Here is a 72,089-nt window from a genome sequence, read left to right on the forward strand (position 1 = left end):
GATCAGATATGGGAACTGGATTGGAATTGTGTTTAATTTTATAGATTGCTTATGGTAATATTGCTAGGAGTCCTGGTGGCATAGTGAATTATCCATTTGGTTATGCATTATGCAAAGTGAGCTGTTCTAAGTCACCAGCTGATCCTCTAGAGAAAGAGGAAGCTTTCTACTCAGACTAAGAGTTATAGTCTTGGAAACTCACAGGGGCAATTCTATCCTGTCCTATATAGTCACGACAAGGTATAATTGATTTCGTGGCAGTGAGTATGAGATTTAGGATAGTACTGACATTTTCACCATATTAAGACTTCCTATCCATGAACATGGAACATTCTTCCATTTATGTAGTTCTCTTTTGATTTCTTGAAGTTCTGTGATTTTCTTGGTACAAGTCTTTTGGTTCTCTGGCTAGATTTATTCCTAAGTATTTCATTTTGGGCGGTGTGACTCTCATAAATGGTATTGTTCTTTTGATGTCTTTTTCAGAGTTATCTTCAGTAGTATTCAGGAATCTGATAGACTTTTGTGTTAATCTTGTATCCTGCCATGATGCCAAAGCTATCAATTGTTTCTAACTGTTTTTGTTGTTGAGTCTTTGGGATTTTCTATGTACAAAATCGGATTACCTGAAAATAGCAAGAGTTTCACTTCTTTGCCAAACTGTATTCATTTGCTTTCTTTTTGTTGTCTAATAGTTCTGGCTAAGATATACAGCACAATTTTCAACAAAAATGGTGATAAGAGGCATTCATTCTTCTCCGGTACTCATTCAAATGCTTTCAGTTTTTTTCTCATTAAGTGAGATATTGACTATTGGTTTTTCATATATGGCTTCATTGTGTTGAGAAATTCCTCTTTTATTCTTATTTTGCTGAGTGTATTTCTATGTAGTAGATGTTGGATATTGTCAAGTGCCTTTTCTTCATCTATTGAAATGACAATATGGTTCATTTCTTGCGTTTTGTTTATGTGGTGGATTACTTGGTTTTCTAATGTTGAACAGCCTTGTGTGTCTAGTATGAATCCCTCCTCCTACCCTCGTGACCCCTTTATAAATTATTATTCTTTTCATCTCTTACACTGAGAGCGCTTATCTGGACCAGTGAACATGCTCCGGTGTAGCTGAATTTGTAAGGTAGAACTGAGGTCATGATAGTGGGGGGAGGAAGCATTAAAGAACTAGAGGAATGTTGTGTGCTTCATTGATGCTATACTGCACCCTGGCTGACTACATTCGTGAAGGATATTAGTCTGTAGTTTTCTATCTTGGTAGTGTCCTTGCCTGGTTTTGGTGTCAAGGTTATTCTTGTCTCATAAAATGAGTTAGAGTCCTTTTCTGTAGTCTACAATAGTTTGTGTTGAATTAGTCTCTGCTCTTCTCTGAGTACTTGGTAGGACTTCCCAGTGAAGCCATCTGGTCCAGGACTTTGTTGTTATTGCTTTTGGAAGTATTTTTGTGGTACAAACTACTTTTTCTTTTGTTAAGAGTTTGTTGAAGTTTTCAACCTCAATCAGTGTTAAATTTGGGTAGGTAGTGTGTTTCTAGAAATGTGTCTATTTTAACCTAGATAAAGGTTTTCAAATTTGTTGGAGTTCAGTCTTCCACAGTAACATATTAATTTTGCAGTTTTGAAATTTTCATTAGGATCTGTTGTTGTTTCATGTACTTAGGATATGCTATTAGAAGAGACCAGTACCTCGAAAAGGACATCATGCTTAGTCAAGTAGAAGGTCAGTGAAAAATAGGAAAACTGTCAAGAAGATGGATTAATGTAGTGACTGAAACAATGGACTCAACCATAACAAGGATTGTGAGGATGGCAGGCTTTCTAAGAGTTGAAACGAATTCCACAGCGCCTCACAATAACAACAACTGCTCCCCAAAGATTTACAGTCTCAGAAATGAACCCTACTTGGGTCGCAATGAGTTGGAATTAACTTCATGGTAGTGGGTTTGTTTTTTCATTTTTCTATATTCCTTAAATCTTAATCATGGCACTCTGGTGACATAGCGGGTTACTAGTTGAGTTGCTAATGGGCAGGTCATCAATTCCAAATAACCAGTTGCTCCTTGGCTTTTTGCTCCTGTAAAGATTTATAGCCTTGGACACCCACAGGGCAGTTCTACTTTGTTCTATAGGGATACTATGAGACAGAATTGAAAGTGGCTATGAGTGGGGGTATATTTCCTACCCCTTCAAGACAGTGTATACTCAGCTTTATTCTTGAAATTTATTTAAAATGTATTGGTGCATCTAAAAGTTATTTGGGTACCTTTAAATTTGATTTCTGTACAGTGTGCCCTGTGAGGCTTGCTCAGAAACTCCTTTAGGAGTTTAGGAATTCTTTAGGAATTCTTCTTCAGGAATAAAGAGCTTATTTATTCCTCAAAGGCAGTTACTCGGGGCTTGCCTCTGCTGAAGAAGAAAAGTTCACCCAAGGTCACACCTCTTTCCTGTGGCAGTTGCACCCAATAACTCCTTACTGAACTCGGACGGGACCCTTGGGGAAATCCTGATGGTCAGCTGAACTTCTGCAACAGCCCAGTGGGCTTGGTTGAAGCCTCTATTTGATGTGGGCTTCCTTTAAAAGAGCCCTGGTGACTCAGTAAGTTACATGTTGGGTTGCTAACTACCATGTCAGTTGTTCAACTCCACCAGTTGTTCCTTAGGAGAAAGATGAGACTGTGTGTTCCCACAGAGATTTGTAGTCTCTGAAACACCAAGGGGCAGGTCCACGCTGACCTTTAGGGCCACTATAGGTTGAAACCAATGTGATGGCACTGGGTTGTTGTTTGGTGCTGCCTTCCCTTCACCAGCACAGACAGTAAGCCCACTTCAAGGCAGCGTAACTTATTAGGAAGTGACACCCAGGAGAGATCCTGCAGAGTCCGGGCCTACTAATCCTGGATTCTTGGAGAGAGCTTAGAATGCAGTTAGCTGTCCATTCTGCACATGGCATTCCCAAGGAGAGGAGTGTTCGAATATTGGAAAGGAACAAAGAAAGCTCTAAGCTTCATCTAGCAAAAGTTCTTACGGCAGCTGTACGTTTTCTCTTTAGCACAGAGGAAAAGACATCAGCTCTAGGTGAGTCCAGTTCTTCAGGGCTGGCCTCTTTGGGAATGTCACATTAAAATACAGCACCCCCAGGGCTTGGGCATGGAGATTTTATTTTAAAAAATACATTGAGCGATCCAAAGTACTTCCTAAGAAAACTCCCGTGTTAATCTCCAAGAAGCCCTGGTATCAGAGTGGGTAAGGGCTCAGCAGCTACAGAGGTCTGTGGTGGACCCCATCAGCTCTTCCGAGGAAGAAAGCTGAGGAGGTCTGCTTCTGCACAGGCTTCAACCTTGGACACGCTGTGGGGCAGCTCTACTGGTTGATCCGATAGAACCTTTTTGTCTGAGGCAAGGAACTTTTTCTACCCAAGGACCCTGTGGATATTTATTCCGGGGCCAAGTTGGTCAAACATTTAAATAACTCCCCCTGAAGGTGTTGGCCAGAACTGCTTCTCTTTGGTGAGACATATGTTAGATGGTCTTGATGATCACACGTTCCCCACCCCTGGCAATGCTTCCCAAAGTGGAAGACATCATCCCCTGTGGGGGTGCTGGAATAAGGGTGGGGTGGGAGGGCTACAAAAGCATCTACCTCCACTTTATCTTGGATCATGGGTAATAGTGCAAATGTTTTTAACTGCCAGGGGGACGCTAAGAAAATTTTCCTTTTAGAGGCTGGCAGGACAAATAAGTTGGGAACCTCTCTGGTCTATGGGATTGCTAGAAGTCAGAGACAACTCTAGAGCAATGGATTTGGGTGGGTGCTAATCTCCAACCATTTTTATATTATACATGTGCTTTCACATTTGATAATGTAGGGCAGCGGTTCTCAACCTGTGGGTTGAAACCCCTTTGGGGGTTCAATGACCCTTTCACAGGGATCACCCGATTCATAACTGTAGCAAAATTACAGTCATGAAAAAGCAAGAAAAATAATTTTATGGTTGGGGGTCATCACAACATGAGGAACTGTATGAAAGGGTCACAGCATTAGGAAGGTTGAGAACCACTGATATGGGGGGAAAGGTCATTCCATGAATTTCTGCAATTCACTGATCAACAGTTATTGATCATTTGTTACTTATTTGGCAGTGAAGACACTTCATGGAACACAAAACAAAACAAAACCCCACTGCCATTACGTTGACTTCAACTCATTCCTATGCTATCTATAAAGGATTTTTGAGACTATGAATCTTTATGGACCAGAAAGGCTAATTTTCTCCTTGTTCATGGACCTGAACTAATGGTCTTGAGGTTAGCAGCCCAACACTTAACCCAGAGTGCTACCAGGGATCCGTTGTTGGAACACAGTGATGCTCATTTACTTTGTTGTTGTTTCTTTTAGTTCTGTCCTTCATTAAAAGTGGTGCATTTAAAGTCTCCTACTATTTGTCTATTTCTCTCTTCAATTCTCTAAGAGTTTGATTAATATATTTTGATGCTTTTGTACTGAGTGCACAGATATTATGATTATTTCTTCTTGTTCAATCAAACCCTTAATCATTTACATAATGTCCTTTTTATCTCTTATATTGACTTTTGTCTTAAAAGTCTGTTCTATCAGAAATTAACATTGCCACTCTGATCATCTTTGATTCACATTAGCTTGATATATTTTTTCCATCCTGTGGTTTTTAGTCTATTTTTTATCCATGTGCCTAAGGAGTGTGTCTTGTAGACAGCTCATTAATGGATGCTGTTTACTTATCCGTTCTGCTACTCTGTCACTTGACTGGCGCATTTAATATACTTATAGTCCACATAGTTATCAATTGGTATGAATTTATTGCTGTCATTTTCCTCTGTGCTTTTTTAAAACTCTTCACATATTTGAAATGTCTTGAAGGGGCCACTTGGCAAAGTCTGTGTTGCTTTAAGTACAAGGGAGAAGGTCACTAGGACATAATATTGAATGCATGATCAAGAAGCACTTCTGAGAATTCCAACCAAACTTGCTGTCATCGAATCAATTCTGATGTATGGCGACCCTACATGGTAGAACTGCCCCTGTGGGTTTCTGGTACTGGAACTCTTTATGGGAGTAGAAGGCTTGGTCTTTCTCCCTTGGGTTTTGAACTGTTGACTTTGCAGTTAGCAAGCAGTCTAATGTGTAACCACTACACCACCAGGACTCCTGATTCTAATAATTAGAGCCATCTAACATAACTTTCATTCCTTCTCAAATATACTTTCATTCCTTTATCTATTCAACAAATATTCATTGAAGAGTAGGTATGCCAGGTATCAGGCCAACAATGGTGAACACAGCAAGACAAAAATATGATTCTCTACACGTGTGTGGGGGCTAAGGGGAGTCCGGGTTTCCTCTGGCTTCCGCTCTTCCCAGGGGCAGGGCCTCGACTCGCACAGGCTCCATCCGGGGCTTTAACTCCCGTCTCGGGAGCCGCGAGAGTTGCGTCTTCTCGCGAGATTCTCTCAGGCGCGGTGCCGGCCGTGGCAGTAACTTTACCTGTGGAGGTGCCGGGAGAGGTTAGTTCCAGTGGGGTTCCCGCGAGTCCGGGTTCGGTCGGGGGGCGTCCGGTCGTTTCCGGGCGCTGGGGCGCGGCGTGGGGTGCGCGGGGCCTGGAGGGTGCGCGGGGCGGGCTCGGCCGGCGGCGTGAGCGCCGCGCGTGCGCCTCGTCCCTGGAGCGCGCGTGGGGTCGGGCCGGTGGGTGCAGGCCCAGGGTGGCGGATCGCGGGGCGAGGGTGCTCTGGGCCCCGCGCTGCGTCCTCCCGGGTCAGTGGCCGAGTCCTAGAAATTGCTCAGTTTTGGTCTTAATAAAAGTTATTTCTTCCAAAACTACTAACGGGGCTGATCTTTCTCTTACTTTTACGAGGCCTTTCTGTCGCATCAGAGAGGCAGGGGGAAGAGTGGCGGAAGAGGTGACTGGAGAAATCATTTAATTCCCGCTGTTACTCTTGTGTGTGTGTCTTGCATCAAGGCGTACGGGAAAATGGAGTATATGGCCGAACCCGCCGACCGGAGCCCCGGGCATATGTGAGTCACCCCCTGTCTCCACCACCGTCATTTTAAAGATGTTAAAATGCAGTCTTTGAATCTATCGCCCCACTGTGGGGAGAGGTTTTTTTTTTATTTGTTTTGTCGTAACTGGGAAAGAATAAATAATAAAAAATTTACCTATTAGAAATACACGTGTCCATTTAAATGAACTAAACAGGAATAGAATTATTCGTCTATTTCCCATGAGAGAAAGACAGGGCTTTCTACTCCCAGAAAGAATTACAGTTTTGGAAACCCACAGGGCTGTTGGACCCTGTTCTATAGGGTAGCTATGAGTTGGCATTGAGTTTGTTTTTTGATTTTCTTTGCTCAGGCCATACTTCCAAGTGCTCAGTACCCACGTGTGATATTACAACCATCCTACCCTTCCACCCCGCATCTTTTTCTTTTTTGTGTTTTTGGACAACACTATTCTCCATCAGGAACTCTGGTGGCATAGACACCAACTCAAAGTCATCAGTTTGAAATCCCAGCTGCCCCGAGGGAGAAAGATGAGACTTTCTATTCCCATAAACAGTTAGTTTTGGAAACTCGAGAAGGCAGTGTTACCTCGTCCCATAGGGTCACTAGGAGTCAGAATTGATTTGATAGCAGTGAGTACTCTCCCACCAGTGGCTCTCCAACTTTTTCTGCGCCCAGTACATCTTGTGTTATGTTACTGCCATTATAGTCAGTGCTACGCGATGGTCTTCCCTTTCTGTTAAGTGTTTCTGGGTAAATGCTTACAGCTTGACAATCCTGTCAGCCATTCTGAAGGAGCATGGTGACCTGGTATGTGTGGCATTGAACTACTCTCCACGGGTCAGCTGTTCAAACCCACCACCCAGTCTGCAAGAAAACCACCAGACTGTCTGCTTCCACAGACTTGGAACCCCTTTATAGAGTTGCTTTGAGTTCCAATTGACTCCGTGGCAGTGTGTTTTTGTTTTGTTTTGTTTTTTTGCTGTTTACCTGAGACCTTTTGTAGGGAAGGAAAAATTAACTTTTGGAGTATATTGCTGTCTACATAAAATATACTGACTACAGTGAGGAAATTTCTGACCTCAATTTATCTTGCTTTAGTTACAGTGGTTTATCCTTTTTCCATATGAAGTAGTTTAATTAAAAAGAGATAAATAGACCTTGCAAGTGTTTGGCATAGAATTCTCTTTCGGTTTTTGCCATAGATGTTTTATTACTTGGTTAATCTCTTGCTTAGTTGTCCAATTTTTAAAATGGATGAATAACAGGCTTTTCAAACGTTTGCTACATTTGCTGTAATATTTTAAACTGAACTTTATTGTCTTTTTTATTGGTAAAAATAAATATGGATATTTTTGTACCTGTATAGAAAAAGTCTGGGAATGTGTGTGTGTGTGTGTGTGTGTGTGTGTAATGGCTAATAGTAGGTACCTATGTGAAGTAGATTTGAGTGACAGTGGTAGTTGGTGGAAGTTAGTTCATTTATGAAATCTCATTTTGAAATTTTATGCTTCATTTATTCAAGCTTGTGCTGTGAATGCGGTGTCCCAATTAGTCCAAATCCTGCCAATATATGTGTGGCCTGTTTGCGAAGTAAAGTGGACATCAGCCAAGGCATTCCGAAGCAGGTTTCGATTTCTTTCTGCAAACAGTGTCAAAGGTACAGTGTGAAACTATCTTACTAGCGTTGACATGAAGGAGCCCTGTGAAAGTGCTGGGCTGCTAACCCGAAGGCTGGCTTTTTTAAACCAACCCGCTGCTCTGAGGGAGAGAAAGGCAGTCTGCTTCTGTAAAGACTTGCCGCCTCAGGACACCGTGGGGGCAGTTCTAGTCTGTCTTACAGGGTCGCTGTGAGTCGGAATCTACACTGTGACAGTGAGTGTGGTTTGGGGGATAGTTGAGATTTATACATCGGAGAGCTACCCACATACATCAAGATCATACCAAGATAAGCGAATAAAGTTGATTGTCACCAGTGATTTTATGGTGTCCTTTTCTAATTTGTCCCGTGAATCTTAATTGTTAGTATAGAGAATGAGGTGGGTCAGGGACTCCTTTCAGATTGACAGTGGTTTCTCCCTAGAAAAATACTTCACACATGGATATTTTGTGTATCAGCACAAAACACTGTGTACTGTTTGAGGGAGTCTACAGTTTGGCGGTTTGGCAAGTGTGAGGCTTAAATTTCCATAACTATTTCCTATTACCATGGCAAGGTGGATAACTCTTGGCAACGCATCAGGAGACATCGTTTGTCTTTATTTTGTATATCCTAGCTTTTAAAAAACTGGGCCATTTAACCTCTCTGGGCCTTAGTTTTTTCTCACCAGGGAAGAGGTTTTAATTAGATCAGAGGTGAGGTCTCTTCTAGCTCCAAAAGTGTTCTTAGAAGCCAAGTGACTTGTGTAAGGTTTTTGATCAAGCATTTAATAGTGAAAGCCAGGACTTTGACCATGGAACAGGTGCCCCTAAAGTCACACATAGCACATTAACCGTATTATGTATTTAGCAAACATAGGGATGACACCTACCATATGCTGATTGCTGTTCTCAGCCCCTTTAAAATTTTAACTTACAGTATACTTTGATTGAAGTTAAGCTTTTAAAACTTGAATTTTGTAGTTTGAAATTTTAAGAGGAACATGCAGTTGGCCTGAACTCTTGCTGACTGTGGTGTTGAGAACTAGTGGTCCTCAAGTATTTTAAAAGTACATAATGTCTCTTTTCCATGCTATTTTAAGATGATTCTCTTGAAGAGCATAGTTTCAGTGAACTCTTGGGCATTTTATCATCTTCACTGAAATGCTTCCTGGCGCTTGCAAAATAATACCTCTTTAATAATATATTAGGTCAGACTTGCTTTCTGAGTTAGAATTATTTGAGGAATTAATTATTAAGTAATGATTATTTGAGAAAGCAAGTCCATTTTAACTAAAGCTATTGGTCTGACTGAAAGCTTTCTGGAGCTATAAAAATGGATTTGGCTTAAGTACTTCAGATTGACCTGGAGTATTCTGTTTGGGACATAATCAGTGTTCTGTGTGTGCATATGCAGATGGTTTTTGTTTTTCCTGAGTGATGCTAGATTTCTGTGCGTTGTCTTCTCTCAGGTATTTTCAGCCGCCAGCAACTTGGGTTCAGTGTGCCTTAGAATCCAGGGAACTTCTTGCTTTGTGCTTAAAAAAACTCAAAACCCCTCTGAGTAAGGTAAGTCAAATAAATAAAATCAGCTTTTTGCAGGTATGCTTCAATTAAAGTGCTTGTTTTCAGAAAATTCCAAGTTATGAGTAGGTTTTTCTAAATTAATTCTTAAATGTTTCTAGATAAGCACCCCACTACAGATGTTGTCATTTAAAAACATATATATATAATAGGAAAGGCAAATACCTTAGTTTTAAAAGATCTTAGGCTAAAATTTTTGCCTCTTAAGGAGAATTTTATGTGCAATAATTTTTTTTCCCTGAAAAACACACAAAACCATCATAGAATATAATCTAGGGCAGTGGTTCTCAACCTTCCTAATTCTGCGACACTTTACAGTTCCTCATGTTGTGGTGACCCCCCAACCATAAAATTATCTTTGTGGCTACTTCATAACTAATTTTGCTACTGTGATGAACTGGGCAACCCCTGTGAAAGGGTCGTTGCACCCCCAAAGAGATTCTGCGCGACCCACAGGTTGAGAACCACTGATCTAGGGAATTATAGCATTATGGCTTAGGCATTTGGCTTCTATTTAGCTAACTTGTAAACCTTTTCTGTTTTTCAGGTTTTTTTATTCTGGTTTGGATGAAAGTTTATAGGGCAGGTTCATTTTCCTCTCAACAGGTTTTACACATTTTGCTTCATGACATGTAGATTGCAGTTCCTTGGGTTCTCTTATGTCCAGACTGCTTTCCTGGGCCTTTCTGTTTCCTGAGCTTTGTTTTGGGTTAAATGCTGCCCCTTTGGTCTCATGGTTGGTTATTCTCAGGAGTTAGGCGCCTCATGCGTGAACAGTTACTATTCACTTTATAGGCCTATGTGGCTGCAAGGTAATCCCCAGGGGTGAGTGAGTTAGTTCAGTTCCAGGTTTGAAGGGTGTCTTAAGGGCTGCAGTCTCGGGCTCTGCTTCTGCACCAGAGATAGAGGGGAAGAGGAGACAAATCAGTATCACTTGAATTAGCTGTAGGGGGAACCCTGTCATCAGGAGATCTTGAGTTGAAAGGGCTATTGGACAAAGAGATAGAAGATTCAGGGGGTGTTGCATTCCAGTGGGCATAGTGAATGAGTTTTGGATTTAAGGACGGGTGTTAGGTGAAACACAGGAGCCCTGGTGGTGGAGTGGATATGCATTGGGCTGCTAACCATAATTGAGCCATTTGAAACCACCTGAAAGACCAGGCTTTCTATTCCCATAGAGTTCGTCTTGGAAACATGCAGGCGCAGTTCTACTCTGACCTGTAGGCTCATGGTAAGTCGGAATCAACCCTATGGTAGTGAGTTTGGTTTGTTTTTTGGTGGTGGTTAGATAAAGACCCGGGAGGGAGTGTGGGAGATGAGGGCTGACAGAGGTGGCTAGGACTTTGGTAAAGAAGGACCAAGGACCCAGTGAAGTTGATTGAGCCTCATTATCTCAGGACAAAGAGTGTGTGAAAGTTGTGTTTGCGAATGGCAAAAGTGCACATGAGGAACTCTGCTCATTCCTGCAGACAGCTTGGTTAGGCATTGTGACTCAGTGCTGTGGGGCTGCATCTTAATTTGCCCACAGGGAACAAGAAACTGATTGTGAGACTTTTGTAGTTGGCTGGACTTGGCTTTAGGGGAACCAGTTATATGCATATGGTTGTATCTAGGGTGCTGCATGTATATGAGCTATTTGATTCCTCACTAGATAAGACTTAATAATGTTGTCATCTGCTTGCTGACAGTTCCAAGTCTATTATCTGCAGCCTAAATGTATCCATAAGTTTCTAGAATAACAAATACCATGCTACTTACAGAGTGACTCCTGGGACTACACATGGCTAACCCTCTTAAAACTCAAATTCCGAAGCTAGTTGCAACCTTTTCTCCCCTCAAATCGGCTATTTATTGGCATCAACAGTAGTGTGACCTGGGTGTCCAGACTGGATACTCAGGTTATCACGCTCATGTCTGTTTTCTTCCTCTTTCCTGTATCAGTTGCAATTACATCTTACAACTTTTAATAGCTCATGGATCCTCTTGCTCCTGGTATTTCCCTTATTCCTGGTGCTGCTTTGCCTTAGTCAGCCTACCTCAATATTAGCAATGGCCTTTATTCTTATTTATCCGTCACTTCTTCCCATAGCAACCAGAGTGATCTTTCCAAATGCAAACTTCATTATATGGTGCTGCTCCTTCCCCTTTAAGAACATTTTTCATAAGACGCTATATCTGGTCTCTGTTCACATCTTTGGTCTCATCTCCCTCACTTCTCCTGCCAATCTGGATTCATTCTAGTTGTATTGAGCTGGGTACAATTTGCCACAGCAAATTTGCCACAGCCTCTGAGGAGCTGCTGACTAAAAGTGACTTCCTATTGTGGGTTTCCTATTTGGTGCACGAGACTCCTAACAAGTTCCTGGCCAGGGCGGGGGTGGGGGTGAGGGTGGGGGTGGGGCTGGGGTGAGGAATGAAACAGGGGGAAGATATATTTAATATACTTAAGAGAATGACTCAAATGAAGCTAAAAACCTGAAAAGGATTTTAGTAGAGGGTAAGGCTACCAGGTCCTTCCTTCCTTCTAAAGAATTCAATTTCCATTCAATGGGCAGTATACTTGTTAAGAGAAAAACAAAAATGCTCTTTTTCACAAACCTTTATATTTTTTTTGCACGGATTATATTATAGTCATTGGTTGTATTTTTATTTATTGTCATTGCTGATCTCTATGATGATTTTTTTTCTTTAGAGACAATAGTATATAATGATGCTAATCTCCAATTCCATAAGCTTCTTCTCAAATCTGTTTATAGATGAATTGCTCTCTTTTCTCAGGCGTGAAGTTGTTAAATATTATTTGTGTTCTATTGAAGGTACGGCTTGTAGATGCAGGTTTTGTTTGGACTGAGCCCCATTCTAAGAGACTTAAAGTTAAACTCACGATCCAGAAAGAGGTAAGCAGTATATCATTCAGTTGCAGTCAAGGTAGAAGAAAGATCTAGTAGTTATTTTATGACTAGAGCATATGAAAAGAAGAATGCATTCTTGGTCTCGCCCTTGTTTTTTATGGGTCATCACAAGTTGTGAGATCTTTAGGAAGAACAGCCTCTGGCGAGTGAGCTGTGATAGCGTTTCAGTATTATTTTTGTTTTGGACAAGACTGAACTAATTTACATTTGTTAGGCACTGATTCCCCAACTCACCATCATGGCTCATTGTAACCGAATCAAAGTTTCTAGATGTGAGACGCAGGAACCTCTACACTTAGTGTGTCCCAGGTGCTTTCTGACAGTTGGCTGCACTTGAGAAATATTAAACAGGATTTTGTTTTTTTATTTTGAGATTTATTTTCTTATTTTTTTCTCATAAGGGTGAATTTCATATATAGTGTATCATTTTTCAAAGAATATTCTTTTAACTTCAATTATTATTTAAATGTTAGTTACTAAAGGCTAGGAAGTAAACCTGTATATGAGGTGGATTGGCACAGTGGCTGTAACCATGGACTCAGACGTAACAGTTGTGAGGTTGAAGGACCAGCCATCGTTCCATTCGGTTGTACATGGGGTCACTGTGAGAACAACTCGATGGTTCCTAACCGCATGTGTCTTAAGAGTGTGACTTACCAGATGGCTTTACATTTGACTTAAGCACTATCGACGTCCTCACCGCATTCATGAGAAATGATTTTAAAATGAAGTATTGAAGCATCTGTTAAGAAAGATAATTGTTATTAAACAAAACGAAGGAGTATAATTTCTTCTCTATTAGGTGATGAATGGTGCTATTCTTCAGCAAGTATTTGTGGTGGATTACGTCGTCCAGTCCCAAATGTGTGGAGATTGCCATCGAGTAGAAGCAAAAGATTTCTGGAAGTCTATAATTCAAGTGAGGCAAAAGGTAATGAGAGGGTGGGGTGTGAGTGAATTCTCCGTCTTATATCTCAATAACACCTCTGTGTTTTTCTTTCTAAATCTTTCAGACATTAAAAGTAGTTAGTTCCCTGGAATTTTTACTTACAGAAATTGAGCATTTGGATTTTATATAATCGTTAGACGATTTTTGTTTTAAAGCATTAGTGTGCTGTGTCTGTACAAAATGTGGCTTTCGTGTGTGTGCAAATCTGATAATGCATTTATATTTAGACCTTACACAAAAAGACCTTCTACTACCTGGAACAGCTGATTTTGAAATATGCAATGCATCAGAACACACTTCGTATCAAAGAGATTCACGGTGAGTTAAAAGTTAAAGTATTATTTCAACTTACTTAAGTGCCAATTGGTTGACTTTCATTTTTTTTTTTTTTACTTTCTAAAAATTGTGAATTGGTGCCTTCCCAATTTAGTTAGAAAATTTAGTCTCCTTCCTCAATTAATTTTATCTGGTGGAGTCCTCAGATGAGTGAATCATTAATGGAGTATAAAGTGCTGTTATAGAAAATTTATCCAGGACTTGTTTTATGCAGAGAGGAAGAGAGATTTTTTACATTCATTTACGTGTCTTCTATCGTACTGAAGCTTTTCTTTCATTCGTGTGGCTTTTAACATTAATATGGGGAAATATTTCCCTATTCCAAGAAAATTGTTGATTTTGTTGTTACTTTTGGATCAATAATCTTATGTGGTAGAAATTTTTACGTAAAGGTTAATCCAGTCTTTCAGTGCCCATGAACTGAACTGTGTGTGCTTTCCCCATTAATTCAAAATCGTGGACTGTGTTTTGTTTCACTGCTTCTAACACAGTCTGTAAGTTCTTATGCTTTGTAATGTGGACGCCATCATATTTTTAGAGGGTGGGGACTAAAATTCTCTTGGTTGTTGGTCAGAGCATAGATTTCTGGAACCAGATTCTGTGGATTTCAATATCTGTTGTGACATATTTTGGACCTGACCTTGTGTGTGTTCTTTTATCTGAGTCTCAGTTTTTCTGGCAAAAAAAAAATCTTAAATCATAGTATTATTTTGAAGATTAAACGATCTAGAGTATGCAAACTTCTTAGAACAGTACATGGCACAAAGTGTTCCTTAATTTTGTTCGATTCTTCAGTGAAGTTTTTTTATGTAATGACCTTTGAAGTTTGTTGTTGGTTTATTATTGTTCAGGATTTTAGACTGTTTGTTGCTGTGGATGTAACTTTTTCCATTATGTTTTCTACTTTTTTATTAGGAAAGCTATTGATCTTTTAAAAATCTAATATCACTTATAGTTTGCAATGGTATACTCTATGTCTACAATTAATTATTGATAGACAATGGTAAATTTATTTCTTTCCAATTTTGTTCTTCACCTAGAACAGCATCATCAGACTTTTCCTATCTTAAGTTTCATGCTTACTGTGATGTTTGCTATAAGTTTCTGTTTGATATGTATCGTATATGTGAGTATAAGCTGGGTACTTGTTTTTACCACAAAAAACTGGGGGACTTTTTCACCATATAAAATGTGCTGAAAAAATTTGGCTTATACTCGAGTATGTAGTATAGTATCTGCTCATACTTTAGCAGATCTGTTATGTTAGGTTGAAAGGATTTATCCTCTTTCTACGTAGGATTTATCGTCCATTGAGCTTCCCATCATTTGTTTGGAGCCTTGTTGATAAGGGGTATAAATCTATTACAGCTTAAGATCATTAATTGCTCTCAGTTTTTTTGCTTCACCTTCAGTCAATTTTGATAGCATTTTCTAGGGAAATAAACCATTTCATATAGTTTTTCGCATTTTTATCAAATTGAACAACATAATGTATCCTTATACTCGCTGATCACTATGCTTATGTTTAAGTTTTCTTGTTCCTAATGTTTTTATTTTCTCACCACGGGCCTGTCAGCCACTGTGAAATCTTGTTTAAGGAGCCATGGGTAGTGGAGTGTGGTCAGCTCCCTTCTCTAACAGCCTGTGTAACAGCCTGCAGTCTTCCTCTGTAAACATCTGCAGCCTTGCAAATGCTATAGGAGGCCAGGTCTGTGCTCTGAAGGATCTCTGTGCTTTGGAATCAACTCGACAGCAACAAACAGCTTGGTTGAAATATGTATTAAAATATTTTGCCCATTCTTTGATAGGATTGTCTCAGTAGGCATTGTTGGCATTCTTTATATATTCCAGATACAAATCTTACCACATTTTAAATATTTTCTCTATAGCCTTTTTCTCTTTTTAATACTGTAACTTCTGCATTGCAAAAGTTTTAAATGTAGATCAAGTCCAGTACTCAGGCTTTCCAAAGCCTTACAGTTTTACCTTTAACTCTTATGTCTGATATATTGATCTTTATATTGATGTTTATCCCGGTACCACATTATCTTGACTATACATAATTTTATGTAGTGAGTTCTGAAATTGTGAAGATATGTTTCTAAAATCCTAAAAATTGTTCTGGCTATTCTGGGTAGTTTAAATACTTCGCTGCGGGTTTTTGGCGGTGACTACCTCCCCAGCGATCATGACTCGCAAAGGATCTCCTTAATCCCTCTCCTGAAGAGAAGAGAAAACACAAGAAGCACCTGGTGCAGAGCCCCACTTCCTACTTCACGGGGTCGATGCCCAGGCTGCTATAAAATCACCAGTCTTCAGCCAGGCACAGTTTTGTGTGTTGGCTGCTCTACTGTCCTCTGTCAGCCTACAGGAAGGAAAGCAAGACATACAAAAGCATGTTTCTTCAGACGGAAGCAGCACTAAAGACCCTGAGTCGAGATGAGTGGGAAGCCATTCTAATAAACCCATTTGGACACCAAAAAAAAAGAGAGAAAAACTCAGCTGTATAGTTATTTGCAGGACTGTCTTTCAACATCCCTTCCAGCTGTGTTTGCTTCTGGACATGCCTGTGTTCCTGATTCGGAGCCCTACTGCATTGTGGCTGGATAACGCTGTCTCTAGGATTGCTGCCTTTTGGAATTTATTGAGTTTTTAAATTCTTATACTTATTTTATCAATATAAGTACTTGAAATACTGTGTTGTTTTTCTTAGAGAATTGTGGTTTATACATCTTGATTAAATAAATTCTGATGGTTTAATCCAAGTTCTTTGTTCTTTTTTTTTAAAAATAATCAATGGATTATATCTGTTTTAAGAGAAACTTGGCTGCTGTTTACCATAACTAGTGGACAATTGTTAACACTTCTTGATTTTTTCTTTTCTTTTTTAATAGTCTTTGTTTTATGTGTCTCCATGCTATTGTTGACATTGTATTTTCTTGGTAGATCTGTTTACTATATAAAATATCTGTCCATCATTGTGTTTTTTGCTATTTTTCTTCCCATTTTGACCCTGAATTTGATTTTCTTTGAAATTAAATTTTTTAGTTTTTTTCCATCTCGATAACTGTCAGATTTATTTTGTCCATTGATTCACCACGAGTCTTAAATGATGTCTCTATTCTGGCTACAATATAATGTATTCATATTTTCTAATTTATGGTGGTATTTGATAGCGATTTAATTTGTGATATAGCCGTGTTGGTAAAAGAAAATCTTATTTTGCAGTTATTCTCATTTCTCATGTTTTTTTCCCCCTTTTTTTTAAAGATGGTCTGGATTTCTATTATTCCTCAAAACAACATGCTCAGAAGATGGTAGAATTTCTTCATTGTACAGTTCCCTGCAGGTGAGTTCTGAATCTGAGTAAATTCATTGAACTGGGATTAGGTGTAGGTTGCATTTAATCTTTAGGCTTAGGCAAATTATTTTATGTTTAGGAGTATTTGCATAATCATTAAGTATTTATTATTGGATTAGCCAGTTCAAGGGAAGTAGCCAAAGATGTATTTAAGAAGTTCTTTGAGAAGCTAGAATTCAGACATGTAATGATAACATCATCGATTGTAAGTACTTAACACGGTGGGAAAAGGAACGATCAGGGGAGCGTGCTGTAAGAGGCTTCATGGAGGGTCTATGACGTAGACTCCGAATGTGGAGGGTTTTCATAGTCCGAGTTTCTAGTGAAAGGTGAGATTAATGTGAACAAAGACTGGGCTTTAATGAATACTACGAAGGAGTCCCTTTGTCACTTTGTAGTATTGTGGTGGCATGTGTGTTACTGTGATGGGGAAAGCTGTGCCACGGCTATTTCCAACATCGCTGGGTCACCCATGGTGGACAAGTTGCAGAGGAGCTCCCAGATTAAGACAGACTGAACAAAAGGAAGCAGCCGCTTCTTAAAAATTAGCAACTGGAAACCTTCAGAATGGCAGTGGAACGTTTGTCAGTCACAGTGCCAGAGAGTGGAGCCCTCAGGCTGGGCAGCAGACAAAATAGGATTGGGGAAGAGCTGCTTCGAGTAGAGTCCACCGTGGTGGCGTGGGTGGATGAAAGCTTTGGGACTTTGACTTGCTGGTAGGGCATGACTCAAAATGGGAAGAAAGAGTTGCAAACATCCATTAATGATTGGAACATGGACTGTCAGAGGTACGAATGAGGCGGAATCAATGTGATTGCAGTAGTAGGTACACGTAGACTTTGTTGAGCTGAGCCGAGACTGTGTTTTGGAGGTTTTCAATAGCAAGGGTTGTGTAGTGGTTATGCATTGCCTGAGGTGTGCATGGTCAACGGTTTGAAACACGAGCGTCTTCAAGGAGGAAAGACGGGTTTCCATTCCTGTAAACAGTCGTAACCTCCGACACCCACAGGGAGGCCACTGGGAGGCAACATTGACTTGATGGGAGTGCACGAGAGCTTAGTGAAGTTCCGAAATACAAGTGGGTGTAGTTCGGTTTCACCATAGCAAGCAAGCATCAGGATGTCAGTTCAGACACTGGATAGTGATGATTTGATGAAAATCATTCAGAGTCCAGGCACTTTATGCCTGGTCTTTAACTTCCTGTTACATTTCTTGCTTACTAGGTCCAAAGCGTCCCAGAGATTGATCTCTCAGGATATCCATAGTAACACATACAATTACAAGAGTACTTTTTCTGTGGAAATTGTTCCAATATGCAAGGTATTTTTTCTCTTTTAATTCTTATCTATAAGAGTACAAGTAACTAACTGGTTTATATGTAATTATTCACTCCTGATTTCCTTTCGTGATTGGCTAAAATTTTAGAATAAAATTAAATTGCTTCTGGCACATTCAGACCATATTAAAAAGATGTAAAAAGTAATCATGCTTAACCTTATAAATTGGCATGGCTTAGAGTTTATATTTTAGAATGAAAAGGACTAGCTGCACTTTTTAGAGGTCCGTTATTTCAAAAAATGCGTGACCCTAGAGGACATACGACAGTTACAGAGAATTTTGAATCCAGAAAATGACAATAAAAAAGTATCACTGAGCCACTATGTGGGACATCAGTTTGAATTTGCTTTTGGAAAGCTTAAAGGACATAATATTACAGAAATGAAATGAAACCATTTTTAATGATTTAAGAGCATAATCTATGGTAAAGTGAAAATGTAGATTAGCAGTTCATTTAATTATTTTAAGGTAAAAACCCTTCAAAAGTTAAATTTAAAATGCAACAAATTCACAAAGCAATATGTTAAGAATTATACGTACATGGGTCCCTGCCCTGTAGGAGGTTTGATATCAGTATAAAATGAAGACAACTGCCATTCTACATAAAACCTAGTATTGAGATACTAATAAATATAAATAGGTCATAGCATTTTGTAGACTAGGAAATTGAAGCTTGAGGTTAGGTGACTTGCCCAAACATGCACCACACCACACCACAATGGTGAGGCTTAGTTTTAGGCCCGGGTCTTTGATGCTAACGCTTTAAAACTGTTGTCACTAGTTTATAGTGTAGCCCAGTCCCAGTGATAAACAGTACCAGCAAACCCTTTCCTAAAGGGTCAGATAGCAAATAAAAATCAGCTCTGCTGGCCAGCCTCTTGCAACAACTCACATGTGTTTTTGTAGTTCAAAAGTAGACAAGATGTAAATAAATGACTGGCTGTGATCCAGTAAAGCTTTATTAACAAAAACAGCTGAGAGGCTGAATTTGTCTCGAGGGTCAGATTTTGCTGAGCCCAATTTAAAATGGAATTTTTTTTTTTGGCACATAGTTGCGCAGATTAAGACCTGTGTGTTACCTGCTTTGAGTGACTCTTAAGCTGGAGGAGTGAGTACATATGAAGGGGCTTAAAAAAATTTCCGAAAATTGCCATTATCTATTCATTTTTTTCCATGAACTTTTTGAAGCCTCCTCATAATGTAATAATAGTATTATTTGTCTTCGGAAACTCTTATTAATAAAAACAAAATGCTGGCGCAGGGGTACTTAGAAATGTCTATTCCTTCAATGGAGGACCCGTTGATTGTGAAAAGATACAGGTTAAATGAAAATTTAGAGCCCTTTTACATTCTTATACAGGTAATTGCTTTTCTGATTGGTGTTTCCCAATGTATACTGACATAACTTTCTTGGGCAGTAAGTCTTGATTTTTATTGGTATATTGAAAGAATTCATCCACTAGATTAAGAAAACCATAATACTTTGCTTAGAACGTATGCAGTATATTGACAAATGTTACGGCACGCCAAGTATTCAAACTTGAATAAAACTAAATGTAAATAAAAGTGCAATGAATACTCACGGGAAGAACATTTTTAAAGCATTTTTATTAAATGTGTCTATCTTAAGTTATTGTTCCTCTTAAAATCTCATTCTCTAGGCCTGTTGTTGATAATAGAATTAAAAATAACTGATCAAATGCAGTGAGACCAAATTTACGTTGACGGGTGCTTATTAGAGATTGTTACTAGAATTTGCCTCATTTTAAATATTAGTTCTTATGCCTAGGATAATGTTGTGTGTCTGTCTCCTAAACTGGCACAAAGCCTGGGAAATATGAGCCAGATTTGTGTGTGTATTCGAGTAACCAGTGCTGTTCACCTGATAGATCCCAACACTCTACAGGGTAAGTTTGGGGAACTATTAATAATTTTGTAATGTGTAGTAATCAAACACAACATTGTCTTGAAAGGATGGTTTAAAAAATATTATTGAATACTAATAAAAATTGGAATTAAAAACTTGATTAAGTACCCTCGTATTTTTTGTATAGAGAAGCCATTAAAAAATTTTTTTCTTATCAGCAAACGGGAAGAAATTTATTGGAGTCCATATGGGAAACCCTAAAGGGGCCCAGCATACCCTACTGTGTAGGCATGCCTAGGCAAAGGGTCACACCATTCACTGTACCCCATGTCCCAGAGGGATTCCCCTTGAGCTGAGCCCCAAAGCCCCAGGACTGGCTGGGGGTGGGGGAAGTTAAGTTTTAAGAGTTACTAAAATCTATTAGTATTACTACTGAAACCAAATGGTCTATTTGCCGTATTTAATTTTTATGACTAGTATACTAAGCTTATGCCAAATTATAGTATATAGCAAATATTTTAAGTTTGGACCTTAATTGTGTGCAAGCTAGTAGGACATTTAGTTAGAGCCTGAATATTAACTGATTTCATTGCTTGATTGTTTTAACATTTCCTTTTTAGAAATTATTTTTTAAAGAAAATTTCATTTCGACAGTTTTTACTTGACTACACATTGACCTTTTTCATATATTTCAATGAACTATTTTGTTGTTGGAATTATCAAGAAAGTTATTAGTCATTCTGTTCATTATAAAGTTAGCGGTTATTCTATTAATTCTTCGTTATCCCATTGAAGTTCATTTGTCAAGGCGCGTTTATAGTATTGGGATGGGCATTCTTATCAGTTAAATAGAATGAAGGTAAGGGGAAGTTCTGAACAAGCTAGATTGACAGCTATAGCCACAATGGAAGCAGTGGAAACAGTGGGCTCAAACAAGCCAGTGATCATGAAGATCATGCTTTGTCTGTCATAAAGTCTGCCATGAGTCAGCACCACTTAAAAGCAAAAATCAGGAACAACCGCAAGCAGATAGAGGACCAATAGGCTTCTCTAGATCAGCAGTTCTCAACCTGTGGGTCGTGGCCCCCTTGGGGATAGAATGACCCTTTCACAAGGGTCACCTAAAACTATCGGAAAACACGTTTCTGATGGTCTTAGGAACAGAGACACCACTCTGTTCGTCTCCAGGCAGGTCCACCCACATGCAGATAAACTTACATATAAGTACCCAGTGTGAAGACGGTTACCCATGCTACAAGACAAAGTTTCATTTATATGTAATTAGAAGCAAATATTTTACAATATATAATGCACATTGTTTTTGTGGTTCATCACTATGCTTTAATTATGTTCAATTTGTAACAGTGAAAATACATCCTGCACATCATATTTACATGATGATTCATAACAGTAGCAAAATGACAGTGATGAAGTAGCAGCGAAAGCAGTTTTATGGTTGGGTCCCCACCACAGGAGGCGCTGTGTACGAAAGGGTTGCAGCTTTAGGAAGGTCGAGAGCCACGGCTCTAGATAGTAAAAGGCCAGCTCATGAAGCAGCTGGACACCTGAGGGACCTAATCTTGGCTGAAGAGCACTTAGCTTAGTGCTCTTCTGATTGTGGTAACCATGTATGATGTTTGAAGCCTGGTAGTTCTCTTGCTCTGAGAAATTTACAAACCATAGGAATTTTAAGGTGATACGCTATTTCATTTCAGCTCTTTGAAATCTGATTCTCCCTTTCTTTAATGTTTTACGTTTCTTTTTAGTTGCCGATGTTGATGGGAACACTTTTTGGAGTCATCCTTTCAATAGCTTGTGCCATCCCAAACAGCTGGAGGAATTTATTGTGATGGAGTGCAATGTCGTTCGAAACCTGAAACGCAATGCAGGTGCTGGAACGGTATCCAAAAAAGTAGGTTCCATCCTGCCTACCTTTAATTGGCTAGTTTATATATTTGGGCGGCCATGTCTGACCTCTCCAGCTATACCTGGTACAGGAGAATACACGTTCATGTTTGTCCAAGCATGACTCCTTTGGAGCAGAGGTGTCTGTCCTCCATCTTCCTTGATCCCCCTCCACTCTTCTGGCTTAGGTCATCCTGTAGAATGGCCACACTGAATTTAGAGACAATACTCCAATGATGGGGTTTTATTCAGGAAGTTAGCAGATTACCACAGGTCCAGATGAGAAAACGTGCTTTTGTGCACAGAGCGCCTCTCCTCAACCATGTTTGTAGGCATGTCCTAATCTGGTTGGGCCTTGGTCTCTCACCTTCGCCTCTGCCCTGCCTGGGCAAGTGTTGAAGATATTTAGTACTGACAAGTACCCATAGGACATCCAGCTCTGCAGGCCTGCCTCTCTGACTCGTGCTCTTGATGTTGGGACCTCAGCCTCTTGTCTCTCTGCAGCTGTTGCTGCCACTTCAAGCAGAGATTTCCCATGTGGTCCCCAGTGGCTTGTTTTTCTGGATGGGCATAGGATTCTCTTCCTGCTTCTGAGTTGGCTCACTCTTTACTCAGTAAAATAGCCAAACTGACCAATTGAGAGTAAGAAGCTTCGATGCCTCATTTGTACACCTGAATAGAAGAGCCATACCAGATGATTTTGCTTTACTACACGTGGCCCGTGCCGAGGGCATCTATCCAACCCAGCGGGTGTTTTTGCCACCGTTGCCTATCCTGCTTAGCAACCAACTCTTCCAGTGTGCATAGGAATTTGTTCATAGTTTTTTTTTTTTAAACTAGTCTGGCCCTCCAACCGTCTGAGGGACAGTGAACTGTCACCCTGTTTAAAAAGTTTGAGGACCCCTGTGCTCTTTTTCCCACTTATTTGGTGATAATGTCAAGGCATAGAGTGAATAACATGACCACTTAATTGGGTTAAAAGTAAATTTCTTTTTAAAAATTCATTATTGTGATTATTGTGGTGAAAATGATCAGATTTATCTTTTATTTAATTTTGTCTTTAATGTTGAAAGACTAATTTTAAAAATGTGTATGCCATTATAAAGGAAAGCACTGCCTTGAGTTACTCTCGTAGAAGAGGCCTGAATGACCAAGTAACCTTTGTTGATTTACAAATACTTTTTAAAAGTAGCAAATATAATAATATCCTTAATACTGCATACTCTCCAAAATATCAAAAATCTAGTCTGTACACAGATTTTTTCATTTGTGCCAAACATGTCTTTAATAATTTGTTAAAATGAATATCCAGTTGTGGATACACAATTTGAATATTACTTCTCTAATTTTTAATCTATTAATAGTACCCACCAACCATTTTTTTAATGCTTCCATTTAGTTTATTTATTTTAAAGAATGCTCTGCACCCTTGATTTTTCTTTGTATTTTCTCAACATTTAACTTGATTTTATGTATTCTTTGGAAATATTTGAGTATTTCTCAAGGCTTTATTAAATATAATATAAACTTTTTTGCTCAGAATATTTGAGGGGTGATGATGCTGTGTATACCTTTTGGTAATCATGTTTATAGACAAGTAATGGCTGCTGGTTTCACTTGTTAAGATGATGATAGGCAGGGGTCCCTCCAGGGTAAAGGTAGGGTGTTTGCCTAGCCCTCCTGGTACCTGGTAGTGTAGTGGTTACAGTTGGAGCTGTGAGCCACAAGGATGTTTTGAAGCCACAAGCAGTTTGAAACCACAAGCTGCTCCCTTGGAGAAAAGACAGGGCTTTCTACTATAAACAGTTAGTCTTGGAAACATACAAGGACAGTTCTACCCTGTCTTATGTATAGGCTCCCTATGAGTTGACGTTAAATTGATGTTAGTGAGGTTTTCTTTGTAGACACAAGTAATTTGTGGGGTGATAACATGTAATATCAAGTTCTTAGTACCTTTTCCCCCATGGCGTTAGCATTTGTTGATAGTTTTTGAAACAGTTATTTGATGTAGGTTTGCTTTATGGTGAGTTTTCTAACTTACCCTCCCACCCCCACCCCACACACAGACACATGCATGCTTGTTAGTTGGAATTCTTAAGTAAGAAGAATGGAACCCTGGTGGGGTATTGAATCAGGATTTGGGCCACTTAATTGCAAAGTCAGCTCTTTGAAACCACCAGGTGCTTGATGGGAGAAGGGTGAGGCTTTCTACTTCTTGCAGATTTACAGCCTCAGAAACACAGTTCTACTCTGTCTGGAGGGTTGCTGTCATTGAGAATTGACACAACAGTAGTGAATTTGAAGGAGGACTTTTTTATAAATGAGTAAAGAAGAGTGCTGGACAAATTCTGTATTCCTTTTCGAGTAGCACCCATTTTCAGTGCCAGTGGGAAGTTTATCTGAAAGTAATTTCTCTCCAGTAATGGAAATTAGTTTTGACTTGCTCTTGTGGTTTGGCATTCTTTTCTTCTCTTTAATTATCATTGTGGTCTCATGAAAGGTTAGGTATTTACTATCCTTTCTTCCTCCCTTCATTTCTTCCATCTTTAAAAGAAATGTTCCTTTTACATGAATTTAGCCAGTGGGATGCCGCCATGTACCTGTGTCCTTTTGACGTGAGTTTCCTAGTCTTTGAAAGCAGGCTTACTTCCTGACACGGGAAGAGTTTACAGAATTACCCTTTCTTAGTCGTGCCCCATAACTGCTATCAGGTATTTACAATCCTGTTTCTTAAAACTTGTTTAAAATAATATTTATAGAGCCCAACCTGAGTAATAGAAGTATGCTTTGCTATTGAAGTAATACTGCCTCTTGAGACAAAAATAGCTTCTGATAATTTGGAAAACTAGTAGACCCGGAAGAGAGATTATTGTCTGTATTAAAAGCAGTCCTCACTGCTATCAAGTTGAGCCGACGCAGAGTGGAAGCGCCCCTGTGGGCCCAAGGGTGGACGTCATGGTAGGAGCAGGAGGCCTCATCCTGCAGCTGATGAATCTAAACGCCTGACGTTTTGGTTTGCAGTGAGACGCCTAACCTAATATGCCACCAGGGCTTCGCCTTGCTTTCTGTATATGTATTTAAAACACACACACACACACGTATGTATTTTTAAGGAACATTTTTATCACATAGTAAATAAAGAATTATTGAATAGCTCCATGCCCCTCAGATATGAAACTAAGTTCTTATTTTTCTTAATACAGTTAGGCTAGAACAGAGCAGTTTTAAAGAGCATTTAGTTAGAAGCAATCTAGTAACTAGAATATGAATCCTGTTATATAGAATCATCTCTGCTTGGTAACTCACTTTTCCTTTTTGGTTCTTTTTTTAATAAAGAATCTATCTTTAATTTCAGTTCTCTGTCCTACCTGTACTTTTTCATTTCTTTTTTGAGATTCATAATTCTGCCTGTATCTTAGTATTTTGTTCTTAGTCCCATTTTACTTGTGTCTGCCTTTTGGAAAGGTATTGACTTCTTCCGTAGTGAATCAAACCTGGACGTTTGAGATGTCAGATTATGTAGAATGTAGTTTTTACAAAAAAGAGTTAAATTTTTTTAATTAAACTAGTAGTGCTCAAAAACTAACTTGGTAAATATTTGAGATCTTTAAAGATAGGAGTGTGTGGCACTAGTGTTGCCATAAAGCTTTGTCTGAACCCTGGCCTTTCTTCCCTGTCCGTAACAAGGGGCTACTTTGAATACTTCCGGGCTTGATATCCCCCTTTCCTATGGGTTACTCTATTTTTGGCCCATTTCCCAATGGGAGCATTACTTTTTAAAACGATCCTGTTTCTATTTTTAGGTAACATTATATCAGTAATTTTATGTTTTATAAAAGTCTTAAAAATCCTATGGTTTATTTATGAATTTGTTGTTTGTTCAGTATTCATAGGTCAGTAAATGGTTAATTTTGAAGATATTTCAGAGGTCTGGAAAGCAAAAAATTGATGACATTTATGAGACTCTAGAATCAATACTGTATATTTCTGTGCCATGCTTTTTGTTAACATTCGTTTATTTTCTTTCTTAATAAGCATACCCTTGGGGAAGTCTGGGTACAGAAAACCTCTGAAATGGATACAGATAAACAGTACTTTTGTCGTACACATTTGGGACATCTTCTAAATCCTGGAGACCTTGTGCTGGGGTTTGTATTACTTTATATTGTTTTAAATTGCCGATTAGCATTGGAGATTTGCTATGGGAGCCAGCAAAGCTGCCTAAAATAGTTATAGAGTTATTTCAAAAAGAATTCAAAAAAAGCCCTTAGAAGCTTTTTTTAACTCATTTTATTACTGATTACTGCATTAAACCATGGATTGGGCAAAAGTCTTTAGTTTTCCTAAAGGATTCTTAAAGGAGTCATTTATTTCAAGTTTTTGTATAATCGGTTTTTAGATTGATGAACATTTACAGGTGTCTTCCCCTGTCCCCCACCTCCCTCACACACACACACACACACACACGGGGCTGTGGGGGAGGGTGGAGATGAGGGTGTTGGTGCACAGGGCACGGCTCCAGTGCGCTATTGGTTTGAATTGCAGCTTATATGCAGAGGGTCTTTAGAGGTGTAACACAGTCTTTGCTGCTTCCGAGCTTGTCAGCATCCTCTAAACATGAGTTTTGTGTTCGTAATTTTTATTCCTTCTACTAGAGAGTGGAAGTTTTTGGTATACAATTTGAAGCCAGTCATCTGAGTTCGAATATATGCTAAGGGGATAATGGAGCATCAGCATTTTCACTATGAACTACACAAGGGTATTCTCTGGGTAGTGAATAGCATGTGTGTTTTTCAGATTTGATTTAGCCAACTGTAACTTGAATGATGAGCATGTCAACAAAATGAACCCCGATCGAATCCCAGATGTGGTAAGGCTGTAGATTTTCCCTTTTCAAGTATCTATAGATGACTGATAGAACTCTTATGGATAATTGCATGCATTCATACTTTTGAAATTGCCGTTGCAGTGTAGTAGCAAATGTGTTTAAGTTTGTTTGGTTCTTGGGGTGAATAAAAAAGTTATAGAGCTTTTTTGTTGCTCATATACTCACATTTTTACTCTGTTAAAAGGCCGGATGCTACCTGTAGAGCAAAAATTATTCTGCAGCGAGCACTCTTGCTCTTTAGGATTTCTTCAGATCAGTTCTTATTAACCTCCGTTTGTTTCACGTAGTGTTCAGTGAAGAACACATATGGAGTTACAGCCATGATTCTACGTTGAACATAACTGCATTGAAAATAATCGTCACAGCATCAAGTCTTGGAGAAAACTACTTCCGAGAAACTGTTAAATTCTAACATGAGCTTATAAGATTCATGACCAACTGTAGATATGAAATCAGTGTGAAAGACTTCCCTCTCCTACTTGTTTGTTTAATATTTTTTAAGAAGGATTGATTTCCTTAGCTGTGCGTGGGAATGAAGTTACAGTAAGAAAAGAGCCCTCTCCCACCATCCAGTTGTGCTTTCCTTTCTCTCTAAATTAGTGAATGGAGCCTGCTTTGTGTAAGTCTAAATACAGATTTGTAATTAGGTTAGAGGAAGAGATTGAAATGATTCTGAATTACGTTTTATAAAATTATTTACTAATTTCTTCATTGCTCACTGAACACTGTGCTAGGACATGTACTCTTGTGAGTGCTTTTAATGTGGAAAAGAAGAGAAGATGTGTTCTTGGGATAATCTGTCAGCATGATTTATGGAAATAGTTTAAACTGAAATTTGTTTTTAAAACAAATTCATGATCTTGTGTTTTAGTCACTGAAAATTTTCCGTTCGTGAATTTAACAATAACCTAACACGTACATAGGAAAGTCTTGACATCACCTCTTGATCTTTCCTATGAGATGTTACCAACATTTTTGTTGGTGACTTTGCCCTGGCATTCTTAATTTTTTAAATTTTTTAACTGTAATGCATTTTGAGGCCTTACTATGGAGTTCTTGTAAGTTTGCAAATACTTTTGTTCTCTTTAGGTTCTAATCAAGAAAAGTTATGACCGGACCAAACGTCAGCGCCGCAGAAACTGGAAACTGAAAGAGCTTGCGAGAGATAGAGAAAACATGGATACAGATGATGAAAGGTTACACTCTTCTTTAATGTGTTAGATCCTACAGGAAATTCTCTGACAAAGCATTAAGATTTCAATATCCTACAGAGATAGAGCATTTAGCTTTCTGCTCTTATAAATAGGTTGCTTTAGAAATTTATAAATAATGGAGTTTGGACTTATGAATAAAAAATTACTGATGTGTAATTACACATAGAAAGAATACTGATTGTATATTATGAGAGGGCTTCAAAAGTCGAAATTTCATCTTTTAATCCTGTTTTTTTCATAAACCTTTGAAGCCCTCATAAACTTGTACAATTTTATTTTAATTTAAATAGTTACATATTATACCTGATACCATCAGTATTAACTTATTTACTCATAGTTTGAAAATGTATGTTCAACTTGGCCATAAAGTTGTTTTAGGAGGAAGGTTGAGTAGAGAATCCTCTCATAGCTTAACACTTGGAGCACCTTTATCTTAAAATGCCCAAATTAGAATCTAAATTTATGCTTTCTTGTTATAATGAAGTATTTAAATGTTTTTATATCCTAAAGGCAATATCAAGATTTCCTTGAAGATCTTGAAGAAGATGAAACAATTAGGAAAAATATCAACATTTACCGAGGTTGGTGTTTGAAGAATGTGTGATTGCCTATATCTCAATACCTCAGCATGAGTATTTAATAACTTAACTTTGACTAACCAGTTGTGTGTTTCTTGACTCCTTTGTAGTGAACTTTTTCTAAAAATATTTGCAGAGCAGCAAAGCATTAAAATGTTACTTTCTATTCCATATTTGGTTTTATTTGCATCTGAATTCGGTCCCCAGATTGTTGGTTTTACATAGGAGGGTGTTCAAAAAGCTCATGGAATAATTCCATGCTCTTTCAATTCCATTTTCCATAAACTTTTTTAAGCCTTCTTGGAAATTTGTCCACACACTTACTCATTTTATTTTATTTAGTCAGTTCACATTCAAATGCCCGCCCTAGATATGGTACAAAAGTCTCAGATCACACATAGGTAGAAATAAATAGTGCTGAGGGTGGGGTATGTAGGCCTTTGTATATTTCCATATTAGTATTTATTTCACATCTTTTTTTCCCCTTAGATTCTACCATCGCTGTGGAGAGTGACACGGATGACGAAGGAGCACCTCGGATTAGTCTGGCTGAGATGCTTGAAGACCTCCACATTTCCCAGGATGCTACTGGTGAAGAAGGGGCATCAATGATGACCTGATGAGATCATGCCGCTAACTATTTACAGCTGTGGATGTTGACGAGGAGGACAAAATTTTTTTTAAATATTCTATCTGCCCCATATTGAAAGAAGAAAATTTAATTTTAAGAATAGGAATATTTTGATTGCTCACTCAAAACACTGAGATAGATCAGTAGCTCTAAAGTGTTAGATTATAAAAGAACATGGGAATTTAATTATCCCTGGTGTTTCGGTTCCTTCTGAACTAGTAGAGTGTCATTATTTTGCTTTTCATGTCAGGCGCTATAGTATCTTCATGTGCTGTGGTGCTAGATTTGTGAGTTATTAATCCTTAGATGTTAATTAGATATTCAAGCATAAAACAAGCTTGCACATTCTTTTCACATTGCTTGCTTTATTAAAGAACATGTGAAAATTATTTTTGTATGAACTTGTTATCCATTAAGTTATTAAATTATTTTTATGTTCTTGGTAAGGATGTTGAGGTTCAGCTTATTGCTGGACATTTAGAAGGAAAGTTGATCTTTTCTTTTTTAAAATTAACGTCTTTAAATGCTTTGAACTGGGAATTACCTTATTTTTACTGTAGTAGAAGAAAACAATATTTATGGATATTGAACAATCTAACATTTAAATAAAAAATAACTTGCATGTGTTAGCAGCTCAGTAAAGTAGCTGCTTATGTTTTAAAAATATCTTCCTGTGATTTTAAGGAATCTGGTTAAATTTAGATTTATGAATTGGAAGGCACACTTGCTCTCTCATTAAACATTCATCATTCAAAAGAACAATAGATTCCAGCATATTGACAAACTAATAAAAATGAGCCGCTTGCTTTTAAATCCATGAATACGATTTGAATATAGAATTCCTCCCTCATCCTTGAGAGAAAACCCCTGATTTACATATTAAAGTGTTGTAACAATGAAGTATTAAAAGCTTCTAATTTTGTAAGGATGATCAGACTCCCTAATTAAGCCCAAACGAAGAGTTAACTTAATTATTCTGTTATGTTATTATGTGCCATCTAATTTTTGACTAAGCAATCCCATGTGAGAGAATTGCACCACTCGGGTTTTCTAGCTTGTAATCTTTATAGAAACAAATGACTAGAGCTTTTTTCTGTGAAGCTGCTGGTGGGTTTGAACTGCCAACCTTATTAAACGTCAAGTGCTTAGCCATTATACCTCAAGTTCACTGCCATTGAGTCAACTTGGAATCCTACCAACTGTATAGGACAGAGGACTGCTCCTGCGTCCATAGAGTTTCCAAGGCTGTGATTCCGGAAGCAGACGGCTCATTTCACGCCGGAGGAGGCACTGCTGGCGTAAGCCTCTGGTCTCTGTCAGCCGGCTGCCTAAACACTGCCGCCAGGGTTTGTTTAGAGTTTAGATACCGTGATTCTGAAGTTCTGAATAAAGACTTTAACTTTCTGGAGTTTTTCATTTGTGTACACACGTGGTTCAAGCTAGGGAGCTAACTTAACTTTTTTAGGGTAAACTATAGGGGTGGTTTATGTTAGTTGGATTGAGGTGAGCTTGGCGATACTTTTCTCTTAACCGTTTATATATGTCAAGAATTTTGAAAGTAAGTAGTTCCCTCTTAATGTGTCGCTGAAATGATTGGATTAATGTCAAGATGGAGATTTTAAAGGCTTGTTGAAAATTTGAACAAACATCATGGAGTTTCTCCATGAACTTTGTCAAGCCCCTCTCACTTACAGGAGAGCATCGGACGCAGTGTTATAGAGCGGAACTGTTACGCTCTCTCAAGTACTTGCCGTAGGACTTTCTGCTCAATAAAACTTTCCACCAGTCTAATTTGGTTTTATTCTTTCCAATGTTCCCGTCATTATTTCACCGTTTTGCTTTAAAGAGACCTATGACAGGAGGAGGGAATGAGCTAAGGAAAACACTAGCTCCCAATAAAATGATTTAAAAAAGAAAAACACTGGCCAAGACCGTGCCTGATCAACCTTGTTATTACCATTTGACAGTGCTTTCTAGGCTTGCAGATCCTAAAATCCTCTTACTGATACCTCAAAGTTTATATGTGTTGCAGAGGCCGTTATTAATCAAATTCATAAGAATCTGATTTATAAATATTTTACATGTCATATAATAGTTTTTTTTGTAGACAGATCGGTACTTGACAACTTTTTCTTTAGTCAAAAACCGAGAAATGAGAGGGAGAGTTGTGTGAGTAATTTAGATATATAGCAACTTCAGGCTCATTCTTTGCTTCAGTAGAAAATTGGTGAATGCTTATGTATATGAGTGTCACTGTGCTCCAGAGGTTTCAAAGGCAGATTTTTTCGAAGTACTATAATTTTACACAACATGAATATTGTCACTGCAACCCCAGTACATGGTGCGTCCTGCTGACCTGCCTCCCTCATACCTCTTTTATAAGTGCCGTATGTGTAGGTGTGTTATTTGCAGAAGAAAGTGTGGCATGGCACCAAGCTTTCTTCAGAGAAAATGGCTGCACTTTAACCATTTGGTCCACAGCTGAAACTAAACAACTGACTCTGGGGACACTGCCGGGATACTCCTTGGATAGTACTGAGTCATTAGCAGGGTTTTTCCTAGACTCATACTTTAACTGTGTTAATTAATAAATTGTTTTTAATTTTGACATCTATAAAAGTTGCAACTATAGTACCAAAATACCAGGATATCTTCCTGCAGAAAAAGGCATGGTAGACCATATATGACCTCTGGCTTCCCTGTTGTTGGAGGCAGAGGTCAGACATACTGCCACCCCTCTTCACCTAGTCTGATACCATCTGTTAACCTCATAACAATGCTTTACTGCTGGGTTTGATAATTCATTGCAATGGCCAGAGAACTCAGACAACACAGCTGGCTTTATTTACAGGTTACTGTGGATCAGGATCAGAAAACAGTAGGGTTATAGTCATTGGTCCTCAGCAATATTTCTTGGCCAGTAGTAACCAGTCTCTAGTCCTCAGCCTCTCAGCCAGGTGATTCTTCGGCTTCTGCGTCCATGGGCCAGGAAATAGCTTGCTTCCCTGACACAGTCTTAGCACTGCTCTTCTGTTCTGCCTTTGGTCTCAGCCTCTTACCACCTCGGATGCCCTGACAGGTCTCAACACATGTTCCTTGGGTGGCTCTTCTGAAGGTCCTGGAAATTTACTTTGTTCTTGCTTCTAAGAGGCTCTTACACATGGGGTTGCCTTAAGTAGCTCACACTCGCAAGGAAACACGGTGTGACTTGATGCACACTTTCTAGTAATGTGGAAACTCGGAATCTATCCCCCTTTAATCCTATTCATTAGTGTAGCGGAGAACTCCCTGCACAATGGGACTATAACCACAGGCATAGAGGCAAAAATGTCTCTCACTATAAGCGATTATGGCTGGAAGGACCATCTTGGTCATATCTCGCTTCATTTGCTGATGGGGGATGACTCAGGAGGAAGAAATATCTGCCAGTGATCGGAACTTGGAATGTGTGAAGTATGAAACTAGGAAAATTGGAAGTGGTCAAAAATGGAGCACATAAATATCAATATCCTCACAGTGAGTTGAAGTGGACTGGTATTAACCATTTTGAATCAGAAAAATCATGATTTACTATGCTAGGAATAACAGAATTACGTGACATTCATTGCCATAAAAGACAATGCAAAATCAATCATAAAGTACGATGCTGTTTGTAATAGGTTTATATCTATCCGTCTTCATGGAAATCCAACCAATACAAGTCAGTATTGACCGACCCGAGTCAGCTCCAACCCATAGTGACCTGATGCCCAGCAGAACTACACACTGCATGGGAAAGTGCTCTCCTCACTATTGTTCCTATGCCTGAGCCCACTGGGTCCATCCATCGTTTCAAGGGCATTGCTCTTTTTCACCATCCTTCAGATGACCAAGCATGATCTCCTTCTCCAGGACATACTCTCCACTGACTATGTCCAATGTAAGTCTTGCCATCCTTGCATTGAAGGAGAATTATGGCCTTCTTCCAATACAGAGTGGTTTGTCCTTTTAGCAAACCATGATACTTTTCAATATTTATCTCTAGCACAACAATTTAAAGGGACCACAAAAGCTAGTATGAAAAAAATTGAATTCTAATGACTGCAGTCTGAAATTGATCTAATGTGCAATCAGAATGCATTGATAATTATTGGAGATTGGAATGTAAAAGTTGGAATCAGAGGAAGGAACAATAGTTGGAAAACATGCATTTGGTGATAGAAATGAAACTGGAGATTGACTAGTAGAAGAGATTGAATTGTAGGATTTTGCAAGACCAATGACTTCTTCATAGCAAACACCGTTTCTCAACAACAAAGGCAATACACATGGACTTCTCTAGATAGAATACACAGAAATCAAATTGATAACATCTTTGGGAAGAGATGATGGAGAAGCTCAATATCAGCAGCTAAAACCAGGCCAGGGGCTGACGAGCAGACCATCAGTTGTTGATAATGTAAGTTCAGGACAAACTTGAAGAAAAACAAATCCACAAGAACCAAAATATTACCTTGAGTCTAATCCACCTGAATTTCAAAAACATCTCAACAGATTTGATGCATTGAATACCAACGACAGAAGACCTGATGAGCTGTGGGAAGACATTGAGACCATCATTCATGAAGAAAGCAAAAGGTCATTAGAAAGGAGCAAAAGAAACAAAAGTGGATGTCAGAAGAGACTGAAATTTCCTCTTAATTGTGGAGGTGCTAAAGCAAATGGAAGAAAGGATGAAGTCAACGAGCTGAATAGAAGATTTCAAAGGGAAGCTCAAGAAGACACAGCCAAATATAATGAAATGTGCAGACACTTAGAATTCGAAAGCCAAAAGGTAAGAACACAGCATATTTGAAGCTGAAAAAAAAATCAAGGAGACATTTCAAGCCTTGAGTTGCAATCTTGAAAGAATCTATGGGCAAAATATTGAATGATGGAGGAAACATCAAAACAAGGTCATTGTACCAAAAACGAGTTAAATTTTCACCATTTCAGGAGCTAACACATGAGCAAGAACCAATGGTGCTGCAGGAAAAAGTTGAAGCTGCATTGAAAGGATTATCCAAAAACAAGGCTCCGCTAGTGAATGAAGGGGGAAGTGCAGTGTGGAGACCCGAGGCCCGAATGTCGACCACTGGAAATCAATCCCCTCATTGAGGGGTTTAGGAGAGGAGATGGGTCAGTCAGGGTGCGATGTAGTACCGATGAAGAACACAGCTTTCCCCCAGATCCTGGATGCTTCCTCCCCCCAACTACCACGATCCGAATTCTACCTCGCAGGACTGGGTAGGGCAGAGGTTGTACACTAGTGCATATGGGAGCTGGAGGCACAGGGAACCCAGGGTGGATGATACCTTCAGGACCAGGGGTGTGAGGGACGATGCTGGGAGAGTGGAGGGTGAGTGGGTTGGAAAGGGGGAACCGATTACAAGGATCCACATGTGACCTCCTCCCTGGGAGACTGACGGCAGAGAAGGGGGGGGCGGCGGGGAAGGGACACTCCGGATAGGGCAAGATATGACAAAATAACAATCTGTGGATTATCAAGGGCTCATGAGGGAGGGGGTAGTGGGGAGGGAGGGGGGAAAAAAAGGACCTGATGCGGAGGGCTTAAGTGGAGAGCAAATGCTTTGAGAGTGATTAGGGCAAAGAATGTACGAATGTGCTTTATACAATTGATGTATGTATATGTGTGGATTGTGATGAGAGTGTTTGAGCCCCTAATAAAATGTTTTAAAAAAAACCAAAACAAGAGTCCGATAGAAATGTTTTAACAAGCTGATGAAGCACTGGGAGCACACACTTTATTCCAGGAAATCTGGAAGACAACTGCTTGGCCAACTGACAAAAGAAATCCACATTTCTGCCCATTCAAAAGAAAGTAAACCAACAGAATGCTCATACTATAGAGCAATATCATTTTTTTATCCTAGGCAAGCAAAGTTTTCTTGAAGAGCCAACCACAGTTGCAGCAGTACATTGACAGAGAGCTTCCAGAGTTCCAGTCCAGAAGAGGACATGGAACAAGAGACAGCATTGCTGCCGTCAGCTGGATCTCGACTCAAAGCAAAGAATACCAGAAAGATGTTTGCTTGTGTTTTATTTATTATGCTAAGGCATTTGATTATGTGGACCATAATAAACATGGGCAACCTTGAGAAGAATGGGAATTCTAGAACACTTCATTTTGCTCGTGCAGAACTTGGACATGGATCAAGTGGCAGCTGCGTGAACAAACCAAGGGCATACTGCTTGGTTTAAAATCAGGAAAGGTGTGCATCAGGGTTGTAACCTCTCACCATTTTAATTCACTCTGTGTGCTGAGCAAATTTCTCAGAGAAGCTGGTTTACATGAATATGGCTTCAGGATTGTAGGAAGCCGACACACCTTACTGAAAGGAGGACTTGAAGCACTTGCTGATAAAAGACCAAGAATTGCAGTGTTTAATATGGATTACAACCAATGTAAAGACCCAAATCCTCCTAATTGGGCCAATACGTAACATTATGATAAATGGAGAAGAGGTTGAAGTTGTCTAGGATTTTGTCTTGTGTGTGTCCACAGTCAGTGGCCATGGAAGGGGGGGGGGTAGTCAAGAGATCAAAAGATGCATTGTATTGGGTAAATCTGCTGCACAATACCTCTTCAGAGTATTGAAAAGCAAGTGTTACTTTGAGGACTCCGGTGCATCTGGACCAAGCCTTGGTATTTTCCATTGCTTCATAGACATGTGAAAGTTGGACATTGAGTAAGGAGGACTGAAGGAGAATAGGTACATTTGAGCAAAAAGTACCATTGGTTTCTAAACGGACAAACCAATCTTTTCCTTCGAGGCAAGGGTGGCAAGGTTTCCTCTTACATACTTTGGACGTGTCAGAAGAAACCAGTTTCTGGAGAAAGACACTGTACTTGGTAAAACGGGCAGTGAAAAGGAAGGCCCTCCCTCAAAAAGGTGGATGGACAGACACAGTGGCTGCAGCCATGGACTCAAGCTTAGGAGCAATTTTGAGGACGGCACAGGATTGTGCCGTGTTTTTCTGCTATTCCTAGGGTCGTTATCGATCAGAACTGACTGGGTGCCACCTAAGAACGAGTCTTAAATCAGGTGAGGCCCATCCATCTGCTTTTGAACTTCTGTAGCAGTTACTACCTGTATTCGCCGACTTTAATCAACCTCCAGTTATCTTCATTTTATTTTTATGCGTTTGCTTTTCTTTAAAGGCGGGCATTACAGGCATGGCATGATGCATAGGTTCTCAAATGAGTAGTTGTAAATAAAAAAGTCAAAACCACTGCTCTCTGGATGACTCGAACTCGTGACTACAAGACCAGAACTGCTCCCGAGTGTCTCTGAGGTACATCTTTAATGAAGTAGACAGCCCCAGCTTTTTCCCTCTGGATGGCTGATGGGTTACAACGCTCAACCCATGGCAGAAGAACACATAGCCTCTGAAGCCATCCAGGCTCCTTCACAGTGACACTGGTTTTATTAAGTGTCATAGACTGTCCAAACTCATAGCGGCCTTCTATCCAACAGAACAAAAGACTGCCTACTGTCCCACATGCTCATTGCTGCAGCCACTGCATCAGGCCATCTTGTTCCTCAAGGTTTTCCATCGTTTTGAAGTCTCTTTAGCAAGCATGATGTCCTCTCTCAGTGACTGGTCTTTCTACTATGTCTAAGCTTCTTCCATCTTCCTTATTTATTGTCGAACTTTCACACGCATATATGAGGCAATTGGCTTGGGTCATGCAGATCTTCATCCTCAATTTACTATCCTTTCTCTTCCACACTTTAAGGAAGTCTTACGCAGCAGATTTGTCCAGTGCAATACATTATTGATTACTGCTGCTTCCGTGAGCATTGTTGTGGATCTAAGTAACATGAAATCCTTGACAACTTCAAATTTTTCTCCATTTATCATGATGTTGTGTATTGCTTCTGTTGTGAGGGTTTTGCTTTTCTTTACATTGAGTTGTCATTCCTATGAAAGGCTGTAGCCCTTGGTCTTCATTAGCAAATGCCTAAGTTGTCCTCGCTTTCAGCAATCAAGGTTATATCATTTTTATATCAGAAGTTAGTGAAATTTCCACAGATTCTGATGGCACATTTTTATTTCCTTTTGTTTTTAAGATAGAGTATAATTCACATGTCATAACTTAACCAATCATATTAAGAGGAATTGGGCAATCATCACCATAATCAATTTCAGAACATTTTCTTCATATACTAATTATTGTTAGCTTCCCATTTACCCCTAAATTTCCCTGCCTTTCCCCTAAGTAATTATTAATCTAGTCACTGTCTGTATTGATGTATTTAACCTAGATTTCATATACAGAAAATCATATAACAGACACATGCAAAAAACTCCAACAATGAAAAAACTAGAGAGAAGTCTCAATTGAAAGGAAAGCAGAAAATATTAAAAACAAACTTTAAAATAGGCCAAAAGGGATATAAAATAACCAGGTGTTACATTTTAACCTAGTTAAATCTGCTGTAACCCACTTTACAATGCTCTCTGTCTGACAGCACGGCTATTCCCATCCCTGGACTGTGTTCAGAGGGGGTGCACTGGAGACTTAATCCCTGTGGTGACCCTGCCCATGGACTTTGGGCTTCCACTGCCATCCATGTCCTTCATATGGTCCTGTTTCTTAGGTTATTTTCTCAGCACACAGATGGACTACGAACCACACAGAATTTCATTGTTTTGTTCTAAATGATTGCCTCTTAATCCATTATACAGTTTGCCTATGATCATTCTCAATGTTGTTCATGGTTTGTTATGATCTATACAATCAAATTCTTTTGTATAGTCAATAAAGCACAAGTAAATGTTTTTTAGTATTTTCTGTTTTGAATTAACGTCCATCTGAAGTTAGCAATGATTGCCTCATTCCATATTCTCTTCTGAATCCAGCTTGAATTCCTGACAGCTCCCTGTTGACGTACTGATGTAACTGCTGTACATTTTTACTTGCAGGTAATATTAATGATATTAAATGATAATTTCACCTTTGTTTGGAATAGGCACAAAGATGTATCTCTTCCAGTTGGCCAGTCAGGTAGATGCCTTCCAAATTCCTTGGCTTAGATGTTTCCATGCCTACTGTTTCCATTCCATCGCTAGTGTTTCATCAGCTTACTGAAACATGGAGCCTTGTTTTTGATTAATGCTTTCAGTGCAGCTTGGACTTTTTTTCTTCAATACCATTGGTTCTTGATCATATGTTCCCCTGTGAAATGGTTGAACTTTGTTCAGTTCTTTTTGGTACAGTGACTTTGTGTATTTCTTCCATCTCTTTTGATGCTTCCAATATCGTTCAATATTTTGCCCATGGTATCCTTCAACGTTACAACTCAAGGCTTGGATTTATTCCTCAATTCTGACACCTTACAATACGATGAGCATCTTCTTTCTGGAAGCTCCAGATCTTTGAACATTTTATTTTAATATCTAGTTTGCTTTCTGGAGGTGCCCTCTGAACATTTTTGTTTAAGTAATTTACTTCAATATTTCTTCCATTTGCTTTGGATATGCTATGCCCAAAAGCAACTTTCAAAGTCTCTTGACATCCACTGTGGTCTTTCTTCCTTTCTTGTATTTTGTTCTATTTATTTATGTGTGTTATTATCTGTCATTAAACAATTTAATATGGTTGTTTTCTTCACTTCTTTGTCTCTCCCTCAGGTTTCTCTGTAACCCTCAAAGTCTGCTTCTTCTGCTTTTTTTGGGTGAGAAACTCATTATACCCCTATCCCCCTTCTTCCCCCTAATAATGGTCTCATACAGTATTTGTTTTAATGGGATTGGCTCTGTTTGCTCAGCATGATTTCTTTAAAATTTGTCGACGCCATGAAATGTCTGACAGCTTCAGCATTGTTCTTTAGTGATGTATAACACTCCACGGTATGTATGCGCCGCAGTTTATTCATTCTTCCACCTGGGGCCATTTTTGTTGTTTCTATCATTTTGCTATTGTGATAATATTTTCCTGCCTTTTTAATGACCATCGATTTTTCTCATGTTCTTTTTCTTGTTCTCCCTCTCCACCCCCCAAAGCTCACTTCCTTTGAGAGGGTAAAAATCCAAAGCAAACAGAAAACAAATGAAGAAATCTCAATGATCTAAGCAGGTTTTGGAATAATACAAAAGAATATTGGCAAAGCAGGAAAGTGGAGTTTTGTGAGTTTCAGGGGAATTAATACCACGTGGAGAAATATTTCTTGGAAGGAAGCCTCCTCTTGGGCAGAGTCTGTGCTAAAGGGAACTTGGCACCCTCAAGGGTCCTCTCAGGCACTGGCAATGTTCCAAGATGTCTGTCCCAGTTCCTGCCAGTTCTGCCTGGCATGGGACTCGGGAGAGGTATTGTGTCCTCTAGGCCCTGCTCTTGCCCCCATCATTTGTCATTGTCATCGTCTTTTTTTTTTTTTTTTGCCTTCAGGCAGAAAATTATGTACAGTTATGCACAGTTATGTAGCCTGGACCCCCAGCCTGGTGCCTCCATTTCTGCCCCTTCACCACTGCCCTCCCTGTTAAAGACACCTAGGTTTGTGCAGGACCTGCCAGTGCACTTGGGTGAGGGCTGGAGCTGCCTCATGGTGTGGCCTGAAAATGCCGAGTGCCCCCTGCCTCCTGGGCCAGGCTGCTTGCTTCTGCCAGTGTAGCTGGGACCAGAGTCCTCGTGTGTCAGCAACCGTATTCTAATAACACCTTTGCGCTGCCTTCAAGCATGGGGTGAATTCCTGGGTGCGTCTGTTAAACAAAACTTGGAACCAAAAGACACTGGAAGATCTGGAAGGAGCCAACGAGCCAGATGTGCAGGTGGGGGTACACCTGAGTGGAGGTGCCATTGAAAGTGTTGACCACAGCCAGGAAGGAGTAGGCCCCCACAGTAAAGAACTCCCAGTTGCACTGGAAGTGGTGGTGGTCTGATTGGCCTCCAAGAACTGAGTCCTTTGATTCCACTTGTAAATAATGCTGCTGATGTGGTTGTCACCTTCCTGGTACTTGGTAATGGCCAGAAAGTGCTCCTCGTTCACCTGGAAGTCCTCTTACTCAAGGGCAGGTGATGTGACTGGTGATCAGGTCTGGGGTGGAACTCTGGTTTTGATGATTCCATTTGTAAATAATGGAGAACTCCTGGCCTATCACATTTGGTTCAAAATTAGTCACAGCCAGAAAGATCCTTTCTCTGATGGTGAAGTGCCCCAGGACCGTGTCTGGCATCTGGTATGTGAATGGTCTGATAGGACAGGGACTTCAGCTCTGTCCACTGGGAGGTGGCAGAAGTGGTTCTCTGGTTGGCTGATGCTACAAAGAGCCCCATCACAGGGATGACGAAGGCCTTGAGCGCCAGGGTATATATGATGTTCTTAATGTCATTCCACAGCTCACCAGCTCTACTGTAATGCGTACTAGACTAGCTCAATGGGTCAATGTTGGTATTGAGATGTTCTCAAATTTCAGGATGGGATATATTTGAGGTGGCCTTTTGTAGTCTTTTTCAGTGTTTTTTTTTTCCAGTTTGAACTTGAAGTTGCATAGGGACAGTTAATGGTCTGTTCCACAGTCGGCCCTTGGCCTTGTTTTGGCTGATGATACTGTTTCTCCCTTGTCCCTTCCCACAGATACAGTCAGTTTTATTCCCCTGTACTTCATCTGGCAAAGTCCATGCATCTAGTTGCTGTTTATGCTGTTGAAAAAAGCTATTCCCAATGAAGAAGTGGTTGGTCTTTCAAAATTCTATCATGCCATCTCCAGCTTCATTTCTGTCACCAAGGCCCTATTTTTAAAGTATTGTTCCGTTCTCTTAGTTTCCGACTCTGTCATTCCAATCACCAGTAATTACCAATGTCTTGATTGCATATTCAATCAATATCAGATTGAAGAAGTTGGTAGACTTCTTCAATTTATTCATTATTGGCTCTCGTGGTTGATGCATAGATTTGAATAATAGTTGTGTTAACTGGTCTTGTAGGTGTATATCACAGATAGATCTATTATAGATAGGTCGATCATAGATATATCTTGAAATGTCATTCCTGGCATAGTAAACCATGTGAATATCTGATTCAAATGGCCAGTACCAGTCTATTTCAGCTCACTAATGCCTATGATGTCAATCTTTATGCATGCCATTTTATTTGGACAACATCCAGTTCTTCTAGATTCGTACTTGAAGCACTACCTGCTGTGATTTTTTTCATGGTTGTCTGTAGCTGTGTCTTCTCATTTTAGCAAAGGAGGGTCCTGAGAGTTTTACTTTATCCACCTTGTTAAGGCTGACTTCCCCTTGAGGAGGCAGCTCTTCTCCGGCTGTATTCTGAGTGCCTTCCAACCTGAGTGGCTCACCTCCTGGTACTCTAGCCGACAATGTTCCACTGGTCTTTATACGGTTTTCAGTGGTTCATCCTTCAGAATGGACAGCTTATTCCTCCCTTGTAGTATGTTCTTAGTCTGGAAGCTGGGCTGAAACCTATTCACCAAGAGATACCCAGTATCTGAAATATCAGTGACATAACGTTCAGCACTGTGGCAACACGCAAGCCCCCTCAGTGGTACAAATGGACGAACCAGTGGTGGACATCATGTGGAGAGGGAAAACTAACAGAAGAGTTTTAAAAGTCTGCTAGTTTTCTTGTATTCATGCGTCTCTGTCAGAGTAAAATCGATGGGCTGAGTACTTGACAGGGACGGAGGCAAGTGACTGCTCATCTGGACTCAGACAGTCAGCATAAAGCACTGCTGTGGCAAGGAGTCTTAGCAGGGCTGCGGCTCTCTGAACGCTGCATCTGAGATTCTGGATCTCAGGAAGGGGATCTTACAAAATAATACGAATACAGACTTGGCTTCTGTTTGGAAAGTTCCGTTTTGGCACTTTGTCTCTCGTGAGAATGATTTCTCTCTCTCTTCCTTTGGAGGGTGTCAGGTATTAGGCCAGCACAGACGCAGGCTGGTCCCTGCTCTTTATTGCTTGTACTGTACACATACTATAAGAAATTAAGAAAGACCAGAGGGTAAGGGAGATGTCAGATAGGGGACACACTCAAAAAAAGGTCAAAGACTGTCTCCCCACCCCCGCCCGCCCAACTCACCTAGCCCATTCCCACTTCATGATGCCCTTCTGTGAACTGTGGTCCAAGGGATCATGGGAGGGACAGATTCACAAAAATTAAATTCCAAACATCTGGCAGGGTTGCGGGTGGAGAAGGGAGGATGTGGGCGGGGAAGATGTGGCTCCTCCTACTTGACCAGCTGGTCCCTACTCTCCACTCAGAAATCACACACACACACACACACACACACACACACACACACACACACACACACACACACACACACACACCCTACTCCCCAGAGATGACATACACACGCGTGCACACACGTGGACGCACACGGAAGGAAGTGGGCTAAACAATGTGGCCAACTGAGGTAGTTAGTTTATTGTGCCAACCTGGCCAATAAACACATGTGGGGTTAATTAAAAGGCAGGGAAATAAATGACACAGTGAGCGTTGCCTTTCTAGTTCTCGGGTGTCTTGCCTTGTGATGGTCAGACCAGGGTGCAGCTGCCTTAGCCAGTTCCCCTTTAGCTGGCAAGGCTCACTTCTTGCAAGACATCCCCGAAGAGAAGCCGCATGAACCTACTATGTATCCCTGGATACTGGAGCAGTCCTGTGGAGACCCCTGCCAGCACTAAGATGCTTACACGTTCACTGACTCAGCTTTCCTCCTGCAGTCGGCATCATTGCGTCTGTTTTGTGAGATGGAGGAGGATTTTGTGGATTGGTGTTGGACATGTGGGTTAATTAATGGGTTGATGTTGGACTTGTAGGCTTAGGCAGCACTGGGTTGGGATGTTTTTCTTGGTGCGCACTTAACTTTTAGATAAAACTCTCTCTTATACATGAGTTTCTGTGGATTTGTTTCTCTATAAAGTACCCAGACTAACGCATTATAATACGGAGAGTAGGGTTTTGGAGAAACAAAGCATAAGATGGAGAGTAGATGTCTGTTTGACTTCTCCCTCATGGAAGTTTTTCTTCTCTGTCTAGCCAGAGGTCAAATAAGGCCACACTGTTTACTCGTTTGTTTCTGGTTAAAAATATGGGAAGTATGAAAACAAAGTTGGTAAGTCCAGTTGCTTCAGCCATTAAAATTTGATCTTTAGATGGGTTTAGGCCATGCCTGTAAAAAGTCTTTGAAAAGATATTCCCCACCCAGTGCTTTGGAGTACTCAGGAACCAGTAGTCTTTGTCAGAAGCTGGAAAAAATCTGGAACCATGAAGAAAACTCCTCTCTGGGACTGAATGTTAAAGGGAGTCTGTGAACAGGCTACAATACTTGCTAGGTGGCCACCTGGATCTACTTGTTGAGTGGAAGTAGGAGAAATGCAGCAATAAAGAGACTGATTGAGTTTGGCCACTGACACCTGTGGACTTGGTTTACAGGGGGGAAAAAAAAGAAGACGAGAGCTGGTTGACTGGTCTAAAGTTCATGACCTAGCATGAGGGGGCTAGACTTGTGGAGTATTGGTGAGAGCTCATGGTCTAAAGGCAAGGCGACCAACAAGCACCCTGTGGAGGCTGAGTGAGGCAGCCCACATTGAGTTGACCAGATGGAGATTTTTGAGCCTGTGAACTGGTGCATATTGTTGTTGACTTAATGGATGGCCTGTCCGGATTTATCTTTGCTTATGGATGCAGACTTCACAAGGTTCCAACTGGAATGACGACTCTTCATGTTGAAAAATGATTGTCCCTCTGAGAACTGGTAAGTGGGCAGTATATAAATTGTATACTTGAAATTGGGATAAAGGTATGAAGAGGTTCACTTACAAACTTTAATATGTGGGGGAACATAGTCACAAGATTATAGGGTTAAGGTGTAGGTGTTATTTAATTGCAATTGTGAAGGTAAAGAATTATGTACAGGTGCCGGGTTGGCAAGGGGTGGGTTGAGGTAGTTAGTTTATTGTGTCAGCCTGGCCAATAAACACATGTGGGGTTAATTGAAAGGCGGAGGGATTAATGTCACAGTGAGCTTCGCCTTTTTAGTTCTTGGGTCTCTTTACTTTCTCATGGTTGGACCAGGGTGCAGCTGACTTAGCCGGTTCCCTGTTTAGCTGGCAAGACTCTCTTCCTGTAAGACACCCCTGAAGAGAAGCCACATGAACCTACCCCGATGCAGCCCTGGGTGCTGGAGCTGTGTGTGGAGACCCCTGCCAGCACTGAGATGTTTACACGCTCACTGACTCGGCTTTCCTCCTGCAGTCAGCATGATTGAGTCTGTTTTGTGAGATGGAGGAGGACTTTGTGGATTGGGTTAGCTATATGAGTTAATGGGTTGATGTTGGACTTGTGGGCTTCGGCAGCACTGGGTTGAGATGTTTTTCTTGGTGCGCATTTAACCTTTAGATAAAACTCTCATATAAGTTTCTGTGGATTTGCTTCTCCAAAGTACTCAGATTAATACATCAACTCTGTTGCTCATTTCACTTGAATTGACTTTGTACCCCGCCGACTACTATCTTTTACGTGACCAATGTCAGGGGCCAGATCAAGATGAGATGTGATCCTGTGGTGGCAGGAGCCAGGTTGCTTCGAGAACCTACTAGAAGTGAGCTGATGAGTTGATCCCACATTAGAGAAATTGTCAAGTGTGTAATGTGTGTTGTAAAATAACTTTAAAATGTGATTTCATTTTAAAGTGAATGCGGGAAAGGTCTCAATTCTTTTAAGCAATACATTTAACCGTAGTGAAAACAATCCACCAGATGGCACCAGTGCACGAGAAGAACCCTCAGACGTGGTCTTCTCTTACAGATTTGAATCTGTGCAATCAGCATGACGTGGCAGTGTAATCACGGAGATCATTCTGGCTTCCTCCTCATGAGTCTCCAGGAGGGTCCAGGTTCTTTCTTCAGTCGTATCTGATGGCTCTGTGGTTGCACAGTGGAGTCGGTGTCTCCCACCTGAGGCTGAGATTGACATGTTTCCACCTACACTACACCATGAATGAGGTGGCCTTTATTTTTCTAGTAACCATCAGGCCATCGTTGAAGCCAAGTTTGGGAGAAGCAGAATAAGGAATGTAGACTTTCACACCAGAACATGTCATGTAGAACTTATAAGATCTTTCTTTAGGTTAGGACACAGTAATAGAAACAAGGATATTATATAAACATTAATATTATTGATAATGAAATGGCTTCATCTCCACATCCCATTTTTGTTGGAGACAGACATAGAGACGTGGCCCCTGGAAAGGACATTCATTTGTGAATTCGTAGATCCAAGACCATAGAGCTGGCTTCCATTCGAAGCCTGGACGCCAGGTATGACAGTCAGTAGCATTATCCTGAATATGCTAATGAGACGAGGGCTCCGTGCCTGTGAAGTCGGAACCTTTCCATAAGGTTTCTACAAAGCACCCCACCCTTAGCTCCTTAGAGATGATAACAGTTTTGGGATTCTTGGTACTTTGGGAAACCCCGCCGGGCATCTGACTTGCTATTCCTGGAAAACGGACCTCTAGAACCTTCGTATTGTGGTTCACCTGCGGCAGGTACTAGGAATGCTTTCATCAGAATTCATTAAAAAAAAAAAATTCCTCTCAACTTTTCCCGAAGTGTGATTAGTGGAACAGCAATCCCTCAACAAGCGGCTCGTGGGAAGAAAGGGCGTTTGCGGGTGAGCAGGTGAGCCGTTTCCTTCCCACCGCTCACTTACTGTTAAGATTGCCGGACTTCCCTGCAGTCGTCCTACTCACTGGAGTTTGCCCGCCTCCAGTGGACAGTTGGTCAATGTGTGTGTTGTGCGCCCCTCACCCTCGTGGACCCGAACTTGCTCCGACAGTCATGTAGGTGAAAACTAATGTGTAATGACCTAACCCTCCCAAACCAAACCCCCTCCCGTGGAGAGAACAACGCTGACTCGCCCTGACCCTTGTGGGCTCTTGAGACGGTAACTCTTAGGGGAGCAGAGCCCAGTCTTTCTCCCGCCGAGCTGCTGGTGGTTTCAAACTGCCAGCCATATGGCTCCCAGCCCGATGCACAACCACTACACCACCCAGGCTCCTACCATCCACTCCTAGGACCTCAGTGCTTTTGCCTGACTTTGTACTGAGTATGCTGTCCGACTGTGTTAGGAATACAATGGCCAGGTAAGTCAAGGGAAGATGATAGTTTGCTTTCTTTGTATAATTACATCATGAGCAAACACTACTGATTATGTTCCAGGCACTGATGCCTGTATGTGCTGCCCTTATGTTTAATATGATTTTTTATATAGATGCAGCTGATCGCATACCTTCTGATTTAGTTATGTTCAAGTATTTACATATTAAAATACATGTTGTTTTATTGGCTTTTAAAAAATGATGTTTTTGTAGGGCCTGTTGTTGATGATGATCTGATCACAACAATTGCTTTATCACACACTTTGCAGGCCACGTGCACATACACATCGAGTTCTGGTGGGGTAGTGGATTACGGATTGGGCTGCTAACCACATGGTCAGCAGTTCGATCCCACCAGCTGCTTGAGGGAGAAAGATGAGGCTCTCTGTGTCCGTAAAGACTGACAGTCACCAAATTCCCCTAGGGGAGTTGTACTTTACCGATAGGGTCACTGAGTCAGAATTGACTGGAGGTCAGCAAAATTGTTTTTTTTTTTTTAACTGAGTTTTGTTTCAGGGTGATAAAGGGACACATTGTTTATAAAAGAGATACATTGAGTCTGATGGGTTGGGAAGTACTATCCTAAGTAATGGAGCCCTGAGATGGTGCAAATGACAGGCTAGGTTGGGGGTTCGAGCTCACCCTGAGGTTCTTCAGCAGAAAGACGTCGTGAACGACTTTAAAAACATCTTTGCAGCACAGTTCTACTCTGACACACGTGGGTTACCATGAATCTAAATCTGTTTGACAGCAAATAGTGCTAGTGTCCTGAATCAAGAAAACCGGAGAGTTTTTTTTTTTAAAGGCAGCGTTTTTCTGATGAAAACAACTCAAATGTATTTGGTATTGTGTAACAATTTTATACTTACACAATTGCTGCCATCTGTGGAACCTTATGAAGCTCTTTGTATTTTCCTGAATGCTGTCATGTGCCCTGCTTTAACATAATAGTGTTCCTAACCTATGAAACAGTAAGAGAGAAGAAGCGCCCCCCCCCCGCCCCCCCCCCCCCGCCCTGCCAGTCACTCAGAGGTCAGGGGAAGAGCGCAGGTGGGAGGCCTGATTCAGAGCACCATGCCTTTCTTCTTATGTCATTGCTGCCCCTGCCAGCAGGTGGGATCAAAATCCAGCGTATTAACCCTGTCACAGGCGTCTCTGCACACCACCATGCTGCTCTGGCAAGAGAGCAGTGCTGGGTCGGGATGAGGGACACAGTCAGGGACTGATGTATGCCTCGAAAAACCCAACCCCAATCCCCCCAAACCCCAACCCCAAACCAACCCCACTGCCCCCATGGAATTAGTTGCAACTCACAGTGACCTGTAGGGGAGGATAGAACAGCCCCTATGGGGTTCTGAGACTGTGACCACCTGAGTAGGAAGCTTCATTTTTCTCCCCAGCCGTGTCTGATGGTTTTGAACTGATGACCTTGTGGTTAGCATCAACACTGCATCACCAGGGCGCTTCTATGAAGCACAGCAGTCCTTTATTTATGGATTCCCAAGTCTTGCTGTTTGCCTTTCAAGTTCATCTCTTTCTCATCACTTGATCAAAAGGATGCCTGAGAAAAGGGCATGGATGTGAAACTGAAGTCAGCCAAGGGCTCTTATCGCTTTGGTTAAAACTACCAGCTGGGAGGTGGAGTTTGATCTTTGCATTGTTTTATGCCAGCTCACTTTCCTGATGCCAATTCGCCTGTGGCTCATTCATGCAGGACCAACTCTAGACCCACTGCTGTCAAGTTGGGCTTGACATATAGTGAACCAACAGAACCGAGTAGAACTGGCCCATGAGGTGTCCAAGGGAGTCATCTTTACAGACGGGAGCCCTGGTGGCATCGTGGGGTGTACTCCCAGTGTGATAGGTGGGCTCTTGGGACTTCCCTATAGACTGAGCAGTTGTGAGAACTTTTGTTGGAGACTTATAACCAAGCTTGGAATTTACTTTTTGAAATCTAAGACTGTGATGGTTGAAGAGGTCCTATTTGTCCATTGTGTCTTGCTTGCTGAGAAGGAGGAGGCCTTGAAGCACTGCTGGCGAAGATCAAGGATTGCAGCCTCTAGTGTGGATTGCAACTCAAGGTAAAGAAGGCCAAAGGAATAGGTAGCATCCTGATCAACGGAGAAAAGATGGAAGAGATCAAGGATCTCATCATTCTTGGGTCCATAGTCGATGCTCATGGAAGCATTAGTCAAGAGATCAAACGTCACCTTACATTGGGTAACTCTACCACGCGAGACCATCCTATAGTGTTGAAAAGCAAAGATGTTACTTTGAGGACTAAGGTGTGCCTGACCCAAGCCCTGGCATTTTCAATCGCTACGTAAGCACGTGGAAGTTGAGTCGGGCAGACTCGAGGAAGAATCGCTGCCGTTGAGTTGAGGTTCTGGTGAAGAATAGTGAAGTACCATGGCCTGCCAAACAAACAAGCACATCTGTCTGGGAAAAAGGGCAGCTCCTTGGAGGCACGGATGGTCTGACTCTTCCCACAGACCTTGCACATGTTGTCAGGAGAGGATCGGTCCCTGGAGAAGACCAGCATGCTTTGTAAAGCAGAGGGGCAGCAACAACGGGCAAAGGCTCCCAGGGATGGATGGGCACAGGAGCTACAGCAATGGCTCAAGCCTAGGAACACTTGTGAGGATGGTGCAGGGCCAGGCCGCGGTTCACTCTTGTCCATGGGGTCGCTGTGACGCGTAACTGACCCGAAGACACCCGGCAGTACTTCTCCAGCGAGACGTTAGAGTGTCCTGAATTTGGCCATTACCTCTTTCCTTCAAGTTCCATTTTTAGAGGGAATAGTCTTGGAAGATCAACACAGTAAACTGATTGACAGCTAGATGAATATCGATAACTTTATAGTTTGAGCAAAATTCTAGAGGTCTCCTCCCACCCTCCCTCCTTTCTTTACTTCCTTCCTTCTGTTTTCTCTGACCTTTTTTAGACCACGGTTTATATATGCTACTGTTTTTCCTTCTTAATTGTAATTTGGCTGAAAGTTTACAGAAAAGACTGGTTGGCAATTCAACAGTTCGTGTCTCTTTTGATTCATGACCTTGACTGCAGTCCTCACCATGTAGCCACTCTTTCCCCGTCCTCCCTGTGCTCCTGTTTGAAGGGTCGCCACGAGTCAGAAGTCACTGGATGGCAGTGCGTTGAGCTGAAGCCTGCCTGCTCATTGAGCACTGCCCCGGGCAGACTCTGTCCTTTGGGGCTCTTTGGGTGGATTGTTCTGAGGCGTGCTGGCCTCCCTGGTCTCCATCTGTTATTTGGCTGAAAGTGGAGCCATTGTCTTCCTGGATTCTTCTATCAGGCTAGTAAGTCTAGTGTTTCTTTAGTATTTTATTTTTGTTCTGTATTTCTCTTCCATCCAGCGTCGTCTCTTATGAGCCCCTTCAGATTGGTTAACAGTTCTTCTGGTACCAGTGTCATGGAGACGGAGGTCCAGGACGTCCTCTAGTCCCTAAACCATTGGTTTACTCTCTTCTTTGCGCCAGTGAGAGGTCAGGAGTTGCATCTTCTGGGGTTTCCTTCCTTCTTTGGCTTTGCTAATAAGTGTGATTCAAGAATCAGTAGCAGCAAATGTCAACAAGAAATAAATTTAAAAAGAGGAACAGAACATTTTTATTCAATACTTGCTGCCAAGTTTCGTTAAGACTATTTTCTGGGTTTCTCATTTGGTCTTTTAGAATTTCAATGCAGATCTGTTACCTAATGGACATGTGGGTCAACACTTCTGCCACTTAGCAAGAGATGTCAGAGTGAGGAGTCAGATAAGGCAAAGCTATTGTGTAACACTGGGTGGAGAACCGAGTGGTGAACCCAGGGGAGGGGCCGCAGGGCCAGCTGGAAACTGCTGCTCAGGGCTGGGTACTTTCCACATCATGGCAAACAAGAGAAGAACGTCACTGGCATGCTACCTGATTCTGGACTCTGGATTCAATGTGAAGGCAATCAGTGGGATGTTAGAATAGCTCAGATGTGATAAATCCTTCCTTAGACTTCCTCAGCACTGTCTATCTACCCTGCACGTTCAGCGATCCAAACGACAAGCCTGCTATAAAGATACACACACATGTATATATATATGCATACAATTTGTAGAATAATTCCATTATTTTAAAATTTAATTATTCCACAACCTTTTTAAGTCCCCCTTTTGTATCTATCCACATATATCTTAATTCTTAATACATACAAAACTCTTATCACATGCCTTTCAAAGAAATAGGGATGAAAAAGAGCTGTCTCAGGCACATCCACCAAACAGTCTCACGAAGAATGTCCTGGGAGCTGTGGTTGCTCATTGCGGTCTAGTAAGAAATTGGGTGCTTTGAATACGAAGCAGAGTTGGCGCTCAGAATTTGCTGCCACAGAGACTCAGGTGAGGTTTTGCAGGTAGACTCTGGAGATGGTTCCATACAATGAGAGGGAACCAGGAATTTTTCGAGTAGCCACAGTTGGTGAGGATTAGGAAAGTGCAAGTTGGGAATTGATTCCTGCCTTGCTGTGACCCTTTGGGAGATGCAGTTAATTTGTCTGTTGATGTCTTGCTGCTTACTCACCAGGGCTGATGAGCATTCTGTGCAATGACAAATGGGAACACATCTTTAAAAGGGTGAAACTTTGGTACCATTTATAAACTCACATGGTAGTAATGAATTCTAGCTTGTAATGCCAAGAGTTCAAGTGGAGTTTATTTTTACTTACCTGATGGATTCTTTTGCTATGACATTATTTAATCAATAATACTTACTTAATGAATAAGGATCCCTGGTAGCATAGTGGTTATGCATTGGGCTACAATCCTAAAAGTCAGTAGTTTGAAACCACCTGCTGCTTCTCTGGAGAAAGGTGGGGCTTTCTACTCCCATAAGGAGTTCCAGTCTGGGGATCTCAGAGAGGCAGGGCTACCCTGTCTTACAGGGTCTCTGTGGGTTGGCATTGACTCAATGGTAGTGAGTTTCATTTTGGGGATTTCATCGAGAGGCATCATGATTTCCCAAGGACCTATAGTGAGCAGCAGAGCTGGGCTGGAGCTCAGGCGTCTGGCTTCCTAGCTGGGAGTGTCTCTGGGGATTTCAGGTCACCCATGACCAGTGCCGCTCAGGAACTCACTTCCTCGATAGTTTCTCATAACCAGCTTCTTGCTCGGTGGAGTTGCTATTTTCTCTGCTTAATAGTATGCGATATCTCTGGTGTTAGGCCGGGTTGACTAGAGAAACAAATTCAGTGACACTCATATATGTGTAAGAGAGAGCTTTATATCAAGAGGTAATTATATATCAAGCAAACATCCCAGCCCAGTCCAGAACAAGTCCATAAGTCCGATACTAGTCCATAAGTCCCTTATTAGTTTATAAATCCCTCTTCAAACTCACATAGCCACAAGCAATGATGCAAAAATGCAAGAAGATTACAGGCTGGTGGGTGAAAATTCTTGTGGATCCCATGATGCTGGCCGCATCACAGGGCTCCCCTTGGGTCTCCGTGTGGCTTGCACAGGAAGGTGGAGGCAGAGAGGAAGAGGGAGGTTCCCCGGACCCTCCTGATGAGAAGGTCAGTCACCACCGGGCTGTGTGACCTGATTGACAGGCCAGACGCCACCCCTACACTTCAAGTTGAGGTTATGTAAGTACCACACAGTGCTCTGGCTTTAATGTATTTCCCATGGCTCCCTTACTGACTGTACAGTTATTCTCCCTGTGTTGCCTGCAGTATTGTGGTCCCTGCTTACATCGTACAGTGATAGCGGTGGCTTCGGGCTACAGGGGTTCCTTATTTCTCTGTCTGCGCTCAAGTATGGAGATGAACCTGGGATTCTTCAGGAAAGTTCTGCTCTCTGGTGACCTAGGAGGTTGTTGTCATCATCCAGCAGGCCACCAGTTCATGGTGAGCCACGCACAATGGATGCATGCTGCCTGATTCTGTGCCATCCCGTGATCAGGTGGGACTCAGACGGTTGAGATCCACGGGAGTTTTTGAGGGCTGCGTTTGGAAGTAGTTCCCCAGACATTTCTTCCTCATCTACCGTAGACCGGAAGCTCCTCTAAAACATGCTCAGCAGCATAGCCACATGCAAGTTCCCACTGGAAGATGGGCAGCGGCAGGATCAGGAGGTGGGGAACTGGCAGCATGGAATCCTTGCCTGGGGTGATTGCAGACCACCAGCCACGCTCCAAGGTTCAGGTTATTCCAGGCTTACTCTGGTGTGTGGCTACACCCAGAGTCTCCATCTGGGTTCAGGAGACTCATCTAGGCAGACTTAGATCTCCTGGGCCCACCCAGAGTAGTTCAGAACCCCCTGAAAAGCTTCCTATAACTGATCCGGGTCTGAAGGGCACTTTCAACATGTGTCAGGAGCCTCCTGCCCCCAGCTATATCCCCAGGGTTTTTCTGTGTGCATGTGCTGGAGGACCGTTCAACCAGCAGGGCACTAGCAGTCCTGCCTGAGCCCACGGTCCTCTGAGCCCGGGCTGGGGGAAAGTGTTCTTGGTGAGGATGGTGCTCACTGTAACGACCTTTGGGGAAGGCAAGTTCATTCTCACTGTGAAGCGTTTGTTTGTACTAGTGGGCCCCCCAAGGAGCAGTGTGAGTGCCGCTTCTCTCAATCCCCCTCTGTGGACTCCCCACTGACAGAATCAATTCCTCCATAAAGAGCCATGTGACCATAGCACTCTCTCCACACCTCTAGTGAAACTCCTAACACATGCGCCTGTAAAGTGTGTTTGCTCACCTTATGCACTTAAAGGGAGTCTTTATTGTTCGTGAGAGTAAAGGTTATGGGTAGCTCATTTCTCTATCTGCAGGCCTTGCAGCATGATTGGAACGTGTTTATCGGCCTTAATTCCCTCAGAGGACAGTGAGATGAAGAGAGAAGACAGAACCAATTGGTTCCTAATGATTTAACGTATCTACTGAGAAGCTACTCATCTGTCAGATGCTGGCAGGTGCTGAACCTGAAATTGTGAATAAGCATCACTCCCACGTCTGAGAAACTCCAGTCATGTCTGCTGTTTCTTCAAGGTTCAGTGTTGCTTTAGGTGCCAGTGTGTTGAGTTTTCCTGGTTCACTTGGGAGAGTGAGCGAGGTGAATGCGCTTGGAAAGGTGGTGGGCGAGGGGAGATGGGGGTGGGGGGAGAAGCAGGCAGTGTGGCAGCATGATGCCCTCGTTCTAACCATATTGGTAAAGAGCGCATGTTTGGCCATCCCTTGTTACCCACCACCAGGAGCGATGTAGCGGGTCCACTGGTGAACTTGTACATCTTGTTAACAATCGGCAGGGTCCACGGGTCTGGGCTTGAGCCATTGGGACAAGTACTCAAGATGAATTGGAACCAGACAGGCAGAGAAGCGAGTTCCATTTCAGGTCCAAAGGACACACATCCAATGGACAAGGCGAGGGGCGGAGGTGGGGGCGGGGAATAACATGAAGAGCCAATCTTGCAGTGGGAGTTGTAGAAACAGAGTAGGGGGCTAAAAAGCAGTAAGTATATCCAAAGGGTCAGCGTTAGAATGTCCAGAGCCGTTTGGTCTGGGTTGTTCAATTTGCGTAAGACCCAGGACTGGGACAGACAAGGGTGCACATTTCTGCATCCTCCGTGTAGTTACTGTCCCTTGAGGAACCGATAGCCTATCTGTGAGAGAAGAGTCACCGTTAAAAAAAAAAGAGATAAGGAAGGAGGAAGAGAATAAATGTTTCAGTAAGAACTACAAGCCTAGACGGAGTAAAGGAGCAAGCAGCAAAGAGCAGAGTCAGTGGAGCTGAAGGCGTGGAGGGTCACTGGGATTTGAGGCACAGTGATTGCCTCGGGCCATGTCACAAGGTGTCCTGCTGTGCTGGTCTCCTTGTTGGGTCTGTGCTCAGCTCTCTCTAATTCATTGGCATCCGGTCCATTCCAACTTATAGTGTGCCAGGAGCTAAGACTAACGTTGAAGAGCAGTGGTCGATTAGTATAGCTTTGATAAATGTGTTGACATCAGGTATTACCAGTCTTACAACTTTGTTTCCTTTTTCAAAAATTCTGTGCGTATTTGAAGTTTCTTAATATTTAACACATTTAATGTTTGACTTTTCTATTTCTGTAAAGAATGCTATTCAATTTCAATAGGAATTGCATTTGCTCTATACATTCTTGCATGTAGTATTCTTAACTACATTAAGTCTTCCAATTCACGAGCATACAATGTTCTATTTGGTTACATCTGTAATTTCTTTCAGTAGTGTCTTATACTTTGTAGTGTGCAGATTTTTCACTTCTTCAGTTATATTTATGCCTGGGTATTTTAATCTTTTAAATTTCATTGTAAATGGAAAAATTACTTTTCAAAACAGTATGGTACTGGTGTGATGATAGACATATGGAATAATGGAGTAGAATTGAGAGTTCAGAGATAAACTATATAGCTGTGGTCAATTAAAAAAAAAACAGGAATGTGGGCCCCAGCAGAGACATGGAGGACAGCCACCGAGAGCTCCTTTGAAGGTAGCACTACACCACTCAGCATCCGTCCAAATATGAAATGTCACCTGTCACCGAACCTGTTCTGGCTCTCATACTTCAGCCACAGCAAAACCAAACGCTCCCCCAGCACACTGCCGGGCGAAGGAGTGGGCAACCCCAGGGGAACTGTGCTGGGTGAGTGGTATCGGCCACATCTGGAGGACACAGGGTGGCCTGCCTTGGGAACGGGAGGAGTTTCCCCGTTCCATGTGAGGCCTGACTCGGGCCTGTCTGTGTCTGACTGTCCTCTCTGTGCTAGGTCCTTTGGCAGCGGTTCTGACTGACGCCTGGGCAGGGACATGCCTCTTGGCACTAAATGGGCAGTGTTTATCCCTGTGGCTCTTCCTGGCACAACACCTACCTCCCAAATGCTGCACGTTTCACATTTGGCATTTGCTAGGAGGCACAGAAGGTCGGGCTGCTCTGGGGCACAAAATAAGGCGTTCCCATCAATTAGCAGCGCTCCTGTGCTTGCTTTGGCTGTCGGGAGGGAGCTGGGTAATCAAGGCAGTGACTTATTTGGCCTGGTTCAGTTCAGAACTGGTGGGAGGGATTGATTCCAGTAGCGCAGGCCACTTCCTCTCCCTGCATTGTGTGGTTCCCTTCCAGCTGTATTCCAGGTTGTGTCAGTGACGCAATCACAGTCTGAGCTCTCTGCAAGACCGGACAACAGCACGGGCCACGTTAAATCTCAAAAGGCATACTTCTGTCGCTGCAAAATCTTGTAAGACTTTTAAGGCCTTTTCTGCATGATCCCCCAAGGTGGCTGGAACCAACGGACTCTTACCCGGGTCTCCAGGCACTCTGGAATTGCCTGTAAAGTGAAGAGGCTGTTGATCAATCAATTCATCTATTCCTTCAACATGTGTTTTCTGGGGGTGTCAATGAGGCAAGGGCGGTTCACTGGTAGAATTCCTTCCTCTCTGCCGTGAGGGATCCAGACAGGGGAGCCTAACTCACCGCTGCCACCTTTCTGTACTTGGGGCCCAATAAGTTTCCGTGGAGCTTTCAGACCAAGGCAAGGAAGAAAGAGCTGGTGACCCACATCTGAAGACCAGCCAGTCAAACTGCAAATCACCGCCCTCCTCGGGGCTGACACATAGCTGGGCAGGGCTGGAGTGCACGGAGCAGGGGTCCTCATAACTCGGCTGACTTGATGGTACCCGCTCCCCACCCCACCCCCCTCCCCCCACCCCTCCCCCTCCCCCACCCCCCACCCCTCCCCTCCCCCCAACCCCCCACCCCCTCCCTCCCCCCACCCCGGTCCTTCTGGGCTCCATGACAAGACAGAGAGGTGAATCAGGCTGTTTGAAACCCGGGCCTCACACCGAGTAAGAATGTAGATAAACAACTAAGAAAAGAGGTGATTGGTTATTTGAGAATGATTATTATTTTTTGGTGAGGAAAAATAAACCAGGGACCCGGTTGTTTATGCAGAGGCTTGTGGGGAAAGGGCTTTCATTTTGAATACTCGGACCTCAGGTGAGAGTAGAGTGCACCTGGAGGCGGGGAAAGTGTTGAGCCTGGGTATAAACAGGGAGTGAGCCCAATGGCAGGAGGTGGTGGGCAGTGGGGTGCTCCCACCCAGGCTAACGGCAGAAGGACAACAAATCTTGGTGGCAGGCTTTCCAGACAGTGCTCAAAGCTCCCCACCCCTATCTTGTTTGGGCCTCAGTGTTTCTGCCTTTCCTCAAGTAGAGGTGAAGAAACTAGGTGTGAAACAGGTTAAATGATTTGCCAAAAAGGGGAGGAGGGCTGGTCCTTAGGCTCGGGAGCCCGGGGGAGCCTGTCTGTGGGCTTGACCGCGCTCTGCAGCTCCGTGTTGAAGCTTTCCAGATCCTGCCAAGCGGCGCTGGCCACACTGTGCACTGCCATGTTTGTTCCGTGTAGTGTTTCAGCAGGTGGTTTCCGGAATGTCAGAGAGCCGTGTGTGTTTGTGTGTGTGTGTGTGTGTGTGTGTGCGCGCACGCCAGTGCTGTCCTCGTCAACCTATGTGGTAGTTCTGTAATCGTTTGTCAATTTGAGAATTCAGAGTGAAGGGCAGGAGTCTGGCCTGTCAATCAGGTCACAGCCAGTGAGCCCTCTGTGTGGGTATAGCCTTCCTCTGAGGATTCTGGCAGCTCCAATATTCCTCCTTGGAGGTGGGAGACACTCTCTCTGCACACTCCCTGGGAGACATTGCAGCTGACAAGACACATGGAGCTACCATAGGGCCCTGAACTGGAGGAGCCATGTGGAGACCCCTGTTAGCGCTGAAATGCTCACACCACCACTGGACCCACAAGACTTCCCACCCACTGGCCTGTGATCTTCCTGCATTTGCTGTCATAGAATGTGATTCATGAGTCTGAAGAGGACTGTATATATCGGTATTGGACATATGGGCTAATATTGGACTTACAGACTTGATCTGGACAGGGTGGGGATGTTTTCTCAATATTCAATTGCCCTTGTATATAAAGCTCTTTCTTAGACACATATGAGTGTCTACAAACTTTGTTTTTCTAGTCTACCAGACTAACACAGACTGGTTGGGCAACACTGCTCAGACTTTCAGGAGAAGCGGCTTTCGGCGTCTGGATTAGTTGGTATCAGTTTTGTGTGTCTGGGGCCACTGCTTTGTGTCAATCGAATGGGTGCTGGGAGCTGGGACAGTGACTGCTGACCCGCCCTGCGATGTTGCCCATTCTCTTTCCTTTTTTAAATCTACTTCACGTGGTTCTTTTTTTATAAGCAATCGTAACTGCCTCCGTGAGGAGCCCTGGTGGCCTACGAGGTGCTGTGCTAGGCTGTTAACCGCGCGCCAGCAGCTGGAGACCCCGGCCTCTTCCCGGGGGCAGGTCTCCTCTGTCCACAGGGTTGCTGAGTTGGAATAGACATGATGGAAGCGAGCGAGCGAGTGAGTGACCTCCCGTTCTTTTTGAAATGGTAACTGAGCAATGAACAGAAACACATTTTTAATGAAGACGCAGAGCCCTTGGCCATTTGTGACCAGCCGGCAGCCTGCTTCTGGGAAGACTGTGTAGGACCACGGTTCCTGTTTCTCCCTTATCCCAGCCACAGTCCAACTCCACACTTCGGTCCTTCTCCCCCATCAGACCCAGGGTGCGCCCTGGAGCTGAGGGAAGATGAAGGTGAGTGTTCTCCCCGGAGCCCCAGCCCTGGCTACTGCATAGCCGTGTAGCACTAACAGCAATCAGGAGCCTGAACAGGGATCAGAGACCTGGTGCATGCCCTGACTCAGCGCCTCTCCTTGCAGAATAGAGATTGAAAAGGAGGGCCTACCGCAGATTCACGAGGGGCGAGCAGGAAGTACCTGCACAGGTGAGAAAAGGCCGGAGGCCGCATCTGACCCCCTTTGGCTTTGCAAAAGGGTAAAGGGACACCAGCTCCTCCCAGACCTGTTGCCACGGGCTCAGAGGTCAGGCATGCCTCTGCCCTCCAGTCTTCTTTCCCTTGTTCTGACAGCCATTCTTCCCCCTACACTCTCCTTTTCTGCTGGGTTCCAGCAGTCCTTGCGATGGCCAGGCAGAACTCGAAGACCATGCACTCCAGATTATGGGCATTTACTAGGGAAGTTCACCGGCCAGGGTCAGAAAACACTAAGCATGCAGCCACAGTCCATTGCAGTGCCTCTCCTTAGCCAGCAGCGCCGGGTCTCTCTGGGCCTCAGCCTCTCAGCCTCGGGGCTGCTTGACTTCTGCCTCTGTGGGACAAGAAGCCCCCCGGTTGGCCTGTCTCAGCCTCATCGTTTCAGTGCTGCTCCTCTGCTCTGGCCTTGATCTTGGCCTCTGATCTCAGCCTCTGCCATCTCAGGCAGGGATTTGGAACATGCTTTGCTGATGGCTCTTTTGTCTGGATGACTCGGGAAATTCTGTCTTCCTGCTTCTGAGATAGCTGTCTTATAGGCAGGGGAAAGGCAACCAAACTGAGCAATCTCCTCTATTAATGCTTCCTATACTCTATTATCACAGAGCCCCCCGATCATTTGATGGGAGGTACAGAGACTTGGATAAATCTTGAGATTGTGACTCATATTGATCCTTATAGGACAGAGTAGAACGGTTCCTGTGGGGTTCTAAGACGTAACCTTTACAGCAGTAGAAAGCCTCATCTTTCTCCCTCAGAGTGGCTGGTGGTTTTGAACTACTGACCTTGAAGCTAGCAGACCAACATGTAACCCCACTTTGTTACAAGACAGAAGTGCCATATTAAGAACTTTCACTTCACCACAAGACTGAGCATACTGAACACCAGTTATCTTAGCTGTTGACATTATTATCTACTATTCTGGTAGAAATCTGGTTCTTCATTTTCTCTAGCCTTGGCGTGTTAGGTTGGGTGAACTAGAGAAACAAATCCAGTGGCACTCATATAGGTATAAGAGAGAATTTTATATCAAGAAGTAATTGCATGTCAAGAAAACATGCCAGCTCAGTTCAACTCAAGTCTATAAATCTGATATTAGTCCATATGTCCCTCTTTAGACTCACGAAGGCACACACAATGATGCAGAATGCAGGAAGATCACAGGTTGGTAGGTGCAAAGTCCTGTGGATCCAATGGCAGTGAATCTGGCAGCCAGCAGGGCCAGCCAGCAGCAAGGTGAAGGCAGAGAGAGAAGGGGAGGCTCTCAAGGCCCTCCTTATGAGAAGGCCACGTCCACAAGCAGGCAGTGACCTGATTGAGAGATTGAATACCACCCCTACATTTTTATGTATCTTCAAGTTGACATGAAATTATGTAACTGCCACACCAGGGTCTTGTGAGTGTCCCTTCACACCTTGGTGCTCCACATGATTATAGCTGATGGTAAACAAAACCAACAAACTGGTGTATGAAACCAACCACCACCACCCAGTTCCAAGTGGCTAAAGCCCCAATAATGCCAAGTGAGGATGGCACTTCTCAGAGGCCCTGGAAGCAAAGACAGCGGGAGTGGCACTGCAGCAGGAGGCACCTCTACTTCGTAGCCATTTCTAATCATTAATGCTTCTCAGGAAACTGGCAGTAAGAGTTGGCTCAAATTCTGCATGAAGAAAATGATTCGGCTAATGAGACTTTAATTCAGTGAAATGCATTATAATTAATTGTGTTAGAATAATGGAAAAAAACTTTTTTCAAATAAATAAATATTCACACACATGTGTATATATATGTATACATCCGTTGAAGGTACAGAGCAGATCAGTTTTCCAGGGAACAATTCATAGCCATTCTGTTTGCTGTTGATTGCCTTCTCCTCAAGGTAACGTAGCTTATCTCAAGCTCTCGCTTGTTTCCTTTTCCCATTTCTCCTTCTTTCTTAACCCTTCCGAACTTTGTCCTTGGGGAAATACTGTTCCTTTGATCTCGAATGGTTGATTATTCTAAAATATTCATGCCCCCTAGTATTATTGGTCACCTTATAGCCCTATTGTTGGGTTGAAAATTGAACCATGGTGTGAGTTTATTTCCAGACCTGAGGTGCTTAAGGGACATTGTCTCAGGGGTTCCACCAGTCTCTGTCTGACCAGTAAGCCTGGTAATTTTTACGACTTTGAGGGTTTTTTTTAATTTTAATTATCTTGGGGGCTCTTACAGCTCTTATCGCAATCCATACATATATGCATTGCGTCAAATACCTCTGTATATATGTTGTCATCATCTTTTTCAAAACATTCTTTCTACTTGAGCCCTTGGTATCAGCTCCAAATTTTTACCCTCCTCCCCCATGCCCCTTGATAATTTATAAATTCTTTTTTTTTTTCATGTCTTACATTGACTCTGTCTCCTTTCACCCACTTTTATGCTGTCTGTCCCCCTGGGAGGGGGGCATATGTCAGTTATTGAGATCAGCACCCCCTTACTCCCCTCCCCTCCCCTTCCCTTACTAGTATTGCTGCTCCCCTTATTCGTCTTGAGGGGTTTATCTATTCTGGATTATGACTTTGAGTCTTGTTCTACATTTTTCTCCCACCCTATCCAAGACTTTCTAAGGAGTGCTAGTTGGGCATCATCTAGTTCTTCAAATCGCAGGGTGGTGGAGACTGGTGTTGGTGTAGTCCATTAGTCCTGTGGACGAATTGTTTCTGCCTTTGATTTTCTTTACTCGTCTATCCTTCAGGCTGGGAAAGCCCAATAGATGTATTTACATAGCCACTCATGAGCTTGTAAGACCCCAATTGCCAAGCTGCAGTATTTTCAAATGTCTGGGATGCATGAGAAAGCTGGACAGAGGGTCAGGATGATTAAAGAAGAACAGATGCCTTTTAATTATGGTATTGGTAAGGAATATTGAAGATACTATGAGCTACCTGAAGAACAAACAAATCTGCTTTGGACAAAGTACATTTAGAATGTACCTTAGACTTGAGGATGGTGAGACTTAGTGTCACGTTCTTTGGACATGTTACAGGAGGGGCCACTTTCTGAAGGCCCTCATGCATGGAAGAGGGTCAGTGACAAAGAATACGAGCCTCAATGAGAGGACTGACACCGTGACTGCAGCACTGAGCTCCAGGGTAGCAAACTGGCGAGGTGGCCCAGGTCTGGACAAGGTTTCATGTAGTTGTACATTGGATTGCTATGAGTCAGGATCAAATCAACAGCGCTAAAAACAATAACATATATATAAATAGAATAAATGAGCACACATGTCTCTATAAAGATACAAACAAAAACCCCCAACCCACTGCAATCAAACCAGTTCTGACTCATATCTGCTTGATATAAGGTTTCTGAGACGGTATACCTTTACTGAAGAAGACCGTGTCATCTTGTTCCTGGGAGTGGTTGGTGGGTTTGAACTGTTGACCTTGAGGTGAGCAGCTCAATACCTGCCCCATAGGGCACCCCTCCCCCTCCCGTGCACATACTTATACTTGGAAGCATGTTTAACAGCTAAACTTTGAAGAGCACAAAGTGTGTGGGATCAGACTGATGCAGGCCCAACTCCTGGCTGTGTGGTTGTAGGCTGCACCTAACTCATCAAGTCTTTGTAATCTCATCTGTAAAGTCAGGATCACACCTACCGCACAGGGCTGTGGAATGGGCTGAATGCCAAGATATAGGGGAAAGCAGCTCCTACTATGTAGTAGGCTTTCAATGATGTTAGTTCGGTTTGTGGAATCCCTGCGTGGCAGAAACGATTAAACATTTGAATACTAGCTGAAAAGTTGGCTGTCAGAATCAACCCAGAGGGGCCTCAGGAGATGGGCCAGATACCTACTGTGAAAGGTCCCCACCTTATATACCCTATGAAGCACTCTGTACATCATTTTGTGGTGAACCCACTGCAATCAAGCCCATCCTGACTCATAGTGCCCCTGTAGAGGGCTACTTAGACTATCAATCTTTCCCCAGCAGGCAGCCTCAGCTTTATCCCCTCTTTAGTTAGTTCAGTGCTTCCCCAACACTGCCACCAGGTCTCCATCAAGTCAGTCCTCACTCACAGCATGCCAACCATGCACTGCCATCAAGTCGATTCCACTCATGGTGACCCTATAGGACAGAGTGGAACTGCCCCTGTCCCCCCCCCCCCTCCGCCGCCCCGATGGGTTTCCAGGCACGTAAATCTTTTTGGGATCAGAAAGTTTCATCTTTATCCTACAGAGCAGTTGGTGGACTTGAACTGCCAACCAGTGGTTAGCAACCCAATTCGTAACCCACTGCGTTACCAGAGCTCCTCCGAGCACATCATGAGGCCTGACAACTTATTCAATACTTAGATGTCTAGTTTATAGATTATCAGAACCTTTTTTCACAGGTCTTTCTCCTCCTAACATTTTTGTAATATAACTATAAATCTGCCTGTCAATTATGAGAACTAGCAGATGATTCCACTTGGATATTATCCAGTATTTTGAGTTAATAAAATAATTTTAAATGACTTTTAAGAAGTCTAATATTTATTTTATCTATAAATAACTTGAAAATTCCATTAAATTTTTAAAATATTAACTTCTCTGATTATGTAATAACCACAAAAATGTGAAGATTAGAATAAATTCAGTCATCATTCAAACCCAAAGTAGGATGAGACCTACTGCTACTGAGTCTATTCCAACTCAGAGTGACTCTGGAGCAGAGTAGGATTTTCTGCCTGTAGGTGTCCACAGGAGCAGCCTGCTACCCCTTTCTCCTGGGCATTGCCGGGGTTCACACTGCCTTCACTTAAAAACCAAGTGCCTAACCCCAGAACCAGCAGGGCTCCTTCTCAGTGGTTATGGAAATAACCACGATTCCCGCTTGCTTTCTCTTTTTACAGCATATTTCTTTCTTTCCCTGCATCTTAACTAACCTCTCATGTTGCCATCACAAATTACGTTCATATTGGATGTGCTAGAATCTGTGCCACCATTTTCTGAATTAGATTGATGGTTTCAATTTTCTACTGCTATAAACATTCTTCACAAGAAAGCTTGAATGTAAACCGTTGTCTGCATTTTTTGTTAGTGCCCAAGGATGAATTCCTAGAAGTTAGATATTTGGGTTAATTTCGGTAGTCTTGCTGTTGGGTTGCTATGACTCAGAATCCACTCAATGGCCATGAGTTCAGTTTAAAAGTTTCTGCTGCTGGGTAATAACCACGGTGAATTTAGTGACTTAGAATGGCAGCAGTCCCATTTTGCTCACAGTTTTGCAGTCTCTGTTCCCAGAGCTGTCTGCTGGGTGGTTCCCAAGGTGGCTCACTCACCTGGCTGACCTGCTGGTGCATGTGTGCTGTGGTCGGGAGTGCTCAGTTCTCCCCCCTGTGGGCCTTTCCACTGGATTCCCTGAGGGAAGACGTGGAAGTGGACAGCCCTCTTGTCAGATTGACCGCTAACTGGCAAGCCTCTCTCCTGACATGTTTCAGAAATCACAAGTCAGATTCCAGAGAATGCCAAATCGACCAGGCACCTTTCTGGGGTAAGTGACAAAAAATGTGTGACCCTATTTAATCTGCCACAGAAAGAGCATATTGTTGAGTCTTTGCTGTTGCAGTTAGGTGCCACCGAGTCAATTTTCCACTCACAGTGACGCCATGAGACAGAGTAGATCTGCCCCATAGGTTTTCTGGGCGACTGACCTTTGGAAGTCACCACATTTTACGGGAACAAATGATCAGGTCTCTTTCTCATGGAGCTGCTGCATGGATTTGAATTGCCAGCCTCCCAGTGAATGGCCAAGTGAACCTATTTTTTATATTGTTTATTATTTTTTTGAGATATTTACATTGTTGACAGGTCTTTGTATGATCACCAAGTCACTTTGCAGAAGGTTTATGTGGGTAAGCAACTCTGCCAGCAGCAACTGAGAAGGTTGCATCAACGTTTAATTTTTAGAAACTTCTATTTTTTTCAACAGGTAAAATGTGTGATCTCATTGTTTGACCCTGAATTTTTAAATTATTAGTGAGTCTTTATATACTTAAAAAGTATTTGTACTTATTTCTTGGCGAATTATCTGCCCACTTGTTGTTGTTGTTGTTGTTTAGCCCAGGAGGTCCTTTCCTTACGGCACCCCATGAGCTAGCTATGCCGTCACTGGCCTTAAGGGTGCATCATACTTAAGGTTGTGAAAACAACAAAAATCATCCTAAACAACTTTGGTACAAACCATTTCCTGTTCATACCACATGAGTTTTCATAATTCTTTGGCTGTCATACACTGGTTTCAAAATGAGAATACGTATTTAAAGAATAAAATAGTAATAAATTATTTTAAGAAAATATTTCAAAAGCATTTCAATCTTGCTCACTTAACAGGTCAACAGAAGGCCACCAAACAATGTGATTTATTATAATCTATTTGGGGAGGTGGTGGCTGAGTTTAGATGATTTTTTTGAGGGGAAATCATAATGAAAAATACAATTGTGTCCTTATCACTTTCTCTTTTCTTTGCCATTTGATTGCATGGTGGGTGAGCTGCGAGCCCACTTTGAGTCTCATTCAGAGTAAACGCTGTGGAGTGGCATGCTGGCAGGGCTGTTGTGGTGCTTAGGGAAGAGGTGGATGAAGCCAGCACTGCCCGCAGGGACACAGCCATTTTGCCTCCTGAATCTAGCAAAGGTCATGTTGCCAGGATAGCAGAGTGAGTTTCTGGGAGTGGCTTTCCAATCCAGGATTTGGGTTGTGTTAGTGTCAGTATCAGATACGTATATTTTATTTTATTTTATTGGGGGCTTTGACAGCTCTTATTACAATCCATACACCTATCCATTTTGTCGAACAAATCTGTACAAATGTGTGTTGTCATCATCTTTTTCAAAACATTTTCTTTCTACTTGAGCCCCTGACATCAAGTCCTCATTTTCCCCTCCCTCCCCCGGCTCCCTCTCTCCACCATTTCCCTTTGATAATTTATAAAGTATTTTTTTTTAACTTTCATGTTTTACACTGACTGCTGTCTCATCTCACCCACTTTTCTGCTGTCCGTTCCCTTGGGATGGGATCCATATGTCGATCATTGACTGGTTCCTCCTGGCTCCCCCCACCTCAAGTATCATATTTTTATATCAATAACACGTATACTTTCCTCTGTGTGCTAATGCCTGTGATTTCTGTGGGACCACTATCTGAAAAATATACTATATTCAGCTCACGTAGTATGTTAGGTTGGTTTTCTAGGGAAGCAAAACCAGGGATGCTTGTGTGGGTATGTACAGAGAAAGATTTATATCAAGAAAAGTCTTATGCAGTTGTAGGAGTAGCCATGTGCAACTCAGTTCAAGTCCATACGTCAGCTGTAAGCTGGAGGCTTTGCCTGATTCATGAGGCTGGGAGCTGAAGAGCAGGAAACAGGATGACAAAGCGCAATGACTGGTGGATACAAAGTGTGTCAGTCTAGGTAAACTAGGGAAACAAATCCACAGAAACTTATATGTAAAAGAAAGAGTTTCATATAAAGGGTAAGTGTACTTTAAGAAAGCATCCCAACCCAGTACTGCCCAAGCCCACAAGTCCAACATTAACCCATATGTCCAACATCAATCCACAAAGTCCTCCTTCATCTCACAAAGCACATGCAATGATGCCTACTACAGGAGGAAAGCTGAACCAGTGAAGGTGTAAACATCTCAGCTGGCAGGGGTCTATACACGACTGCTCCAGCACCCAGGGCTGCATCAGGGTAGGTCCATGTGGCTTTTCCTCAGGGATGTCTTGCAGGAAGTGAGCCTTGCCAGCTGAAGCAGGGAACTGGCTAAGGCAGCTGCACCCTGGTCTGACCATCAGAAAGCAAGAGACCTCGATAACTAGAAAGGCGAGGCTCACTGAGCCATTTATCTCTCTGCCCTTCAATCAATCCCACATGAGTTTATCATCCAGGTTGGCACAATAGACCTTAACTATCTCACAGAGGTAAATAAATCGAAGATGAGTTAAATGAATACACAGTTAGCAGTGTGCTGATGGATCCTGGGATCAAGGAGCAACAGACAGGAGACTGATACACAGGATCAGGGGCAAGAGAGAGCTTCACTCTGTGCTGGCTCTCGCTCTTGTACAAAAAGCCACAGAAGTGTCATCAAGCTATAATTTGATTGATAGTTTGGGCCCCACACTCACCTTCACCCAGGAGTGTCTAGTCTAGGTGACATAAACTCCAACCATCACACCTAGTTTAGTGTTTATTCTTCACAAGCCAAAGAGCACTGGTGGGGTAGTTGTTACATGTTGGGCTGGGATCCACATGGTTGTCAGTTTGAAACCACTCAGCAGCTCCAAGGGAGAGAGACGGCTCCTCCCTACTCCCTTAAATACTTACAATCTTAGAACCCACTGCAGGTCACTATGAGTCAGCATGGACGCGATCACAGTACATTGTGCAGTCACAGACTGGTGCAAGCAAAAGGGGCTCTGGTGACAGCAGTGACATGCTGGGCTGCTAGCCAAAAGGTCAGCACTTTGAACCCACAAGCTCTGAGGGAGAAAGATGAGGCTTTCTGCTACTGGACAGATTTACAGCCTCAGAAACCCACAGAGGGAGTTCTCCCAAGTCCTATAAGGTTGCTATGGGTTGGAAGTGACTTGATGGTAGTGAGTTTTGAGAGATGCAAGCTGCAGGTCTTCATTCTGATAGCACACCTCACTGTTGTCAGGCCACGGCTAGAGCAAACATCTATTTGATCCTAAGACATTGACAATGGCCATCAGGGACCTCCTCAGAGAAATCAACCTTAACACTCTGAGAGTTCTATCGTGTTATGACTGATAACACAGTTTACTCGTATGAGGAGGAGTCAGAAATGTTGCTACCAGATTTGCAGTTCTCACATGCATGGGTTTAGACCTGTCTCTGCGATCAGTGAATAGCTACAGAGAAAGTCCCTCTGTAGTACGTTTGCCTCAGTCTTGTTGGGGGACTGGCTTCAAAACAAAGGTCCCATCAAAACTGGCTTCTCAGAGGCTCTTCGGGATCAGTTAACTTCAAGGCAGACACTAAGTTATCATTGTCTTTTAGGATCCTGAAAGGGCCAATTTTGATAGATTTTATTGAAGGCTGCAGGCCAATCCTGGGGGCTTATTATGAAGATGTTTTCAGAAGATGGAAAACTGCATCGATGAGAAAACAGCCAGGAAATTTATACCAAGAATTTTTTCCCATCTCAAGAATATTCCCTTCTTTGAAGGTAGCAAGAGCTGTCCTATCGTAATTTCGCTGGGAAACCTTACCCCACTCCCACTGCATTCTTAATCTTGCCCCTTTTGGCTTTGTTTTAGATTCCCAAACTCAAAGAACATTTCAAAGAAATACTTTTGGGGTCTCTCAAGAATGCCACAATGGCTGTTGTGATCCAGTATAAAGAGAAGAGCTTAGGGTTCTTCGAGGAAGAGTCAGCGAGATGGAAGCCCCAACCTTCAGAAGTGTATTGACCTTGATGGAGGTCGACAGGCTGAGAAACAATTGCTTCACCTTTGGATATTTTGGCTGACTAATGACTGCAGCAATGTTTCTTGAAGGACCCTCTCCTTAGGGCCCTTTGTTTTCATAGAACATTGGCGTGTTTGATCTCCCTGGATCTGCACAGTCATCTCCTGGCAGGTCAGGTATAACCTCCTTCCTTCTACCCATGAGAAAGTCAAGGCCCAGAGAGGTGAGACCTTACTGAAAGTCACAAAGCTGGGCAGTGCCACACTCAACTCCAGATGACTCTGATAGGCCCAATCTAGAATTTTCCTCTTGGGTTATATGCTTCTAAAGCCCCAGTAAGGGCATCATGCAGATGGCCCTATGAGGAAGCATGTGGATGGATTATTTACTTAATTTATTTTTTCTTGAGTGAAAATAAGTAGCAGAGTGAAGTGGCCATTGCTTAGGTTTGGATCTTGCCTTCATCAAGCACTAGCCGTGTAGCATTGCACAACTTACTCAACGTCTCTATGCCTGTTTCCCAAGTACAAAATGAGAACAATACCTAAATCATAGGGCTGTGGTGGGGTCCAATTAAGAACATCCATATAAAACACAGCTCAATGCCTGACAGCAAACAAACACTACCCTAAACCTTAGCTCTTATTTGGCATGAGCTGAGAAACAGTTTGCCTCTGCTGGCCCTTCATTAAGCCTTGGACTTCATGCATGAGTTCAGAAGTTTTAGCTTTCAAAGGAGGAAAGCACCGAGCCTGAAGTGCTAAGGAAGCTCTGAGACACCAGGTTCAGATTCTTCGTCTGCCCACACACGGTCCACATTTTCTCCTAAGCAACCCGTCTTTCCACGCTGCATTCTGGCTATGGCCCTGTGGAAAGCCTGAGCGGCACAACGCTCCCTGGTCCTAGCCATGCTTCGCTCAGTGTCTTTCAGCCACTTTCATGACGTCATCTCTGGGCCTTGGTCATGCCATTCTGGAAATGTCTTTCTCTGCCTTTCTTACCTCAGTGTCATTTAGCCTTCATTCAAGTGCCAACTCACCTGCAAAGTGTCTTTCCTGGTGGTCCAATCGAGGTAATTTATCCACCCTTGGAGGTCCCCAATACTCTATTATCTTTGTATTATTTTGAAGTTTTTCCTTTTTGTTTGGTTGGTTTTCATTTGTTTTAGTGTTTTAAAAATCTCTTCCTCATCTGCTCTTTCTGGATTTGCATGTATTATTTTAAATTGCATATATGATTGAAGTCAGTAAGAGGGATTTTCATCTTCTTGTTAGTCTCTGGAGTTATTTAATATGTGAACTGCTAGCTTAGCAAGATATTTAGATTTTTCACAACCTCACTTAATTCCAGTTGTTACACTGGGAAGAAAGCCTTTCACAGGTATTTCAAAGATGCCTATAGACTATCAGCAGAACTGTCAGGATTTAGGCTATCTCAACAGAGCCATGGGATACCCCAGCCTCCCACTTACCCAAGGCTGGGTTTGCGATCAGGTTTCTTCACCAGCAAGGCTGGAGGCTTGATCAGAAATACAATCACATCTTGTGCCTTAATGAAGTGAGCAACTCTGCTATTGTGTCAAGGCTATAATTTGCTGACACCGTGGACTGATATGAAGATTAATTTCTGTTACCTTGTCCCCTTTCTGAAATGCTTGCAGTGGGATAATAAAGATCGGCTCCTGTCAAATCCCTGCCTGAAATCCCTCATTGCCTTCAGCAATACGCATGTGCTCCTCAGCTCCCTCTCCAGCCGCTTCTAGTCTAACCCCAAATCCTAAATCCTAGCTTACACACACACACACACACACCTCTAAAACATCACCATGTTCTTGGTGCCTTTGCATATGCTGTCATCTTCAAACTTGGTTCAGGATAATCCCACTGTGGGAGTTAAATAATCTGTTGTCAATTTGAGAGGATTAAGAGTGAAGGGGTGGAGTTTAGTCTGTCACTCAGGTGGCAACTCCATGGCCTCATTTGGAGGTGCTAAGGAGATAAATAGCTTGCTTGAGGTGGGACAAATGCTCACTCCCTGGGAGATAGCACAGCAGACAAGACACATGGGACTACACTAGTGTCCTGATCTGGAGGAGCCACGTGGATACCCCTGCCAGTGCTGAGATGCTTACACAGGCCACTGGATCCAGAAGACTTCCCACCCACTAGCCTGTGACCTTCCTGTATTCAGCGTCATTGATGTGCATCTGAAGAGGACTTTATAAATTTGTATCGGACATATGGGCTAATGTTGGACTTATGGACTTGATCTGGCCTGGGCTAGGATGTTTTCTCAACTTTCCATTGCTCTTATATATAAAGCTCTTTCTAATACACATGTGAGTCTCCCTGGATTTGTTTCTCTAGTCTACCCAGACTAACACACACCCCTAAAAAGTTCTTGATCCTTCAAAGCTACTAGGGAGTTCTCCATGTTTCCCTTTCCATTTGTGGCAAATCTTACCTCATGTTGCAATTCCTCATTTATTTCTCTCTCTCAAGAGACTGAAGACAGACATTGGGCCAGACATCTACTGGTACTCAACAAACGTTTGTAAATATATGCATTTACTAAGTTGTTATTTTACCAGAGGTATTTCTTGAACACCTGTTATGTGTCAGATGCTGTTCTTTGTGTAGAGGATATAAACTCAAAACTCACTGCCATCAAGTTGGTTCCAACTCAGAAGGACCCTATAGAATAGGGTAGAACTGCCTTTGTAGATTTCCGAGATGACAACTCTTTGTGGAAGTAGAAAGTCTTGTCTTTCTTCTGCGGAGTGGCTGGTGGTTCCAACTGCTGATCTTGGAGTTAACGCGTATCCCATGACACTTCCAGAGCTCCTTGAAGGGGGTATAGCACTTTACAAGGTAGGCATGGTCTGTGCTTTCTTGGAGTTATATTAGAATGAGGGAGGAAGACAGACAAAAAAATAAGCAAATGAGTAAGCATATGATAGTTTCAGGTTTTGATAGGGATATGAAGAAAAGCAGGCTGGATGAATGCCTTAAAGAAGAACCCAGGGCTAGAAACAGGCAGTTCAGATCATACTGTCCTATAACCCCACTTTACAAACTTTGGAAGTCTGTGGATGTACTATTTTCCTCAGTTTGTATTCATTCCACAAATATATTTGATTGATTTCTAAGTAGCTGTCACTGCTGTAAGGCTAGGACACAACTGAGAACATAGGTTCGTCGATGCAGGAGCCAGACCCGGCAAAAGGCAAGAAAGCTTTCCCACAGCACTCGCTTATATTCGAAGCCGGCTACACCCCGAGGAAACATCTTCAGGGCTGTCACCTGAATGAAGGTGACATCCTGATCTTCTTGCAATGGATCGACTGCTCATCGTGGACCCCATTATGGAAGTGATTACATTGTGTTAAGTCACAATTTTTTTTGGGGGGGGCGGGTATTGGGTTGGTAGGTCTTAACTGTCAAAATAGTGACAACCCTGGCCAGCCAACTTGACACAAAGTCTAACCATCACAATACCTCACAAAGAATTATCCAGAAAAATTTTTTACCACCTTCAAATCAATGAGAAGACAATATTTTAGAAAAATGAACAAAAAAATAAAAATCAATGCACATATATTAACATGGGAATGATGAATTTTTTTTTTTGGAATGATGAAATTTTATAGCTAATTGAGGAAAAGGAAGTTGAAACAGAGAGATAATATCATTTTTTATCCATCCTTTTTGCAAAAAGTGGATTGATAGCAGCTAGTGTTGACAAGACTGTTAGATAATAGGCCCCACCCTGTGGGTGAGGGCGTACATCATTAGAGGCCCTGGGGAGGGCATTTCGACAGTGACCATTAGAATATCAAATACATATGGTTTTGTTCTTAACTGCGTAATAACCCTTCCTCAAATGTATCCCAAAGACATACTCTCAGTAGTGCATGAAAAATGCTTCCATAAATGTCCAAAGATAGGCAAGGTTTTTGCTTGCAGGCATGTTTAGTGATAAATTTAAAATAACCTAAATGGTGATCAGTAGGGAATGGTTAAAGAAACAATATGTTTGCTCTGTACCATGTAATATGAGGAGGAATTTAAATAGAATAAGATAAATATATACACACTGACATGAAGAGCACTGTATGACATTATTAGAATAATATACTTGATGCAAATTTATTTTAATATAAAAACGAAGTGTGTGCATATTGTATGGCTGTAAATTCAGAAAAATATGCTGGGGACAAACAACATTGAACTGTTAATGATGGCGACACTTAGAGAAACAGTGTTTGATGCGACGTTAATGAGAGGCCAACTTTTCTTTTAAGTCCACAGGCACTTTCATTCAGAACTTTTTGCAA

At 42.2% G+C, this 72,089-nt stretch overlaps 1 protein-coding gene across 1 annotated transcript; it reads left to right on the forward strand.

The window, feature by feature from the left end:
- Positions 1 to 5,468: 5,468 nt before the first annotated feature.
- On the forward strand, positions 5,469 to 31,036 carry NMD3 (NMD3 ribosome export adaptor). The gene is made up of 16 exons (XM_075546998.1): positions 5,469 to 5,551; positions 6,004 to 6,059; positions 7,570 to 7,704; positions 9,155 to 9,251; positions 12,083 to 12,163; positions 12,981 to 13,109; positions 13,355 to 13,445; positions 16,734 to 16,812; positions 18,048 to 18,144; positions 19,952 to 20,069; positions 21,796 to 21,941; positions 25,970 to 26,082; positions 26,732 to 26,804; positions 27,912 to 28,018; positions 28,547 to 28,617; positions 29,104 to 31,036. The coding sequence occupies exons 2-16, from the start codon at positions 6,016 to 6,018 to the stop codon at positions 29,232 to 29,234; spliced, it is 1,512 nt and encodes a 503-aa protein (XP_075403113.1). The 5' UTR covers positions 5,469 to 5,551; positions 6,004 to 6,015; the 3' UTR covers positions 29,235 to 31,036.
- Positions 31,037 to 72,089: the final 41,053 nt, after the last annotated feature.

Source organism: Tenrec ecaudatus, chromosome 4, assembly GCF_050624435.1.
Source record: "Tenrec ecaudatus isolate mTenEca1 chromosome 4, mTenEca1.hap1, whole genome shotgun sequence".
Taxonomy (NCBI): Eukaryota; Metazoa; Chordata; class Mammalia; order Afrosoricida; family Tenrecidae; genus Tenrec; species Tenrec ecaudatus.

Excerpts from the sequence above, each read along its gene's own strand:
- NMD3 (XM_075546998.1), top strand. The coding sequence starts at position 6,016 with ATGGAGTATATGGCCGAACCCGCCGACCGGAGCCCCGGGCATAT. Across the intron at positions 18,145-19,951 it reads AAATTGTTCCAATATGCAAG|GATAATGTTGTGTGTCTGTC; the intron begins GTATTTTTTCTC and ends TCTTATGCCTAG. Across the intron at positions 28,618-29,103 it reads AAATATCAACATTTACCGAG|ATTCTACCATCGCTGTGGAG; the intron begins GTTGGTGTTTGA and ends TTTTCCCCTTAG.